Source organism: Rhea pennata, chromosome 1 (genome assembly GCF_028389875.1).
Source record: "Rhea pennata isolate bPtePen1 chromosome 1, bPtePen1.pri, whole genome shotgun sequence".
NCBI lineage: Eukaryota > Metazoa > Chordata > Aves > Rheiformes > Rheidae > Rhea > Rhea pennata.
The window spans coordinates 128246473-128318561 of NC_084663.1; the positions used below are offsets into that span (position 1 = coordinate 128246473).

At 37.5% G+C, this 72089-nt stretch overlaps 1 protein-coding gene across 1 annotated transcript; it reads left to right on the forward strand.

Moving 5' to 3' along the window:
* Positions 1 to 4186: 4186 nt before the first annotated feature.
* Positions 4187 to 51862, forward strand: TAB3 (TGF-beta activated kinase 1 (MAP3K7) binding protein 3). Its single transcript, XM_062600077.1, has 7 exons — positions 4187 to 4299; positions 32948 to 33136; positions 36451 to 37900; positions 41108 to 41268; positions 42623 to 42716; positions 43451 to 43534; positions 47231 to 51862. Exons 2-7 carry the CDS (start codon positions 33035 to 33037, stop codon positions 47377 to 47379), a joined length of 2040 nt encoding a protein of 679 aa, XP_062456061.1. The 5' UTR covers positions 4187 to 4299; positions 32948 to 33034; the 3' UTR covers positions 47380 to 51862.
* The last annotated feature ends 20227 nt before the right edge of the window (positions 51863 to 72089 follow it).

Genomic DNA, 72089 nt, shown 5'->3' on the forward strand with positions numbered 1-72089 from the left:
CATTTTCTACTGTCCTCTCAGAGTCACATAATTGATACAATTTGAAATGGAAAAGTAATCAGGGCACGCAGTATAATCTCCAAAAGGAAAAGTGAGGTGATACCTAAGTTCAGGTTAATAAAGATCAAACTAAATTTGGAACCTAGTAAAAGAATTTAGCTTTATGTATTGTTTTGGGGGAACAGAATTCAATGAGAAACCTTATCACCAGAAAAGGTCAAGGACATTTCCTTAAAATGTAATGAAAGGCAGTAAGTGAGGTGGTCTTACAAATCAATGACATGGTATTTTTTAAATAGCTAGCCGACCTGAGAATTTTAAACTGACTAATATAAGGACTATAACTTTCTATTTAATTGTGTAGGTGGAATTGAAATGTTATAGAAAGGATATCCTTTACTTTGAGCTCTGGGTCTATAGGCTGTTTAGACACTTAAGTCTCCAATTTCTTGTATGTACATAAACTATCACAATTGGTAGGATTTGACACTAACAAGATAACAAGATATTGCAACAGGCCTACAGACTACTTTGTTTAGGTTTCATGCAATGACAATTTACTTTCATATGAATATGAAAAATGAGACCTCCTTCCTCTAGGCACTCTCAGCTTTTTTCATAATAATATTAACTTCAATTACAAACCGACAGAAAAAGTTACTTCTTTCTGTGTAGTAGTGTAGCTAAAACTGCGACAAAAGGACTCATCTGCTTTATGCATCATCAAATAAAACCACTATGCCTATTTCAGTGACAAAATACACACTACTGAGCATGATGTAATGAAGAAAAAAATCAGCTTGACTTTTTAGATTCAAAATGCAGTTTACAGTGCTTACATTAAAAAAACTCTATAGATCTGTAAACAGAACTAACTGTATAGCAAATATTTGGACAGAATATATGGAATATTAGAGTATCTTTATCAAGATACTTTTCTGGCTGCAATTTGTAAGCACAAACATGTAGAAAATTGCCTTTTTTTTTTGAAATAGGAAAATGGGTTTCTTAGATTGCTGCTCATAAAGAGAAAAGGGGGCAGAACTAACCACATTTTTGTTCTGCTTAAAAAGGAACGTACTGCAGAATTTAAATCCCAACCTAAGGCCTTTCAAAGATGGGTAGTAATAATTGCTATAAGCATTAAATTAAAAAGATGACATTTTTATCTAGAAGTTTTTATAGAACTGAGTTTAACAATGAATCTCATTCTACTTTGAGTTATTGTTTTAATAGGTCTATTTCTCTGATTTTTAATCATCTATATTTCATCTTCAAAAATACAGGAAAAAAAATGTGCTATATTTCATGGCATTGTCTGATACCCTGGTTCTTAAACAGCTGTCTAAGAACTGTCCTGATTACACAGTGCCAGCTCTCCTTGTTTCCAGCTGCTTAATCTCATTAGAAGCAGCTAAAAATACATTAAATACTGACCTAATATTACTTTTCTGTTTCATCAATTTTTGTAGTTGTCATATGAATAAGAGGAGGCAGAAGAATTGGATCAGCAACAAAACAAACTCCTGGTAGAGATGTATTCAGCAAAATTAAAACATCTACAACAAAATATGCATGATTTCTACGGTAATCAGAGATCTAACATCCCTTTAGGATGTTTTCCTGGAATCTTGAACAAGGCACTGGCTCTGCTATGATTACTTGTTAAATTTCAGGACCAATTAATTTGCCAGTAGCACAATCCTGCCCTCAAAATCTATGACTGGCTAAAGGCAGATGACAAAGATCATACAAAGTCTCTTCGATTTCTATTGGATCACTCCTGCACTGACTGGGACAAGTACAGATATATCAGGCAATTGTCATACGACAGTCCTCCATTTCAGTTCATTGCAGAGGAAAGGCATAATTTCCAAACAAAAATAAAGGATTGGCTGCTGCTGAGCTTGGTTGCTGAAGGAAGCAAAGCAAGGCAGCCTGGAGCTGTAGTACAGGGTTTACAGAGGGTCAGTGAGAAACACTGGAGAAAAAGTTGGACTCAGATGTTAACTTGAAAGATCTGGAAGATGGCAGGATGAATTAAGACAGTGGCTGGACCACACAAAAAAATACAGAAGTCAATGACAGTATGCATAATCCAGGGAACAGAGTCTCTTTCCTTTGGATTACACATACTGGCACTGGCTGTGATCTAATAAGGATCAACAGCTATGGCAAAGGGCTTCTTCTTATATTTTAAGAAAGTGAGAGATTAGATAAAGCTACTGGAATTATTTATTGGGTCAGAAAGCACTCATCCGTACTTGCAAACTATGTATTTTCCTGAAGAATGTGCACTTTAGGATCTTGATACTAATTCTAAACATAGGATAAGAACTGGTCTTTGCTGGATAACAGCACTGTTGCACTAGTGATGTTTACTGGGTTTACATCTTCTCCAGAAACATTAGTCAGGCTTGGTTTGTTTCAGACATAGGGACTAGAATCCAATAATTCCTTAACTAACTTTGAGCAATCTCTGACACAGGAACCAATGTCTCAGCGTAAGGAAGATGACATGAAGAATCAGTACAGGCAACGTAAGGTAGACATCCCCTCTCACTCCTTCCCCTTGCACTTCCCAGATCTTTGCCAGAGAGTGACAGAAGGTGGTTACAGGAATTCTACATTTGCTCTGATTGAGTTCGATGCAAAACTGCAGCTTTAGTGTTTTTGTGGCTTTCATAGGTGAGATGAAAAATAATCCATGTAAGACAGGTGCTATTAAACATACAATAATATTTGAAGAAAAAAAAAGAACCACCAAACAGCACCTTTATTGCTCTGAAGGAGACACTTTAGAACAATATACACAGGCACACAAACAGAGGAACTTAAAACTAAATGAAGGCCCAGCATGTAGATGAAAAATCAGATGTATATCACTAAACTATTTGCAATGCTCTGCCTCAGCAGGAAGAGTTCGACTTTCACTGGTGTTAATGAAAAGTCCAGGCTGGTTCCTTCTATTTAAGTCACTATTGCCTGAAGTCTGTACAACATTATTCAGAATGGCATAAGATGATGAGAGTTTAAGATAGAACATAAAATGCAGGCATTTTCATGCAGGTATTTATCCTCTACTACATGAATAAGAGCTGTACTATAGACTTCAGGTTCATACACTTTATTATTACTTTCAATATTTGGAAAACAATGCCAAAATTTTGATAATCACAAGGAGCAATACCCCACGGTGAGCTTAACCATGCTCAGGAGAAGTCTGTTAAAATTAACAAGAACACCCATCGTGACAAGGATGTCCCCTTAAACAAGGAGCTGAGCTTCCACTACGTTGCCGCCTCTGTGTCCGAAACCCCTTGGAAGCGTATTTGGCAAGCTAATACCCTCTTCCCTAGCGAGGCTACAAACACTTCAGACTGCCACAGTGTGCCTGTCTGCCCAGACAAAGCTCGTGGAGGGAGTGAGCTTAGTTATTGGGCAATTCAAAAGCTGCCAAGAACATCTCTCCTTTCTTTTGCTGCACTTGTTTACATGTAATATAAAGGTCACAGCGTGGTCACTAAGCCCACTTGGAAGTCACGCCAGGCAGGCCTGAAAGAACAGAAAAACCTGGTTTAAACACTCCTTTTAAACGAAGATTTTTTAAAAAAAATAAATGAGTAAAGGCAAGGAAGGAGGATATAAGCAGGTGCCACAGCCAAACACCTCTCTCCCAGCGGCAGAGGGGCTGCAATAACGGCCGGCTGTAACGGCCAACAGCACCACGCGCAAGCCAAAACTGCAACTTACTCCCGCCTCCTCCCCCAACTCCCTGCGGCCCTTTATTTACGGCGCACGTTCAACCCCCATCCCCACTCCCCCCGCCGCCAAGTCTCGCGATAGCTGGGAGCAGCCAGCGCGGGCGGCGCCATGTTGGTGCCTGGACGGCGTAGGCCGGGCCCCTCCCCCGCCGCCGCACGGCTGGCGGCCTCAGCCGCCGACGCTGAGCGTGCGGCGCCGCCCGCATCCCGGAAGCGCTTTACGGCCGCGCGCCGCGCTCGAGGGCCCCCTCCCCCCTCCCTTCTCCCCTCCCCTCCCGGAGACCCGGCGTCGCTCGGAGACGCCCCCTCCCTTCCCCCCTCCCCCCGGTCCGCGCGCCCGCCCGCCCGCACCTGGGGGGGCCGCCGCTCCCCCCCCTCCCCCGCCGGCTCGCGCCCAGGAGGAGCGGGGGGCCCCGCCCGGGCGCCTCGCGTGCCGCCCCCCGCCCAACGGTCGCCCCCCGCCCCCCGGAGGCCCGGGGCTGAGCCGGGCGGGCGGGCGGGCATGCAGCCGCCGCCGAGCCCCCAGCGCAGCACGGTGAGGGGGCGGGGGGGGGGGGAGTGTGGGGCGAGGGGGAGGTGTGGGGGGGAGGGTTAGCGGCGCTGGGGGCCGGGGAGCTCTGCGTGGGGGCGCCGCGGCGGCGGCGGCGGGGGTGTGGTGATGGGGGGTGCCCGTGTGGGTCGCGGCTGGTGCTCTGCTGCCGCGCTGGCATACAGCGAGCGGGGGAAACTTCGGGCTTCGCTTTTGGGGGGCCTTGCTGAGAGGGTGGCTGGGTGACTGACTGCCTGGGGGGGCCCGCGCTGGTGCCCGCTTGGCAGGGGGCTGTGATGCGTGCTAGGCCCCACATGTACCGTTGTCGTTGTTTCGAGTGTGAAAATTGCAGGTGAAAGAGTTGACACTGCCTCTTTGACACGTTGACTGCAGTATGATGCTGATGCTGTTGTGGTTTGGCTCTCGGCATAGAAGGGCCCCAAAGGTAGCAAGGCCTTAGTTATGCTCCGTCCAGGGTCTTGTCTTGAGGTCAGATTTAAGATCCTACTGGTTGTTTATATTGACTATTCAAAGGACAAATACATATATCTTTGAATTATTTCTTTTGCTTTATTTTTAAATAAATATGTTGTTATGGTAGAGAAATGCTACTTTAACTGTTCATGGCTTGATGCTGCTTCAGTGTTAGTGTTTGACTCTGTGGTTGGTGCGTTATTTTCCTTCATTCAGACATGATTTGTAATCTAATATTGGCTGTTCTTTGCTTTAGCAAGGAGAAAACAAAGAGAGGAAAGGCAGTTGCTTAAGTGGCTTGAGAGTAACTATACTTTAGAGAATCCCTATCATCAAAAAAAGGTATGGCCCAGGTTTGCCATACAGGAATGTAGTGCAAAAAGTGAAGCAAGACAACTATGTTCAGATAGGTATGCATATGCATAAAACTGCCTTTGAAGGTTTCAGTGTTAACTGATTTCAAGGTGCTATTAATAAGCTATCAGTATATACTGTATTCATTTCCACTTTAAAAATAAGCTAAAAGGTAACTATTTGTAATGCTTTTATAAGATTTTAAGATTTGTCAGCTTGATGTTCTACGGTAGCTTTTTCTTTTCATTTCTTCTTCCATTTAAAAAATATATTGAGAGCAAAGAGGCTAACCTTTCCTGCTGATTTATTGATTAGGTCTATTATTTTTAGTGCTGATGTTCATGGCTACAAAATTGAGTAGGAAGTTTACAGGCTTGCATTCTGTAACAGGTCTACTTGATCTGTTTTCTTTTGAGAGGGCTTAGTGCAGAAGAACTACAGGAAAAGCCTATATGATCAGAGGTCAATATCTGTCCTGATAGCTTTAATTTTATTGTTCAGATCTGTGAGAATAGCACTACTTCCCTCCCCCCTTCCAGTATATTTTCAGTTAACATATTTCATGTAAAAAGAAGAAATGTTGAATTCATTTCCTCTTACTAGTGAGAGAGGAACAGGACTCTTACAAATGTTGTGAAATACTTTATTTTTAAAGGTTTAATTTTTGTTCTGTCCTGTGAATAGTGTCAGCTGACAGCAGCAATCTGAAGAATGGTACATCAGGCTGTATTAATGTATATATCGACTGTCTGAGTTTGTCCATAAAATTAACATAGTTTTTATATTCATTGGTAAAAAAACAGTAAAATCAGGATTTCTTTCTGCCTTTAAATCTTTGTTTTAGGTATAATGAGATGGATAAGAGTGATGGATGCATGTTATGAAGCTTAGCTTTGATTATTTTTATCTAGTTTGGGTCATAAACTTCGCTGCAAGTGCTTGCTGCTAACTAAAAGAGTGTACTGCGAGGTCTGCATCCATTCTTTCATGTTGTTTTCTGGATTCCATTGAGGGTCCTTTTTGCTTCCATGAATCATCATCTTCAGGAAGACAAGATAAGTTGAATAGGTGTGCTAAAACATATCCCTCTCCCCTTCATTCCCCCCTCGCCCTGCCCCCTACTTTGGTGGTATCTTTCCTCTATCCATTGAGTTGCAGAGGAGTAACAGTTTCTAGTTGTAAATGATTTATTTGAATTTGTGCAAGAGAATACAGTATGATTCTATGATTCTTAATGTTATCCAGTGATAGCTTGCCTATTCCTATGTCCTTTCAAAAAACATGTAGTGCTTGAATGAAATGAAGTTTTTGGTCGCATTGGCCTGTAGACACTTTCTGCTAGTTTTAATCCATTTAATTCATTTTGTAGGTACTTTGAAATTTAGTGAGTAGCCCTAAAGCGTGACCTGCAGAAGTATTCTTGGTCAATTACACCAAGAATGTTGTAATATATGTGGGTTTTAAATACCAGATTTGGGGGTCAAGTTTATAAATTTATGTACTGTAGTGCATAATAACCTTAAAACTTGTGAAGCTATTTTATTGAGTTAGTTTTCAGAGAAGAGCTATAGCATCAAGTGGAATAACAGTTTAAATCTTTATTTATACATGAAATATTTTAACAAAAGTGCTGAGTAACAATAAAAGCAGAAGTCTTTGATTCTATTCCTTGACATCAAAAATATTTTAGTGGTGATCCAGAATTGATCATATCTAGTAAATTTTGAATAAAGCGAAATCTATCCTGTATGCTTAGTCATCTAACTCAACAGTAGGACACATTTTTCTCAAGTATCACATGTATGTTCTTAATCATTCTAGTGAGTTGAAGTAAGTGTGATGTCTGCTGTTTATGTGTATGTGTGTGTGCATACAAATACAATAAAGGTATTTGTTATACAAGACTCTTTTTTTTTTTTTTTTTTTTGGTATGAGCCATTTAAAAAGCAGGCGACAAACGGAAAGTGAAACTAATGGAGAGCTTATATAAAGCCTCAGACTTTTGATAAGCACCTTTTGGACAGCTTTTGAATGCATAAACTCATAAAGTAGACAGATCCTCCATGCCTTGTGGTTTTCTAATGTTTTTTCTCCTCCTCATTACTGTCTTTACACAAACAAAAAATAAAGTTAAACTGAAAATTGGTAGTATTGGTTAGCACAGTAAACTGATATGAGGGAGTCACTGCCAAACTTTCCAGGCACTTTTCTTTTTTTTTCTTTGTTGTTCTGCAGCAGTCTATATAATGTACATTTTTTCTATAGGCTTATTTCTCTATGGATGTAATAGACCAAACTTTGTTTAAAGAGTGACATTAGCCATGTTATTCGTGTGAGAGACTAAGGATCGTGTTGTTACGATTGAGTGTACGGTGATGTTGTAGTCCCAGTTCCTGTATTTGAAGCATTCTTTCTAGATGGAAGGATGAGAATTTAGAAGTTCTTTTAAAGTTTAGACTAATTTATGCAAATGTTGAAGGTGTTGGTTCAAAACATTTCCAGAACAGGTTCTTGTACTCTGCCAAACCTTAATGTATCAAAGTTTTCCTTTGAAAGGCTTCCAAATTATGCTGGTAATGTTATGCAAATGTGTCTCTCCAGCTTAAGACAAAAGTCAGACCAGATACTGTTCTTAGATGAGGGGACTGAGTGCCTCCTCAGCAAGTTGGCTGATGATACCAAGCTGGGAGGAGTGGCTGACACACCTGAGGGCTGTGCTGCCATTCAGAGAGACCTGGACAGGCTGCAGAGCTGGGCAAGTGCAGGGTCCTACACCTAGGGAGAAATAACCCTAGGCACCAGAACAAGCTGAGGGCTGACCTGCTGGAGAGCAGCTCTGCAGAGAAGGACCTGGGAGTGCTGGTGGATGACAAATTGACCATGAGCCACCAATGTGCCCTTGTGGCCAAGAAGGCCAATGGTATCCTGGGGATGCATTAGGAAGAGTGTTGCCAGCAGGTCGAGGGAGGTGATCGTGCCCCTCTACTCAGCCCTGGGGAGGCCTCATCTCGAGTACTGTGTCCAGTTGTGGGCTCCCCTCTACAAGAGGGACATGGAGCTCCTGGAGAGAGTCCAGCGTAGGGCTACAAAGATGATCAGAGGGCTGGAGGGCCTGCCCTATGAGGGACAGCTGTGAGAGCTGGGCCTCTTCAGCCTGGGGAAGAGAAGACTGAGGGGGGATCTTATCAATGTGTACAAGTACCTGAAGGGAGGGTGTCAAGGGGATGAGGACAAACTCTTTTCAGTTGTCCCATGTGACAGGACAAGAGGCAATGGGCAGAAATTGAAGCACAGGAAATTCTGCCTGACTGTGAGGGGGAACTTCTTTCCTGTGAGAGTGACAGAGCACTGGACCAGGCTGCCCAGAGAGGTTGTGGAGTCTCCTTTTCTAGAGATATTCAGGGCCCGCCTGGATGCAACCCTGTCTAACATGCTCTAGGTGACCCTGCTCTGAGCGGGGAGTTTGAACTAGATGAATTCCAGAGGCCCCTTCCAACCTTACTGATTCTATGATCCATGGTAGTGATTGTCCCTTCTGATTTCTTATTCTGTATGAGATAGATAGTTTGTCAGCAGCTTCTATGCTATGTCAACCAGTACTTAAAAGATGGCACTGTAGTATTAGTAGACATGCATATCAGTCTCTTGAATACCAGAAAAGCATTGCTGAAGCCTTTGTATTAGTATGAGAAACTGTCTCACCATTATATTACATACTGAATTTTTCCAGATATATTTCAAAGTTAGAATGCTGCTAATAAATGTAGTTCAAGATGAGTTAATACTTGTTTTTTTTAATTGCTGTCTTTCTCTTTTTGAAAATACATTAGATAGATCATGGTGTATGTGTCTGTTTCATGTTGGATTGAACTAACTTTTCAATATTCATATATATGGTGGCTTATTACTTTGAATGTTTTCCCCTCCTTCAAGTCCTGTTACATAATAGACAACATATAATTTTTCACTTTTATACTGTATATATAGTATAATCTCCTTTAAGATTATATACAGCTTTGTGTGCTTAATCAGCATTGCTTCTTGGATTGGAGGTGGGCTTTACCTTTTTCAGGAACTGAATTTAAAATAGTGCTATTTTAAAATCATCTTCAACGTATTACCAAGTTTTGTCTTAATTTTGTTTTAACGTAACTCTGTAGTAGGAAAAACTACTTTTCCTTTTTTTTCAGAGGTTGTGTAAGGCAGGGTATGTTTGTAAGCAAATGGTGAAGCTACAAGCTAGAGTTAAAAGCTATTTTATTGCTTTTAATAAGCTAACTAACATAGCTTAAGAATATCTATTAAGTGCATGTGAGCTTACTGGTGGATAATTAAGAGCAGTTTTTTTAAAAACACTTTTAAGCAGGTTGCATTTAATCAGTCATGTTCCATGCTCGATATCCTTTAATGAAAAACTTGCTTACAGATTAAATTGTATATGTGTATTAATTTGAAAACTAGCACAGTTTCTGTGAAATTGTAGCCAATCTATGGTAACTTTTGGAGAAAAAAAAGAAGTACTACCAGCATTTATTTTGGATGTTGTAGCAGGAAAAAATATGGATACTTTTCTAAAATGTTTTCAGTGTTGACTGTTCAGATTTGATAACAAGATCCTAGCAGTGCTATTATTTTAATCTAATTGCAACTTTACCCTTTTATTTTCCCTTGTTTATGTTATAATGTATTTTTCCTGAATTTTCATCTGTTTGAAAAATTTGTAGTAGTTTACAACATCTTAACTTTCTGAAAGTACTTGCAGATAACTGGCAGAAGATTTGTTTTATTCTATGTATGTCATAGCATTTGTTGCATTGTGCGTAATTCCTCAAGTATAAATCTTACTGTTCTGTGGGAAGCTTGTATACTTTGACTTAACTCAAGTTTTGGATGTTTTCTTACAGTATTTGGAAAAAGTGAGGGATTTGTTTTCCTCCTTGGTTTTCAGCATTGGGCAGCGCATCAAAAACAGTTCAGAAGTGAAGGGGGTTGTTCTTTGCTTACCTGGATTCTGTGCAAGGTTTGAAAAGGATTTAAAATTTGTCTTTCATACTATTTCTGCAAGCTAATCTTCAAGAACATAATATGCCGGGCACTAGATCTTTTGTGGAACTTTGCTGTTGAAATGTACCTACCTTTCTTTGCTGGAACACTTAAGGTTGTATCTTGATGGTAGAGTAATTCTCACTTTAATGCTGTTAAGGCCAGACCAAACATGATATGTCCAAATAAGGCAAAGTGTTGATTTTGTACAGTTTCACTATATTGCTTCATATTTGTTCAAAAATGTTAATAGGTTAATTTTCTACTAGGAAGCTTTTCTGATGAAATATCACTTTTCTTCCAGCTGCTGACTTGAGAGCGTTAAAACTTTCTGTTGTTTTCTGGCTGATTCTACAGTGGTATGTCCTTTCCCCATATGGATGAATTTTTCAGTTTCTAGCTGAACCAGCAGTGTACTGATACGGTTTTAATAATTGTAGAATTACGAAGTAAATGTTGGTAGCTGAGCTCAGAGCATTTATATGAAATTTAGATTTTAAAACAAGACATTTTTGTCTGTGCTTTTGCAGATTAGCATGAGTCTTGCAACTCATTAAAAAGCTTCAAATGAACAGCCTGGGATAACACTAATTTTACACTGAATCTCTGCTTTGTCTCCTGCTTTTAGAACAACATTGATGCACGTGAACAGGAACAATAAACAAAGTATTACAAATGCACTTTTATAATGTTCTACACAGGTGCTTCAAAATGAATCTCACTATAGGTCTGCAAATGCTTCGTGTTTTGTTAGCTTGTGGGCTTTTGAGTAGCTGTTCAGGATGACATATGCACTTTGCACTTTCTCTTGCTTCCATATCAAAGACATTAGGGGCAGTTCTACTAGCAGCCAGGGACAGTGAGATGAAGTCCCTGTCATGTCTAGTTGTCTTTTGTGTTTATTAACATTTTTTTGTGACAAACCTATTTTTTTTAGTTTATTGGAACATCTTTAAAAGAAAGAGGAGAGACAAGATAACTGTCTCTACCATACCTGTTGCAGTAGAACGGAGTTTTCAAAATGACAGAATATAGATCCTCGTAAGTTAAATCTACTTCTTTATGAATGTTTTTGGAGCCTTTACTAGGTATAGTAAATAATTCTTTTGATTTAAAGAAGGTTCCAAGTCAAGTAAATGTTCTGCCTGCCAATCCTCTTCCAAGTTTGGGAATTGAGATAAATGAGGCTGAAGGTAGCCTTAGGCCTAAAGGAGACCTGAGTAAGATCAGCTTTCTTGATCTGCCTTTAGAACTGACCTTTTACTTCTGTCTGTCTGTCTCTCTCTAAAAGGGGTGTACACACACACACACACACACACACACACATATATATATACATGAAAAGGGGAGGGGAGCAAAGAAATCAACCAAGTACCAGTAAGTGTTGAAACCATTTTTTCATTTAGGAGGAAAGGGTCTGTGAGTGGGGATAAATTAGCAGCCTCTTTGAAGGGCAACTTTAAGTTAAGCAAAGGCAAGAAAGAAACTTACTTTCAGCAACTCTGGAGCAAGCCTTGGTGCTTTTATTACCGTTAACTGGATGACATCTCTCTGTACTAATGCTGACACTGAGAAATCTCCACTGATCTTTTCTGTTACTTGGTAAGGCACTAGTATCAACAACACAGATGTTGCTAGTACTGTGACAAACAGTACTGCTATTTCTGGAGGAACACTCAGTTGCTTGAAAGCTGCTTTTCCCTAACTGATACCACTTTCTGTACAAGTTGTAACAAAACTGAGTGACAGGCCTCCTGAGAGCATATGTTACCCAAGGTGTGATCAGGGCAAGGAGGCGAGAAGTTGCATTGTTTGGTTCCTATCTATACAATTAAATTCTGGGGCCTTTTCTTTTTGGAACTCCTGGTGCAGTTTTCACTCTTGTTTGTCTGTTAGCAGAAGGAAAAACCTACCATTATTGGCCAGGTAACTTCTGTTTGATGGAAGATTTTGTTTTTTCGAAAGAGCTCCTACTTTTCTCACTTTAAGTAATTCATATCTTCTCAAAGAGAATATTCAGCTTATTCTGTTATAATAATAAAAAAAAAAAAGCCAAACAAAACTCACGTTTTTTAAAATTGCCCTTGGTGAACTCACTGAAGAGGTCATTGTGGGGACTGCTGTTCATAATCTTGGAATCCATAGAGACTGAATGGAAGGGTTGTGAAAGAACTGACAGGAAAAAAATCAAAAGAAATTGCAGCTCTAATCGTGCATGAATACAATTCCAGAAAAAAAGTCAGCCCTTTTCTCTTTCCATGTTTTTCCACAGGTTGCAATTAAAAACATACACGAAGGATTTGTTTAGTCCATCCTATTCTTTCTGTAAACCACTCTAAAGAATGGCCTTAATGTCTTGTTTTTCTCCAAATTCTTCTTGAAAGGTTCTCAAGTTAAGGCCTTTTAAAGTCCTTAGAACTCTAGAAGAAAAAAAAAAAAGTATTTAGTCTTTGATTCAGGAGAGGAGAAAAAAAGTACTGAACATTTTACAAATCACAGAGGTTGAGATTGGAAGGCACCTTTGGAGATCTTCTAGTCCAAGCCTCTGCTTAAGCATGGTTGCCTAGAACAGGTTACCTAGGACCATGTGTTTTGAGTATCTCTAAGGATGGAGATTTCACAGCTTCTTTGGGCAGCTTGGTCCAGTGCTTAACACCCCCACGATGAAGAAGTGTTTTCTTGTGGGAAGTCATATTTCATGTTTCAGTTTGTTCCTGCTGTCCTGCCACTGGACTCTGCTAGAAGAGTTTGGCCCCATCCTTTTGTCACCCTTCCATCAGATATTTATAAATGTTAATAAAATCCCCTCCCCCCCACCAAGCCTTCTCTTCTCCTGGCTGCACTATTTCAGCGCTCTCAGCTTGTCTTCATAAAAGAGGTGCTCCAGTCCTTTAATTGTCTTTGTGGCCCTTTGCTGGACTTGCTGCAGTATATCCATGTCTTCCTTGTATTGAGGAGCCCAGAACTAAACTGGAACCCTGGATGTGGCCTCACCAGGGCTGAGGAGAGAGGAAAAATCACCTCGCTTGACCTGGTGACAATGCTCTATCTAATACAGCCCAGGATGCCATTGACCTTTGATGCAAGGGCACATTGCTGACTCACATTCAACTTGTCCACCAGGTCACCCTGGCCGTTCTCTGCAAAGTTTCTTTCCAGTGGGTTAGCCTACTGACGGTACTGGTGCATGGAGTTATTCCTACCTAAGTGCAGGACCCTGCTCTTGCCTTTGTTGAATGAACTTCATGAGGTTTCTCTCCATGCAAGTCTCCAGTGAAGATCCCTCTGAGTGGAAGCACAGCCTTTTGGTATATCAGCTACTCCTTCTAGTTTTGTATCATCAGCAAACTTGCTGAGGATGTACTTGATCCTATCATCCAGTTTCTTAATGAAATTATTAAACATTATTGACCCCAGACCAACTTCTAGTGACTGGCCTCCATTTGGATTTAGTGCTGCTGATTACAACCCTCTCAGCCTAGCAGTTCAACCAGTTTTCAGTTCACCTCACTGTTCGCTCATTAAGCCCGTACTTCACCAGCTTGTCTATGAGAATGTTATGCGAGACAGTGTCAAAAGCCTGACTGAAGTCAAGGTAGACAACCTCTACTGCCCTCCTCTCATCACAGAGATTATAAATAGTAAAGACAAGTTTTAAAGTAAATATTATGCTCGCATGACAGTGGCAGTTTTTTTTGGCTACTCTGAATAAGCGTGCTTAAGTGTAATCATTGATGTATTGTAGTTCTTTTATCTGTTTGCCCTTTTCCTGAATATTTTAGTTTAAGCTTTTTCAGTAGCGGTTTGTAGTAAACCCAGTATTTGCAGCTAGCTTCTAAATGCTGCCTTCTGAACTGAGCATGCTTACTTTTTTTTTTTTTTTTTTTTTTTTTTGCCACTGTTGATTGTATTGCCATCAGTGAAAATATTTTTGACGACTGCTACATGCTTACATAAGCTGCGCTCATTTTAAATGAAGCTATTTGTAGTACAGGCTATTTAGTTTTTCAGAAAATGAAAAATCTGTATGCTTACAGGGAGTGCCTTTAGATTTGTAAGACCCTTTTTGTTTGCTTTCCTGAGTCTTTTTTACTGAAGGGTTATTTTTTTCTGTTTTTTTTTTTTTTTTTTTTTTTTTTTTTTTTTTAGCAGGTGTACGGCCCATGTTTAAACTTGTGTGGCAAGTTCTTTCTGAGTATAGTAGAATTGGTCAATTATGTAGCTGTGTTACATATGTGTTTGAGCTGTGTGTCATAAAAGGTCTTGTCTTAATTTTTGTCAAATTATAGAAGTTGAAAACAAACAGAAGAACATGATGTTTTGGATTATTTGTTCATAAGTGAGTAATATTAAACTATCTAGTAGAAAGGTACTCTACAAAATATTTGTTGCTTTTGCAATATTCAGGAAATGTTTTGATCGTAATTTCAGCAATATGGTCTTAAAAACAAGTAGAGTAATTGTGGAAACAGATTTTAAAGGAACTAGGGTTCCTTTAACAGTTCATTGAGTTAGTAGCTATGAAAAAGCTAATGCTTGTTTGTATTTACTTCATTAAAACGCTGATGTTTTTTCAGTATAAGGTAGGTCTTTTACATAGTTTGCCTGTTATTTCAATTTTTCTGTCTGTTTCATGATTCTTGTTTGCTGTCCTCTAACATTCCTTCACAACCAATCTAGACTCACAATTTTTTTTTTTTTTGTGTGTGTGTATGGTTAAGGCTAAGAGCTGTTGCTTTTTCTGAATCTTCCAAATAAGAAAAAAGAAACTATAGACTCAGAAAGGAAGGCTTTCAGGGAAGTTGGAAACAGTGTACCTCTCCCTGCTGCTCAGGTTCCCAACTTGCTTGAGTGCAGGTCCTTTGGATGTCACAGGGATAATGATTACTATATCACTTAAATTTGAAAATAAGACTTTGAAAGCATTATTTTTTTTTTCAAATTCTAAAACACTAAGTAAAGTATAATCTATCAAATATATAGGTCTCTCCAAAGCCTACTTCAACTATGAGGTACCTGTGTATCCTAGACAGAAGGAAAGCTGCTAAATGGAGTCTTAAATGTATGACTAATAGTGGAATAGTCTTTTCTACCTACTTAAAAGGAGAGTCTGCTTGTGTCTGCTTGTGAGATCCTCCTAGTGAGGTGTTACCATGATCATTTTGATCTAGCATGACTCACTCTTCCATTACTGCCTGTGTCTGTCCTTTTGTTTTGTATCTGATCCAGGCACAAGGTTTCTTGTGGTTTTGAAGTTAAACAGGAAACTATTCAAAGTTAAGCTAGTATTTGGGGTTTGTAAATAAAAGATAAGCTTTAATAAGGTTCATGTCACCATTTGGTCCCTAAACAATTGTGGTAGTGCCTCGGGAGGAGCAAGCAGACAAGAAAAAGTAGAAAAATTGTCTTTCCAGTAGTATTGTGTATTTTTGCTGGTTTAAAGTGATTGTGATTCAGTCAGACCAGACCAGACCTCATATGTTGTAACTGTCTCTTGGAGAAACAACCAACACAGCTGATGGTGCTACAGCTAAGCATTTTATGCTGATGAGTATTTACCTGGACAAAGCTTTCTCTCCTCCTCTCTCTGCCCCTCCCTCCCCCCGCCCTTCCAGAAATTTATTTCCTGAAGTTAAAGGTTGTTTTGTGCCTCTTGCTCACTTCTTGTTTTAATTCTTAATGTTTTCTGAGTTCAACAACAGTAGCAAACGAGTCTTTCTTTTTCTGGATTTTTTTTATTTGCTTGGCATTTTCGGATATGACACTCTATACTGGAGAGAAAAGTATAAGCATTTGGATGTTTGATATTTTTTTTCCCTTATCACTTCCTATTTACCTCTCTTTGCAGAGGAGAGGGAAGTAGACTGCAGCCCTCATATAAGTAGGGGCAATCTTATGCTCACTGTTAAAGAACATTTGTTACAAGCTTGATATTTGGGTGTAATGTTTCTTTTTTATTATTCCTGCTGTTCATTATTCTGCACTTCTGATGTTAAAGAAATTACTTTTTTTCTCCTTCTTGTTCTGGAAATGTCCTTAGATAGCACTTGTTAATGTGAAGTTCTAATACTATAGAATTTGTTAGTAGGTTGCATTTTTCTATTGACTTCCAAATTGGCCCATGTTATATCTATTCTGTTATAAGTTTCTCTAAAGAGACTTGTTAACACTAGTAATTTAAAAACTAACTTAAAATGTAAAATAGCTAAATAAAATTGATTGTTCAAATGTAATTGCAGTTCAGCTCTTAATTGAAAGTAAAAGGTAATCATTTCAAACTAAAAAAAATCACTTATTGTAATAACCTATTAAAACTTCTCATACTTCATACAATTTAAATATGCTTGATTTTGATTCTTTCATGATGATGTTTAATTATTGATAAGTTTGGTGTACATAGTAATTATTTTGACCTAAATAGATACTACATTTCAGTGTTTGAACTTGCAGTGTAAATGTATGCTTGCTTTTCTTTACACACAGTTACTTTTTTTCCTGGAGTCAGTTCAGTTGATTTGAGCATGTAGGACCACATAAAGAATGTCCTTACTCTTAAGTGTATATGGAAATTTATTGGTTGTTAAGGCAGCGACTCATCTGAAGAATATTTTATCTGTGTTCAGTTAATTTACTTTTCTAGTATATAAATTCTTCTATTCTGATCAACCTGGTTAGGTATGTAAACCTGACATATTGTCAGATAAAGGAATAGAGATCTTGTACTGGAGAAAGTATTTATGGCAAGTTGAGTGTATGATCTCTTTTGCAACTATTCTTTTCAAATTTTTGTGAAATTACTTTCTAATTGACTTTAAATCAAATATCCTTTCCTTATATGCTTGTCTGATTTTCATGTTAACTTCCTAAGTAAAGCTGTTTACACAGTGAAGAATTAGTGGGCCATGGAGTGTCCAAGATCTTTTGTGTACCCTGAATGGAGTGTCTGCTGTCCTTGGCAGAGAAGTTAACTAAATACTATACTAAAATGCAACTCTGTTAACAGATTCTGCAGGCAAATTTTACTTTACAAATATTTCACTTAAAAAAAAATAAGAAAAAACAGTACTAACTTTTAATTACTGTAATAGGAAACTGATAAGATGGAATTACTTTCAACTACTTTTGGTTCTGAAGTCTATAGATCTCAGTTCATGGTGCTTGTGTCTGGGGCAGGCATTGTCAGTTATTGGTTGCACAGAGATACTCTGTCAGAGTCATTGAAGGGGGTGAGTGCAAATGTAGTTTAGACTTAAGATTTTTATGTTGTACACAGGTCTGTATTTGATATATGGAAAGATGCATGATCTTGGTGTTTTCCCCGCTCTGTGTTGTCAGCGAAAGATGCTCTTCTAAGACTCCAGGAGGTTAGACCAAAAAGACCTGTATTTCAGTTTCAAGTTCTTAGTATCTAAATAAAGAGCTCAACTTGCTCCGTGTTGCTCCTATCTCTACCCCTGTAGAGATGTATGCACACTGCCACTTCTAAACAGTAAATAAATTGAGAGATTAGTTAAAGAACTAGATTTAGCACCATATTTCCTCCTTTGCTGCAGTGCTTGAGCAAAAGTGTACCGTATCAGGTGAAAGATGACTTTTAAGTTTTTAAGCCTGCATTAGGAACTACTAAAAACTGTTGGTTATCAGTTGCACTCCTGCATTCCTGTGAAGGAATGCACTTGATTCATTTTATCTTGTGTTCAGGTCTAGTCCCAGTTTGTTTTCTATAGCCATATTGGTAAAAGTAAAATTTGCTCGTAACTTTCTCTACCAGCAGATAGTCATGAAGAACCAACTTGTAGAAGGACTGTTTGGCACTACAGAGCATCCTCCTGTACAACTTTTCTATTGTAACTATCATTTTATGGAGCCACGGAGTTGTTTAATGTGTTCTGTTAAAACTCATGATGACATATACTAGCTTATTTACTCTCCATCATCATAGAATTGGTCTTTTAATACTCACCTATGCATAAAATGTCATACATTCTCCAGCCAGAAATTGCCTTGGTCTCATTATTTGGGCCTGAAATTTCCCGATGGGGTACCAAACCAAGAAAAATAAACAGACAAGACTTGGGCCTGACAACTGAGTGTCTTTGTAGGCAATGTCAATGAGCAACCAGGGTGTCAGGATTGCAAATGCAGTTTTTGTTAAACTATCAAATTCATGACTTGAAGCCTCAGAGAGAGAGAGAGAGAGAGAGAGAGAGAGAGAGAGAGAGAGAGAAAGAAGCATGGTCCTTAGGATAAATGCATACTAGCTTATAGCTGAAAGTGACTGAGATTCATAAAGCTTCTAATTTAAAGACCGTTAAATTGTCAGAAAAATCAGTTTGTTGAGGACACAGAAGAATGGAAGTTATTTGGCAGTGTGATATGAAAATGAATATGGTTAGAAAAGTTCAGTGTTAGTTTCTGTCCTTTTACCTCTGCTAGCTGTAGTCACTCAGCTTGTCCTTGCTGGCATTAAAATACCTGATTTTGTGCCAGGTTCTCTGTGAGTAAGAGGATGCTTTAAAGCTTTTATCAAATTAAGCCATTGGATATTATTCAAGTCCTTTGAAGCTATACAAGAATTCTGGCAGGAATGTATCAGTGCATCTTAGGATGAACAATTTTATTCATATTCCAGTCTTCCCATATCTGTTTTTGGCTTGTCCTGTTTCTGGCTGAAGATTATGGAACAAGTAGCTCTGAAATATCTACACTTTCTCGTGGAGATTTGCCACTGAAACAATTCTACATACAGATGGCAGCTACTGCTTTATCTGAGTGTTGATTATTTAAACGTTACCCGATACTACCGAGGTTTCTCTCCACAGTAGTTGTAACACAGTACTGGCTTATGTAAAGAGGGAAGCTCATAGCTTTCCTTCCACCAGGCTGTTTTCGTATGGTATTAATATTGCGTATACAGAAGGCTGAAGCCGGTGCAGAATGAAAACATGAAGGATATCTCTATTTGTCTAGTATCTAAGTTATCTCTGCTGAAAGTCTTTGGACTAAGTGGAGGTAAAAATTTTCATCTTAAAATAATAGAAGATAAATGTGACCTTGAAAAGAAACAGAACTGCAGAAAAAAAATCAAATTTTAAGGTACTCGTCCTAAGTAAACACCAATCTAGAGATTATATGACACCTGGAGATATACATGTATGTGTATTTTGTATTTTGGTTAGCAGATAGTGTTTTAACATCTCTTTTTCTCTTTCACTGGGAAATTGAGTATAGCAGTTCTTCATGTGTGACTGATTCATAGAAGATACCAGCGTTGTGCTCTGTGTGTATTGATTTTATATATTATATATAAATATACACGTGTGTGTGTGTGTGTATATATATATATATATATATGCATAAATGCACAAGCATATATGTTCTTATATACCTACATACATATGCACAAACATGAAAAGACCTGTTGTTGTGAAAGCTGCCTTGTAAATATCTGTCAGAATATATCACAAAATAGGCCAGGTCCATGCTGTGGTTTCCTATCTTACCAAGTTCTCCTGGAATAATGCAAGAGATAGGCATGCTGTATAACTTTTCCACAGTATTTTACAGCATTTAGTCATGTCAGAGAAATGTAGACTGTCAGGCAACCAGAAATAAATTTTCAGAAACAGGAATTTTGTGTTTTCTGGTGATTAGAGAGTATTTGATTTGTATTTCTCTGCATTTCTCATGATCTTTTTGCATTACTTTGTACTAGTTCCTGTCTGTTCCTTGTTTTATGTCTGCTCCCTCACTATTTCTGTCTTATTTTTCATTCCTCTTCATATGCTCTTCTCCACTTCCCTCCTGTTTCCTCTGTGTAGAGTCATATCCTCCATTAGTCTTTTGCATCATGGATCCTGAAATGAGATTTTCTTGTCCCCTCACTCAACTTCATCTTTTTCTAATACAGGGTTTTTCTTCTAGTTTTAAGGTGACCGTGAGGAGAGGCTAGTAGTAGTCAGGCCAGAAACAGTGTTGCATTGGTGTTAATGCTTTCCAGTACCATTTTCTTCTCTTACTGCTTTGTATTCTGTCTTTCAGCTGGTCTTCTCAGATACAAGAGTTCTCTTCAAACTATTGAATACAGAAAAATCGTTAATGTAGATTTTACTTTTGGCACTGTTGCCAGTCGCCTCTAATAAACTTACACAGGTCATTTAAATTCAAACTAGTATCAGTAGCTCCTTTCATTTCTGCAGGTAAATGAGTACTTCTTTACAGGTATAAACATATTTTGTGATCACCTGCTTATTGGTGCAGCAAAATGTTGATGTTTAAGACAGTAGATGTGCTGCAGCTGTTGTCCGTGTCCTATCTCTGTACTCTTCCATATACGAAGTTTTTAACAAAATAGAAATCTTTGGTACAGTCACTGTATTTAATATAGAATATTTTCAAGGTTTGACATGAAAAATTAAGACACTTATCAGAGGAATTCTACCAGTTTGGTTATTTATAACTTTTGTTTGTTTCTGTTACAATACTACCCTTAGACATCATAAAAATCTTTCAGTGAGATTTCAGAAGCAGGAAATGATGTTTGGCGATACTTTTGCTAAAGTATTATTACTTTATTATCATAGAATCAGTAAGGTTGGAAGGGGCCTCTGGAATTCATCTAGTCCAACCTCCCCGCTCAGAGCAGGGTCACCTAGAGCATGTTAGACAGGGTTGCATCCAGGCGGGCCCTGAATATCTCTAGAAAAGGAGACTCCACAACCTCTCTGGGCAGCCTGGTCCAGTGCTCTGTCACTCTCACAGGAAAGAAATTCCCCCTCACGGTCAGGCAGAATTTCCTGTGCTTCAATTTCTGCCCATTGCCTCTTGTCCTGTCACATGGGACAACTGAAAAGAGTTTGTCCTCATCCCCTTGACACCCTCCCTTCAGGTACTTGTACACATTGATAAGATCCCCCCTCAGTCTTCTCTTCCCCAGGCTGAAGAGGCCCAGCTCTCACAGCTGTCCCTCATAGGGCAGGCCCTCCAGCCCTCTGATCATCTTTGTAGCCCTACGCTGGACTCTCTCCAGGAGCTCCATGTCCCTCTTGTAGAGGGGAGCCCACAACTGGACACAGTACTCGAGATGAGGCCTCCCCAGGGCTGAGTAGAGGGGCACGATCACCTCCCTCGACCTGCTGGCAACACTCTTCCTAATGCATCCCCAGGATACCATTGGCCTTCTTGGCCACAAGGGCACATTGGTGGCTCATGGTCAATTTGTCATCCACCAGCACTCCCAGGTCCTTCTCTGCAGAGCTGCTCTCCAGCAGGTCAGCCCTCAGCTTGTTCTGGTGCCTAGGGTTATTTTTCCCTAGGTGCAGGACTCTTCCCTTGCCCATGTTGAACCTCATGAGGTTCCTCTCTGCCCAGCTCTGCAGCCTGTCCAGGTCTCTCTGAATGGCAGCACAGCTCTTAGGTGTCAGCCACTCCTCCCAGCTCGGTATCATCAGCCAACTTGCTAAGGAGGCACTCTGTCCCCTCACCCAGATCATTGATGGAGAAGTTGAACAGAATGGGAACCTTTCTACATCTGTAAGAGTGTGTGTGGGGAAAATTAGTTTAAGGGGAAACTGTTTGCAGAGAAACTGTCTTTACAGTGCGTGTCTGAGTTTAATAGTGCTTGAATAGCAAAAAAAGAAATTTTGCATTAGAACTGATACTAATCTGTAAAATATTTTCTTTATAGAAAAGCAAAGAAATTCAATGTACTGTAATGAATTTAATGTTTCTTTAAGTGTTTTGTTGCTTCTTCAAGTTGCAGAGTATTTTTAAACAGTTGATACAGAACTTTTTTCTTCTCTTTCTGCTTTAAGAATGACTTAATTCAAATTAATTGGAGCTTTTTTGGTAGTGTAAGCAAACTTTATTTTGGAAAGATTCTGTTGCTGTTATTCACTGACCCTGTTACTAACTCAGAGCATGGTTAACCATAATGAGTCAGTTTCAGTCTTGTAGTCCTCCTGGCTTAAACTGACTCTAATAACAATTGTCAAACTTTTACTTCTTTGTGAAATAGCTTATTTCTGAGCTGCCCAGGTAAGCTGAGTAACTAGCTGAAAATTCAAATATTATACTCCTGAATGTGTGAAGTGCAGCTGTGTGCCTTCTAGGAAATATAAATAGTCTCAGAGGACTTACCCGATTACATTGCTTTTACTCAGCAAATGGACCATAATTCATTTTGCATTTATTGATAGCAACTCAGTTATCTATTTAGAGGAAACATTTTTATTAAGGAGAGGCCTAAATCAAAGGAAGACAGTAAACAGAAGTGAGGAATGTAGCTGGTTATGTGAATAGCAATTTGAATGTGTTGCTGTGGATTTTAAGTGTAGTTCACTCTAAAATTTTATCAATTTTATATAGGAAGCCAGAAGCCAAATGATGGTTTCATATTTTTTAAATCACAACTGTTGTCTTCAGACTTACTGAAACCTCTGGCTTCAGAGAATATTTAATACTGTGAACTCCAGCAAAGTAATGACAATGTCTCATATTGCAGAAGTCCCTTGCTGAAGGATTCGCTGTAATTTGCCCTGTGTAAATACATATTGAAACAAACCCTGTTCTGAACATCTTACAAGCAAATTCAAAGTGCAGCAATAAATTTGTGAAGTAGGTGCAAGAGCCAATGTTGAAAATCACTTGTCTTATGTAGGAGCTCTCAAACATCTTAGTTTGGAATAGTGTTTAATTCCTGTTAAGCTGATCAGGAGTGAAACTGGTGACCTACAAATAGCTCTCTGTAGCAACACACTTGGGACATCTACTCTTCAAGAAATGTTAATATTATACTTCTGAGAAGGAATCTTGCTTTATGGAACAACTTTTTGTATTGACAGTCCAGTATTTTTGCAGTTTGTTAGCGAAGTTTTCTACACAAGTCAAGCCATTTATATATAACAGTCTGTTCTTCTACAGAAACTTCTGTAGTCAGATCTAAGTAAGGCATATTAACAAGGCATATCAGTGTCCAAATACACTTCTGAACACTGACATTGCAAATTAAAATTCCAGCTTGCTTCACACTTCCTACTCTTGCTATGAGTGAGACGAATGTAAAAATAAGCCTCTGACACTTGTGCTGAGGAAAGGAGTATCCCAACATAAGCAGAGCCAACCTGTTGTTTGGTAAAACTGCAGATGACAGAAGCGCTGCATTACCATCTTGATAATGACAAAATCGAAAAACTCTGGCTTCCTGTGTACAGACTTTCACCACGGAATAAGTTTAATCGAAAATAGAAATACTTGAGCATATTTACTTGTGGAAATGTCAAATCATAGTCGCTAGTTCTTCTCCAGCCATCTCTCTAGTTTAAACCGTGGCTATTAGTAGTTGTTCAACTTGAAAATATGAATAGGAGACTGTATTTAAAAAGAAAATAGTAATGCTAAAGCTCATAATCGATGTATTTGGAGATTAATAGACCTTTTCCCATACTGTACAATATGTTAGTATGTAGTATGGTACATTCTTGGAAGGGGAAATGTATCCTTTCTGGCACATTTCTGCTTATTGCAAAAGAATACAAAAGCTAAAAATACCTTGCATCACTAAAATTGCCTTCAGCAGGGCCAATATTTGGTGTTTGTGAGTTAGGAAATTTGTCAATACCATGGCCTGTATTTGACAAACATTCAGTCAGTATTTGTAGGTCATACATACTGTCAAGAAAGCTAGTTCATTCGTCATAGTTTTGAATACTAACATTTTAGTCTGTGTACTCTAACATGATAACTTTGATAATCTCATGATCATCTCTGCTGTATACGAATTCACTTGTGCTTACGACTTTTAATTTCACCTAGTAAGCTCCAGAAGAACTCTGGAAATTGGTCCTTGCTGTATAGTAGCACCATACCAGAACTGTCTGGCTGCACTGAAAACTTGCTTCTGTAGTAACTTTGTTATACAGCTGCCTCTGGTTGCTTTATAGTTGCTTGGGGGAATGAAAGTTCCTGTTGAATAAATTCTTGTTGGAAGTATTTACTAGTCACAAAAGATAGAGGAATTACTGGCCAAAGACTTCTTAGTCACTTACCAAAAAGAGTATCAATTTTCCAGAGTACCGGTCTCATTATCGTTCAGTTTTTAACATTTCCTGGTATAATATACCATGAAGTTATTAAAAGTAAACTACAGCTTCTGGAGATTTCACTTGTATACGGGGTACAGATGGTTTTTGCTCCTTTTCTTTTGCTTCCAAGCAGTGGAATAAAAAAGATCTTTTGTTTAAAATAATTCTCTTACCTTAAAGGACAGAAATTTAAGCATGACCCAGTTGTAGGCTAATGTGTAACTTGTTCTGAAGACGGTATGCTCTTGTGGAGAAGTCCTTCTAACTCTTTTCTATCTAAGACTGGCAATCTGGTGTTTCTGTCCCTGATGTTTGTGTTTAATCTGTGTAAATGCTAAACTATTTATAGTTGTCCTGTGACTTTTTTTGATGGCTTCTATCTCTGATAGAAAAACAACAACAATAAACAGATAATGCTAGGCCATTGAGTTTAGATCTTGTTGGCTCACAAAGATGACAGACTGTAAATTAAAGGGAGATAAGCAAAGCAAATGCCAAAGCACGAAAAAATACATGCCTAGGAGGAAGTAGTGACTTTTGAATGTTATTAACAACAGATCTTATTAACATGCTTCCCCTCAGCCCACAAAAGAAACATTGTTATGCTTTAGTCCTATTTTCAGCCAATGTCACTGTTGTGCTGAAAATGGATTTCCTCCATCCAGGTTTCTCTTGCTTCAGAATTGCATATTGGTTTTGTGTGATGAAGACACCACATTGCATTATAGTATTCCTTGTTTGTAGAATCTGTCAAAACAGTTTTCAAACATGGATAAAATTGATTATTGCTTAACATATTAAGCCAGTAGATAAAAACAAGAGAAGGAATTTCTTCATTGCTTTATGTTCTCATTTCATCAATGGGAGTGAGATAATGGTACTTTCTCCATACTGGTTTTTCCAGCATGACTAACAACAGGAAATTTACAACTGAAAGAATAGACAGATGCCCATTTTTATTATCATTGTAGGTGACTAATCATATGATACATGCTGCTTTGAGCATGTTTCATGGGTTCGATCTTGTTTTGCTTAAGTAGGAGTTTCCTTTGATTCTTTAAACAGAAGATACTTATCTTCTGTCACAGTAATTGTGAAATTGGCACTTCTTAGTAGTGTTTTTTGGTAGTAACTGAGAGGATTAATTTTTTTTTTTTTTTTTTTTTTTTAGTTTTTTTATCATTATCTCAAATAAAGGATAGATGAAAATGAGTTGCATTCTGTTTCAATGCTCTGAACTGTTCTAGCCCATCAAATGAGGCATCTGTTCTGTGGTTAAGTGGACACAGAAATTTGAGCTGAAAATAGGCATGTGAGCTTTTAACTTCATTATAATGTAAGAGATCAATTGGTCAGCAGTGATAGCTTGTCAGCTTTTTTTTTACAGTTTTTGGCAGTTTTATTTTTACATTAGCGCTTTACTAATTTCCATTGTCTTCCTGTCATCCAGGAGCTTTATGAATCTGTTGATATTCTTATAAAAGTTAATGAATGTTCACTGCAAGATGGTTTGCCAAACCATACAGTTGAGTCATTCCCTTCGTAACAGTGACAGCAGCAAACTGAGCTCAACTTTGAACATGGACTGCTTTCCTTATGCTTCATTGCATTTAGTGTGTCTTATGAAATTAAAAAAAAATCTTTAAGTTCTGTTCTATTTCTTTCCTAGTCTACTTCCAGGCTGTGAGGCAAAGATTCCAAAAGCTGTAGGATGCAGCAGCCTGTAAATAAAAAGTTTCTATTACAAATGGTCACTGTGATTTGTGAGGTGGGAGAGAAGTTTTGACCTATCTGTAATTCAAAAAATTATGGTAGCTGTATTGTGCAGGGAAAAGTAATTCTTGTTGAAACATAATATATGACAAAACCAGTGTGACTGTGTAAGTAAAGACAGCTGTGATGAAAAAGTGCTGTCCTGGCACTGTTTAGCTTGTACTTCTGATTTAAGATCTTTGAGTTAGCAAATCTTTGTGAAAGTGTCACATTACCACGAAAGTATTTGCCTTTCTCTGTGGCAGGAGCAGTCCAGAGTTTAGCAGGATTGGTATGAGCGTTCTAGTGTTTATGATATGGATTGCTTTTTCGTTTTGTTTGAATGGCTAAATAAATGGAAACAATGTACAAAAACTAGTCTCTTTATTCCTAGTATTAATATGGCATGATGATTTTAAACCATTTACAGTCCAGTTTAAATAATCCTACTGCAGGCATCTTTGAATTTAAGCCAGCAGTGGTTCCAGAGGCTGCTCAAGGATTAGAGATGAGATTGCATCTGCAGCCAGATCATATGCCAGGAATGTTTATTAGGCTGTAATTGAGTGCAGATAAATAGTAGATATGAATGGGATGGGGTGTTAATGACCATCTTTTTGCTTACCGAATTCTTGATGTGAAAGAACTGTTTGAATCCTTTTCAAATTTCAGTCGTTACTTTCACAAGGTATGTTACTTGTGGAAGTACTGCTATTTAACAACTTTTGTTTCTAGTGTTTGCAGTCACTGTTGAACACAGTAATTATCCACCTCCCTTCAAGTACAGGAAGGGAACTGAGATATGATCATCTAGCAATATAGACTTCATTGGTCAAAATCATATTTTTTTAGGTAAGAAATAAAAATTAATATTTTTTCAATTCAGTGCTTTCCAAGTCGTATCATCTGTGCTAATTCCTTTCTGTGTTTTACAAATGGCATGTGGTGTATGGAGGATATTCTAGTCTTCAGAAGCATGGAAACAATGTGACAAGGGGGGGGTGAAGAAAGTATGACCATATTCATACCAGTTGTATAGAACTGGCAGCCTTCTCTACTTATAATCAATTGTTTCTCCGTAGTTTTCAGAAAGAATGTCTGTAGAGAATATTATTATATATATTATATATAATATATATATATATATATAAAATAATATATATATATATTATATATTATATATATATATAATATAATATATATATATTATATTATATATATATATATATAATAATAATATATATATATATTATATTATATATAATATAATAATAATAATTATATTATATAATATAATATAATATATTATATTATAGGGGAAGTGACCTGGAGTTTGATGTAGTTTCCTTAGCTCTGACCTCCTGCTTGTTGTGTACCTCCTGAAGTCAACAGCTAGTCAGCTCCCTTGCAGTGCTGCAACCATGTTCTCTCTAATTTCAGTACTGACAGCATTTGGCAAAATTACCTTTCTGATTTAGTGCTGTTCATACAACAACTTGGGTTCTTTTGGATCTACTTTAGAAAATGGTGTGTGGTGGTGGTGTGTAGTTGGGTTTTTCACTTACCTGTGCTGAAAAGGAGGAGGTGTTGCTCTTGGTCCTATATTCTTTTTCCCTCCTTCACCCTTTTGCCTCCCTTGCCCCAAAAGTGCATTTATTTCATTAATTTAGCAAGCTGAACTAGCTCAGTTGAATAGATTTGAGTGGGAAGAAGGTAGAGTGCGCACTGTTCTGCTGTGGGTAAACTGTAACTTACTACACAGTGATCGAACTACACTTCTTCATGCTGCTTTGTGGTTAGTAAGTCTTGGCGTCCTTGAAGGACTGTAGCCAAAGTTCTAGAGTACTCTGGAGGCAGTGAAAGTTTGCCAACATCTGTTGTAGAAGTTAATTGACAGCTGCCTCCTTAATATTCTTTGCATACAGGTTAAGTTCTTTCAGAAGACCACAGTGAATACATAGATCACTGAATAGTTTTCAAGTCACGTATGTATGAATGTAAATAAAAACTTCCAAATTATTCCCCATAGGGCTGTTTCTAGGGACTTACGTCAGAGGTTTTTAGATTTTCAAATAGTAAGTGCTTCAGAATCATTGCAGAATTTGAATGCTGAAGCTGGAAAGATGATACTTTACCATTGTGAGTGGTAGAAAGCTTTTACCAGAAGAAAAATAACCTTTCTTTACCTTTCTTATGTAAAAGCATACTTTCAGTACGTAGTCTTAACACATCTTGAGTATTTTGTTTATCCTAAAGTAGTACAATAAAATCAATTTCAATATAGAGAAAAGACTAGATTGCTGGGAAAACGTTTTGGATGCGGTGTCTGGTAAAGAGGAACACCATAGTTTGGTAGCTATATGACTTTGGATTATTTCCAGACACCTGGAATTTAGGAATCTTGGAAGGAAACAGTCATGAAAGGTGAATGTACTAGTGGATGTTATTAATAAGCAAATAATTTTTTCAATTATGAAAGAAATGTTTTAATCTATATAAGAACATTTTTTACTACTCAAGCACTGTATGTTCTGTAAGTTTGCTGTATGCTTTAGAAGTACTGCTTTTGTGTAGAGCAAGTTTGATAATGTTAGCTTTCTTGTTCTTGGAGCAGAAATGCTCTGTGGTCTATAAAGAACACAGTTGACAGTATTGAAAACATAATTTCAAGACTGTCATGACCATGGTCATGATTTGTTATCATGACCAAACTGAGAGAAACATATCATGGATAGAAATTGTCTTGAGAAGATTGAATATAGGCACTTACAGCCTTTTTCCATTTAATAAATAAGTTTACAAAAAAAACTTTAAATGTCATTGGCATTCTTAAAATTCAAAGAAAATACTCATGCTGTGTAACCAGCTTAACGTTAGTTTAGCATGACTTTGAAAACAAAATATCTTTTTTTGGTTAAGTGATTATAAATGAGTGTTAAATGTTGATAATTCTTATTTCTTAATAAATACTATATTTTTATTTTGGACAAGATCTCATTTTTATTCATACTGTAGTTTTGGGTGAAATAAGTTTTTGTATTTGTCTGGATTAATGAAACTGAGTTTCTGAATTTCGTATCTTTTGAATGTTATCTTCATTTCTGCTCTCCAAGTTCCGTCTTCACTCATTATTTAGCATCACAGTTTTCCCTCTGTTCACTGCCTGAAAAATAAGGAAAAAATTTTGTTCAGTGAGTATTCCAGCTGTGCTCTTCTGTACAGCTCAGAACAAGAATAAGGATAATCTGAATGGCGTTTATGCCTTATTCTTAAGTTTTATACCTAAATGCTAGTAGTAAATGATAAACAGATATGAATTGTAAATTGCCAGATGATATTTAAACAGGTAGTAGTTAGTGGCTACTGTAATGAGTTTGGATTGTATAACTGTTTATTGGATTTGCTACTGCAATGAGTTTAGGTATCACTAAAATCAAAGTCACTTTTGTTTAGTGAAAATTGTTGTAATTGCGTAAATGCACACCAGTACATAATTCAAAAAATTTCACATAATACATATTTATCTAATATATTTTTCAGTTGAATATCATAGTTATTCATATATCTTTATTTTAGGTTATTTTTTTTTTAAAGAATCCATTTTGCTTCTGTTATTTTTCCTTATGAATATATTTAAACACATTCTGTGAAGAGTGTCAGGACTATAGTATATTGATTGTATTCATTCTTTCAGAAAAAAGTTATTAGTTGATTGAGGAGACTTCTGGCTCTGATTTGCTTTATTAACTTACAAGATATACAGATGATTTAAGGGGAGAAATAAATATAAGATGCTCTTGCCCTGTACATACAACCTGGGCATAAAAAGATATGAAAAACTAATTAATGTAGTTGTTCAGGACTTTGAGTGATGCTTTGTATAATCCCTAAGAATTCCTGTGACTCCCCAGGTCATCTCTGTGGGTTAGCACAGTGGGACCAGTTCTCCAACAACATCCTTTAATGTTTCTGCCATTAGATCTGTGCACATGGCAATGTTAACTTATTATGTACTTGTGAAATAGCTTTCACACTAGGAGATGAGTATCTTCAACTCACTGTTGAAAATTACAGTTGAAGTGACTTGCGTTCACTGTGACTTGGAGTTGCTTTCAGCTGTGTTGTGCTCTGTGAATTTTGCATGATTTTAAGACCGTAGTTCACCTCACCCTGACCCTTTGCCTGTGCACACTGTGAAAGAAACAGAGGATTGCTCTCCTAGCTCTTGCAGCGGAGCAGGAACTCTGCCAATCTAAGCATCTTAATTGTGTGTCTGCACCATGAAGTGAACTCTTCTTGGCTCTCTGAACTCCTTGCTTGTCCACCTTGCAGAGCAATAAGGGAAATAGATGTTGTATTCCAGCCAGTTGAGGTCTGTTTCCATGAAAAGTGTGGAGTCAGTTTTAGGCAAGTCAGGCAGAGCAAGTATATTAAATGCTCAACAGCAGGTAAAAGCAAAATGCTGGGCATGGAGGGGGCAGAGGGGTGTTTATGGCAGCCATGGAATCTGTGGAGTTGGGAATGATTTTGTATTTCTACTTCTCCACATGATTGTTTTGTGCTTCTCTCAGACTTTTGATGCTTATTTGGGTAATTGTAAAGGCAAGAAGCTTTAAATCTTTGGAATGAAGAATGAATTTTTTTTGTCGGTTACCCATAATTCCAGTCTAGAGGAGAATTCTGTGATAAAACTGATAGCTGATTATTTTGATTCCTGCCAATAAGTTCAGCATTGAGTATTACATCTATACTTACTTCCCACAAATATTCAGGATGTGTTGAAAAACATTGAAGAAATGTTTAATTTAAATTATTGTAAAAGCTTTACAGAAACTTGTATGTACAGATTATGGCTCTACAGTCTGCTCACTCATATTGCCTTTGAATTTACATTTAAACAGAGAAGTGATGTAAAAGCTTTTGGTTATGCAAATGAAATTATTAAAATTACTGTCTTTTATTTCAGATACTGTCTTTGTTATTCCACAGGGATTTTAAATTCAATTCCTTCAGGTAGGGGCCTATTGCATTATTGCACTTCATCTCCTGCCTGCTGGGGAAAAAGAGTCCTCTAGAAACAGGTAGAGATTGGTTGTGGCCAGTTTTGCTTTCAGAATTCTTGTGGTGTTCTGCCTTTGATGAGGATGTTTGACATTTATGAAAAATCAGCCCTGAAAAAGGTGTCCTACTGGCTAGTGTAGATACAAGGTTTCACCTAAGTATGGGCGGTTAGTAGAAATTCTTCTATCCATTTAAAATGAAAGGAAGTCTGTGACATTATTGCAGTAGGCAGAACTGCACAATGATTATGCAGTGCAAATTCAATACAATACAATAATTGTTAAATCACAGCAGGATAATTCAGATATTTCACTATTTCTTTAAACTTGTCTCATTTATCTTCAGAAAGAATGCAATGTGACAGTTTAATACTAGAGTGTATCAAATATGCCAGAGAGCAAACCTTTTCTTGTGAGCCTGTGTGTTATTTAATGAATGCCAGTTTCAGTTAAGACATTAAGACATGCCCACATATAAAGTAGTTAGGTCATAGAGTGGGATTTCTGTTTTATTTTTTTTTTTCCTCCTCTTTTCAAATGAAGGAAATGATATTTAGAGAGGTGACAAAAGGAGGGCCTGGATATTAAATGTTCAAAATACTTAAAAAAAAAAAAAAAAAAAAAAAAAAAAAAAAAAAAAAAAAAGGAGCTGTTCTTATGCTAAAGCTGACATTTTGTAATTCTTAGAAGATGTACATTTTGCTTTTTTGACCTATGAAAACTAAGAAAGTTTTTTTTAAGAGGGATACAGGGAACTGTTAGAGTTGTTATTGCAGTAGATATACATTATATTTGTGATGAGGTGTAGTATTGCTGTAGACTATTCTATAGCTGTTAGAAATTGAGCTAACAAGTTAAACGACTGTTTCCACTGAGTCTGAGGGAACATGGCATAAGTGGTATGAACGTGAGACTTCAGGTGGCTAGTATATTACTTGAGCACCAACGCTACTGTTTTGTTTTTCACTTCCATTTCTGAAAGTAGTATTACATCTTCCTCAGTTATGAATTCAAGTGAGTATTAATGTTGGAAAGGCCTCAAAACTTAACCATGATAGAAGTGTTACAGGGACTGTGTTTTAATGGCCACCTTCATGCAAAGTCTTTGCAAATCTCTACTTATCTATTTATTACTGCTGTGATTGTGAGTCACAGCAGGCATAGCGTTTGTTTACTCAGAAGCATTTGTCTTCTAGTGTTCTTTGGCACTGAATTTTAGATAATATCTTCATGCTGTTGAGTACAAGAATCCTGGAATGGAAAGAGTTTTTCTTTTCATTAATCATTTTAGTATGAATGTAGTAGGTGTCTTACAGAAATCGTAAATAGATGCTTATCATAATCTTAATAATGACTTTTTGAACTCCATTTAATGCCATTTCCTGTTGTGTTTTGTAGAAATTACTTCCAGCTTCTGGTGTGTAATGATACAAAGAGCAAAGGGTTTAAGTACTAGAAGAATGTTATTGTATAATTGTGCTGTGCTACTTAGCTTTCTAGCCTATTGTTTGTGACATGCTGTAAATAACAAAGATCTATATGCTTCTTTAACTCCAATTTTCTAGACAGTTCAGAATTTCCCTGGGAGTAAATTGTTAACAGTTTCTCTTATGCAGGTCAGATTAAGTCATGCCTATATGGTGCTGCAGTAGAACTGTGTAAAGATGTTTTCTAGCATATTCTAGAGAAATGTCGTGTAGATATACCTGTGGCAGGTTAAGTCTTCAGAGAGTATAATTTGAGACTTGATGATTTCCACTCTTGCATTTAAGCCTTTGTTTGTCTTGACAACTGGATCTAGAAATGTAATGCCATTTACACATGCAGTATGCAAGTGAAGAAAAAATTTTGTTTACTTAAAAATAACGGATTGTGTTTTCTCACTTACAGAAAATGCCAGAAGCATCGGAAGATCATAACCATTGGAAGGCCTATTGACTTCCATTTTTTGATAATCTGGAACATCATCAATCTGGCATGGCGCAGGGCAGTCAACAACTCGATGTGCAGGTACTCCAAGATCTCCGACAACGTTTCCCTGAGATTCCTGAAGGGGTGGTGTCTCAGTGCATGCTTCAGGTATGTTGAAGAATTTTTAAAAAAGTTTTAAGAGTCTGTGTAGTTGTATCTTTGTATTATGAAAACTCTTTAGTAGTCTACTTGGAGGACAGGTTGTTTTCATTCTTCTGTTTTTATTTTTGATTATTCTTTATATTGTATTTCTAAAACAGGAAACACTCTACCACTTACATTTTTATCCTGTCTATTATCTACAACGACTTTATCATTCCTCACTTCTGTAGGGGTTGGGGTTTTTTTTGTTTTTCTTCTTCTGGTTGTTTATCCTTGGCTATATAACCTGAAACTGTACACATGCAGGCAATAAGGAGATGGCAAATGGGGTGTTTTTTGCTGATGGCTAGGTAAAGAACATACGTGTACTGGAGGAAGCTTTAGCAATCAGTGATTACTTCTTCCAAGATGAGGAACTAGCTTTACCTAGAAATTTAAAAGTTGTTTGTTTGTTTGTTTGTTTTGGGTTTTCTTAAGGCCTTCATGGCATCTTCAGTGCCACAGCTGCCCAAAAGATTATTTTGCTTCTGTGTTTTCAAGTCAGGTGTTAATTCTTCTTTTTTCCATTTCCCACTTCCACTTGCATATAAAATCACAAATTGGAGGAGATAAAAGTATGATTGCACGTAATTGTTTTTCAAGGTCTTGATCATTTGGTAATACCTTCTGTAAACAGAAAAATACAGAAGTGGAGTAGAAGCATGTAAGATCTGGATTGGTCTTGTGTGACAATGGGTCTGATGGAAATTAATGTGATAAACTCTACTGTATGTGAAAGCAGCTAAGTTGTATTTGATCCTACCTGTTCCTAGCAAAAGAGTGGAGATACTTGCAACTTGCAGTGCTGCCCATGTGAAGCTGAGAGCTGATTTTAAGTGCTTCACTACATAATTATGGCTGTAGTTATGTATGCAGTATCTTCTGGATCATACAAAAGAACTGTAAATTACTTTCAAATAAGAATGTGAAGGTGGACAACCCTGTAATGCAAGGCTTCACTTATCCTGATGTAGTCATCTCTTCTGCATTATGAGGCAGGTGATTCTTTCAGTTAAGTATGTTGAGGTCATAGATACTTTTAAATTGATAAAATTAAAGAACCCATAATGCTGCAGAGGCTTATGGTATTCAGATGGTATGTAGTATTCTGGATAGCTAATTAACATTACATTGCAAAATTTTGTCCTTTCTGAAGTATAAAAGAAGTTTCCAAGACCATCTGATAGATATTTTAAGATATCTGAGACAGTGTCCATTGTTTAACCTACTGTTGCAACCTACATGCTGTAGATTATACCAATGTGAATTTTGGATCCATCAAAACTTGAGGGTTCTTTGAAACAGCAAACATATTCTGTATCCTCTAATAAAATTAGATCGAGGCTTCTCCTAAATACATTCTGACTTCCTCCCCATGATGAAGTGGCCTGAAGACACTGAAGACTCTTTATGAAATTCTGTTTCGACAGCTAACAATTAGTTAGGTTTTTCATGATTGCTGTTTTTGACACTGTGCTGCTGGTTATTATTACAAGGCCTGATTACCAAATATTCTGTTTTTAGGTCTTCACATTGTACTTCTGGACATTTCCGTAGACCAATGGGATTTAGAAGGAGAGTTTGACTGAGGGGGAGGTAGGCAGGGTGAAGTATTCACAGAGTGAGAGCTATATCAGTTAAGTGCTGGACTCTTTTCTCCTCTGTCATATTTACTAGTAAGTCTTCATCTGAGAAGATACTGAATATGTTTTGTTAGTCTGATGCTGAAACCATGAGAAGTTTTGACAGTCATCTTCACTGTAGTATTAAGACTGACTATATGTAAATCCTTGAGAAAAAAATTAACTGTGACTTTTCAGCCAACAAAGTATGAAGTTGAAAATTGTACTATAAGGCTACATGAATATGAAAGCATGTACAATCTAAGTGGTTTCACTTATTTTAAAAGCTATCATTACCAATATATATTTTAGAATGGATATCTTAGCACCTTAAAAGGGGGAGAGAGTTGTACGTGCACACACACATGCTTGTTCTGGTAGGATGTATGTATGTATGTCTACTGTATTCACAGAAAATAATAATCTTAGATTAGATATAACAAACTTCAGGAGCTGAGGGCCAGAAGTATGTGAATATGACTTAAAGTGACTTTGAAATTTTTACTTTAATTACTGTTTGAATTCAAGGCTGAACCACAGCTGATTTTTTGGGGGGCTGTTATATGAAAAATTGTAAAACAAACAAACAAACAAACAAAAAAAAAGGGGGGGGGGAATTCACAATCTGGAATGCTTTCCAGTGATTTTAATTTTAGGGTGAGGTAGGGTGAAGCTATCATTAAAGTAGTTCTTTTAAGAAGACTAGGTACAGCTAATATAGGTGGAGAGGGAAAGGACTGGTAATATAATGTCTGTATAATTTTAGCAACTGGCACCACCAAACAAATCAAATCCTTATGGGAGTTATTTGGTTTCCTTATGGATGTAAGAGTAAAATTTTTTTTTTCTTCTTCTTTTTTCTTGAGTCTGAAATTCTTTAGGAAAGTTGAAATGATGCCATAATTGTAAGGGACTTTAGGAATTTCCAGTATGTTTTCAACCAACAACTTACTGTGACATCATTTCCTTGATTTTTAAAGGCACTAAATTCTGTTTTAACAAGAAAAGCTGATTTTAAATGTTTGAGTTTTTAAAGTTTTAGGTAAAGAGTAAATGCTCTGGTAAACAGGAAAACAAAGGTAAAAGCAGTAAACAGTCAAGTAAATAGTAAAACGCATTGCTTCTAGATTCTGTAAATGATACTAAAGAAGAAAGGAAGAGGTCATGCAAAATTAGATTAAAAAGAATTAGAGTTACTTCTTTCAAACTAGAATCAAAGCAGTAGTTGTTGAATTCATTCCTGCAAGTTGTTAAATCAGTCTGTAGTTTTGTTTGGACTCTCTGGAGTCTACGTTTATCTAGTTTGATTTGATTTGTGTTGTTAGAAATAGCTAACTGTACATACCGACTCTTTGCAGAAGATGCCAAGAGTTCTGAGCTGCTTTTTCCTAACCTAGACTTGATAGATTTGTGTCATACTGTAGCTAGTGTTACCATAGCATTTTACTAGAGGCAACATGTGCTATGTACTGCTTGCATACTATGATATTGTCCTTAATTTATTTCAGAATTCATGATTGTAACCTACAGTCAAAAGTTATCCCTAGCTGTGCTGAAGATAGGCTTGAGTGCAGTTTCAGTTGAATGCTTGTTGAATACTGTGACCAGTGGGTGTTTCTTCTGCAATTTGCTGATAATAGATGTCCATTTTACTCCTAGAACAACAACAATCTAGATGCCTGTTGTCGAGCCCTTGCGCAGGAGAGCAACAAATACTTATATATGGAGTACCATAGCCCCGATGACACCAGAATGAATAGAAATAGCCTTTTGCACATTAATCTCGGTATCCATCCTCATACCAGCTATCATGCAGGGGATGGAGCTCAACTTAATGGTGGTCGTACACTGGTACATAGTTCAAGTGATGGACATATTGATCCGCAGCGCACAGCAGGTAAACAGCTGATATGCTTAGTTCAGGAACCACATTCTGCTCCCGCTGTTGTGGCAGCTTCTCCTAATTACAATCCATTTTTCATGAATGACCAGAATAGAAATGCAGCTACTCCTCCTCCACAGCCACCTCCACAGCCATCTTCCATACAACCAGGAATGAACACGTCTGCTATGCAAGGCCCTCCTCCTACGTATATGCACATACCTCGGTACAGTACAAATCCCATTACTGTTACAGTATCACAAAACCTCCCCTCTGGACAAAGTGTACCCAGAGCTCTACAAATTCTTCCACAGATTCCAAGCAATCTTTATGGGACTCCTGGCTCTATTTATATAAGACAAACATCTCAAAGTTCTTCAGGACGACAGACTCCTCAGAATACACAGTGGCATTCATCGCCGCAGGGCCCAGTTCCACATTATACTCCACGTCCTCTACCTGTGTATCCACATCAACAGAATTATCAGCCTTCTCAGTACTCTCCTAAACAACCCCAGATCCCTCAGTCAGCTTTTCGTTCACCACCGACATCTCAGTGTCCCTCTCCTTTTGGCTCTCCTCAACACCAAGTTCAGCCTCCTCAGCTGGGTCATCAGAGTTCACATGTTTTCATGCCACCTAGTCCTTCAACTGTCCAACCCCATCCATATCAGCAAGCATCCCAGACTTATCAAAAACAAGGTGGTCACTCTGTATCGTATCTTCCTTATGGTGGACCTAGTTTATCCAAAGGTTCCATGAATAAAATAGAAATTACAGTTGAGCCACCACAAAGACCTGGGACTGCAATGAACAGAAGTCCTTCACCAATAAGTAATCAACCATCTCAGCGAAACCAGCACCCACTGTATGCAGTCACCACTCCTCCTTCAAGCTCTCCATCAAGAGGTATGTCTGGTCAGCCCAAACCTCCATTTAGTGTTAATCCAGTATATATTACCTATACTCAACCAACTGGACCTGCAGGTGCACCAACACAGTCTCCTCGGGTAATGGTATCTCAGCCAAATCCAACCGTTTTTAAAATCACAGTAGGTCGAGCACCGACTGAGAATCTTTTAAATTTAGTGGACCAAGAAGAGCATTCTGCAGCACCAGAGCCTATTCAGCCTATTTCTGTAATCCCAGGATGTGGAGGAGAAAAAGGAAGCCATAAATACCAGAGAAGTTCCAGTTCTGGATCAGATGACTATGCTTACACTCAAGGTAAATATTTTACCCTGCAAATTGTATTACTAGAAAATCCATTTTCAGCGTGATTTTTGTTGCTTACGAAGTGGGAAATATTGAACCTGTACACAGACGAATACAAATCATTTGCTAACTAACAAACTAATGACAGTTTGTTCTATTTTTTTTATAACTGTACTGAATTTCTGTCTAACGCATACAGTATTTTTGAGATTCTTAAAGTTGCCATGCTTTTGACATACGGTGAATTTCTTAAAAGAGAATTCTACAATTAATAGAAGTATTTTGTTTATATATCACATGTTGGAGTTGTCAACTCTGCATTTAATAATTATGACATAAATGTAAATATGAATTTTATTACCTTTAGTTTGAATAACCTTGACTGCAGTACATTTATTTGTGTGGTACTTTGGCATTACATAAAACCTGAACCAGTGTAACTTCTGAAAAGAATTGGAATTTAATTTATTTAGTTTAGGTTTAAGACTGTTAAGTGAAAAGGGAGAGAGAGGTAGGCTGCAATTAAAATTATGTTGTATGTCAGTACAAATAATAGGTTTCTGAAAGAAATTAAAATAGTTTTTTCAAAAAAATAAAAAATTCTCTTCTTCCACTTAGTTTTCAAAAAGGACAAAGAGCTTGCAAGACATCCTAGGAATTGTGTTTTGTATGTACAGAAAATAGTTAATCTTAATTACACATATAAATTAAAAATTAAGTAATGTCGTCAAAAAAAAAAAAAAAAAAAAAACAAGGACTGGTGACACCTAACCTTTTGTTGAAAATTACTTTTCTCAAATTACTTTGAGAAAAGTAATCTGCTTTCTAAATTTGAAACATTTAAAATGGCAAATGAGTCAGTCTGCAAACATTCAAACAGTTGGGGGTTATGACAGGATGCTAATCAGCAACAGTTATTTAAAGAATGAATGTGCTTTGCTTCTAGATTTGTGTTGGGAAAGGAGAGTGTATTCTTCCTCCACTACTCCTTCTATTCTTCCTTTCATCTTTAGAGTTGAAATCACATTTATGCGGTCATGTGGTTTTTGTTTTCTAATTTCTCCTTGTGTCTTTGGAGTTACTTTAACTCTTCAACAAAAGAGCTGCTCTATACCTGGTAGACCAAATTAGAAATCCTGTTTAGAGAGAACACTAATAGGTCTTTCCTTGGCCATATGCTTTCCTTGGTAGTGTTCCTATTACAACTTCATTAAAGATTTTATGCAAGCAAACTATAAGTAGTTTCACATAATTGAGAAAAATATATTCGGAGTGTATAAATCTGATTTTGCTTTTGTGTCTTGATTAGATTTCTATGTTTGTGAAAATAAATAAATAAAACAGGTGAATATATGCTTTTTGGAACATCAACTGTTGTGGTAATACTTTCCATAACTGAGCTCTTCTGGCCTTTGCTATTGCTGCACTGTGAACTCCTAACAGAAATGAACTGTAGAATAATAAATGTTACATTCTCTGCTACCACAAATGAGACTGAGACCTTAAAGGGTATTTTAAGAGTTTAATATTGGAAAAAAGCTCATTTAACTTTCTTATAAGTATGAACCACTGTGAAAGTGTTACCAGTAATCAATTTTAGTTTCTATACTTCCAGTGTTTTGTTGTAGCATGCTTCATATTCGAGTGGTATATAATGGCAAGCTATGTAATAATGTCATATCAGATATTAAATTGGAAGACCCATTCTAAGTCAGAGTTTGATAGTAATGATGAAAAATCAAACAGCCTAATATCTGGATTTTTTTTTTTTTTTAATTCTGTGATCTCTCAAACTCCACTGGAATGATATAGACGATTTCAAAAGATAGAAAATAGTTTTGAAGCTTGTATTATAACACAGTACAGTGCTATGTTTTATGCAGAATAAAAACACTGTCATTTTTGTGCTCCTGATTTTGTTTTTTAATCTCCCCTAGTAAGCTGTGTCATATAGTTGCTTATTTATCTAACTTTTGCTTTTTTCACGGCGTATACAAGTATTCTTGCAATATTTTATAGTTTTATTTTGCCTGTGTTAGATGGAAGTAAAGAAAAGTAGAGGTGCTTGCAGGTGCTTTGTATGAAATAGCATTTTGCAAGTTCTACTGTGTCTTCAGTTATTTAGTATTCTCCCTGGTCAGCATGAACTGGAGAACAGTTTGCTAGCAAGATCTGGGCAATCTGCTTATCTGAATACTGGTGTAAATCCATGTTTGTTTTGTTTTTTTCTGTCTCACTAGACTTTCATCAGGAAAAACAGGTAAATAAGCTAGTGCTAAGCAGTAACTAAATAACTTAGTCAATTTTGACATTGTGATGAAAAGCTGAGAAATACTCTTCCTACAAAGACTGAATATTATATGTTAGCTAGTCAAAATTCTTTCTTTGACTGGGTGGCTGCCTTGGAAGCCCAACATGAGCTTTTAACTGAGAGTCATGAATTTCTGTACCCTGACAATAATATGAGATAATTACTGATTAACAGCAGAGAGAGTTTAGGGGGCAGTGAGTCAGCATTACTGTAGAATTAAAGATCCTGAAAGATGTGAGCTCCTCACACTCTCCCTCACCCCTCTTTTCTTTTTTTTTTTTTTTTTTTTTTTGAGTGGGATTCTTGTCACTGTTTTTTTTGAAGTTCTGTAGTCTTGCCTTTGAGTGCTGTTGAATTAATAGTATCAGATAATAAAGTGTTTTCTGAAAAGCTAAGAATACTTAAAGAGGTTATTGCATAATCTTTATTAGCAGTGAAAAAGCCATTCAGGACTGGCTTTTTGGTTAGTATTTTGTGGCTAGTTTGTCAGATAGTGTTGAATGCCAACTCTGAAGTGTGTATTATTTTTTGATCTTACCTCTGGTATTTCACAGTACAGTATTAGTATAATTAGATTGCTGCTTCATCCTGAGAAGCTTTCTTCTCATACAGGTGCCTTTGTATTTTTGAGATGAGATAGACCAAATACAAAAAAAGAAGCATTGACCGAAATGGTAGTATCAACTTCAAGTTACTGTGTAAAATGTGTTTTTTATTATAGAACAGCTTTCTCCTGAAATTGTAGTTCATTTGGCATGAAAGCATTTTTACACTGATATTTGAATGCATGTGTATGATCACTTTTTTCTTCACAGAAAGGTCACTCATGAATCTTGCACATAAGCTAAGAGTACAGTTTTCCAGGTTTTGTGCTTTAGTAACTATTTCTTTCATGTAAAACATGTTAGCCTTGCTGTTGCATCAACGAGCGAGAATGGAGAGATTGGCAAAAGAGCTGAAGCTTGAGAAAGAAGAGCTTGAACGTCTGAAAGCTGAAGTCAATGGTATGGAGCATGATCTAATGCAGAGGCGACTTCGAAGAGTTAGCTGTACAACTGCAATTCCAACAGTAAGCAATTTGTTAGTATTTCAAGATACAAATTTATTTCTTATGCTTTCATTAATTAGAGGCAAAATATTTTGGGCTTTAAAATCTTCAGTATTTGTAGATGATTTTTCTGCAAGTTGTTGGCTTGTAATATACCAGTATTTATAATTTAAGAAAAATAGGTGTTCACCTTTCTTATTGTTCGCAACAGAATTTCTGAGACTTGTATGCATTCACTTTCCGGGCCACAGAACTGAACAGTAGTTGCTTTTCTAATGACATATAAAAGTATATGGCCAAGTCTAATAAAAGAGCCTGAGCCATATATAGAGCTGGGGATTCATGCAGGAGATATTCACATTTTTCGGAAAGGTATTGCATTTTACCAAGGTATATTGCTGTTTAAATAGCTCTGCATTTCTCAGACATTCCTCTTCCCTTTTGGTATGTGTGTATTGTGAAAAGTAACTTTTCAGTGCCTGTGTGGGCCCAAGTAGTTGGCACCTCTCTCTCATCTTTTCCCTGTTACTTCATCCTACCTCTGTGACATCCACCCACAAGGAATTCTAACACAGGTGTGTGTATGGCTTTGCAGCAATCCTGAAAAGACAGCACATTTAACCAAAAATTAACTTCTTCCTTGTGCAATTTTTAGCTGAATTGGTTTAGTCTTGTTCACTGTGACCTAAACAGGGGGGACAGATGTAGAATAGAAAGATAAGATCATTTTGCATCCCAGTAGCATAGGATTTCTTAATGATAAGTAAATACCTGGGCTTAAGTAGCTGATCCTTCTTTTAAGAATATTGAATTACAAGAATATATTATTGTCGTGCAGCATTAAATAATTTACAAATACTGGGCTAGAAGTTACAGCATGCAGGGGCTCCTTGAAGTGATGAGAAGAAATAAACTTCTAACCTTACTCAGTTATATTTGAAGAATATAGTTAATGTGAACTGTAGTTCATATTTTGTCTCCTGATAATCTTGATGTAAACTGCTGGAGCAACATTCATCAATTTATACAGATTCTTGTATTTCTGTACATTGACCTGTAGTGGTAGTGCCAAGTCTGTAATAAACTTGGGCACAACTTTGTCTTTACTAATAAATTTTACTATTAACTGCTTTGTGCACTGTTGTCGTTAGGGTTTTTTCACCTCATTTATTAAATGCTTTTTTTTTTTTTTTTTTTTTAAGGGAAGAAATTGGAAATTTTGGAAATTGTGGCCGGGGGGGACATAATGTAACCTGTGATATTTTATTTGGTACTTCGACCTAATAAGGCTGTTAACAGACATAACATTGATATATCTATATTGCATATGATGCTGACTTTCCTTCCATTGCTATTTTGGGTCCTTTCTTCTTAGCCTGAGGAAATGACCAGATTGAGAAGCCTGAACAGACAGCTCCAGATAAACGTTGACTGTACACTGAAAGAAGTTGACCTCCTTCAATCCAGAGGTATAGACTTCATTGTTTTTGCAAAACATAGTTTAGACATATTATGTGTTTAAATGTGGATACTGTTCCTGAACTCTTTTTTTAATAAAAATTGGATTTTATTGATATCAAGTTATTACTAAAAGTTGTCTTTTTCAGTTACAACAAAATAAAATTGACTTGCTAACATGGCAAAGTTAAAATATTTGTAAATGCTTACTTAAAAATAATTTTGTTAAGACTGTTTGATCTAAAATATAGTCCTTAGTAAAGGTTCTGTACTAGAATTTTTAATCTATCCACTGACAAAGGCTCTGACAAAGCAATACAGCCCAGAAGTACAGATTACAACCAAGTAGTTGGTAGATAAATATTTACTCGGATACTTAAGTCTTCTGTTCTTGTGGCACAGAAAATGACACACATATAATCAAGATAGACTGCAAATGTATAATCTTCCTTTTTTACCAACAATGTATTCTACAAAATGATTTGCATTTTCACATATTTCTAAAGCTCTCCAGAACATTGCAGTGAATTTCATTGAATTAAATATGGGTTTGGCTTGCTGAAAATTACTAGAATCAACACAAAACTGAAAGTATGTGGCAAGAAGATGCTCAAGAAAAAGCAAAATAGAATGTAATGATAAATATTATCTAAAATCTGAAAACTCCAGCTATTTGAGGCACTGTCATAAACATGTAAATTACCTTTGAATTATGCTTTCTTTTCTTCTGTTACTTTTCTGACAGGGAACTTTGATCCAAAAGCTACATGCAACTTCTATGACAACATAGAGCCTGGTCCTGTTGTGCCACCAAAGCCATGTAAAAAAGGTAGGTCAGCAAACGAGCATCAGATTACCTAATTTGCATTCAGAAAATTTATTTTTCTATTATTAATAAGAATTGAAAAACTCTATGATAACAAGAAACATTTTATTATTATATTTATATTTAAACCAAACCAGATCATTTTCATCTAACAATAGGAATTCTGGCTACAACTTTTTTTTCTATCAGGATGTTTGAAATGAATGTTCTATTAGTATGTTCTCTGTAAATGATGTTGTTCACTGTTAGAAAAAGAGTTAAAAGTACACAAACTCTTACATCTTGAGCTTTCTAATTACATTTTTTGAAAGAATTTTTCAGCCTCCTTCTAATGTATACTATTGAGATTCTATGATTTAAAGTTTGGGATCCCAAATATTTGGAATATTGCAAGCTGAATGGGTAACAGAAGCTTTAATTATATCTTAACTTGCCCAGTCATGCTTTAACTATTTTGTATGTGGAGTGTGAATTTGACTAAAGTTTTTTAGTGCAGCAAGAACCTCAGACATCTTAAGGACTAAGACAGAGTATATATTTCCTCACTTGTAATGATGTGTAGGTCTTTCAGAAACTATGGAAGATGCGTCTAAAGTGATATCAGTATCCCACCTTTACTATTTATTTTTCTTTTATTATTTTCTGTGCTATTTATAAAGTCGCTAGAATTCATATTCATCTTAAGACCCTTAAGCTATATGTGTGCTCTCTTCAGTGGATATTTAGTCAGTACAGCCTACAGTGATTCAATTCACTAACATAGACACCTAGTGGCTGCCAGCTCAGTAGCTTTCCAGACTCTACTACATTTGGGGTCATTTTGGAGCAGTCCTATTTTTTGCCTTGGGTATTTTTTTTTCTTCTAGTTTCTGAAGTCTGTTGAAATAATTGCTTTCAAATGCTAGTTTAGACAGGTTGTGTCTTTCTGCTGAAACAGCCACTGTGGGATGCTGTGCTCTGATGCAGAGAAGACAGTGGTCTTTTCTTTGTAAAATCTCGTGTGATAAGATTTATAATGTAGTGTGTCCTCTTACTGTAACTAGCATGTACTAAAGTTGTCCGTGGAAAAAATGTTCTGATACAGTAGTCATATACTCTGCTTGAGAATCCAAATATTGTAAATAAATTCTGGTTATTAGTAAATACTTTGTAACACATAAGGAAGTATTTTTTTTCTCTCTCTTCTGAAGCCAATATCTTTCTATCTGATTTTCTGAAAATTCTGGAAATTCATAGGGAAGAAAAAGAAGTCTAAGAACAGCCGTTCTTTCTACATAGCAATTAAAAAAAGTTGGATGTGTTTTCTGCACAAGTGGTAGTGTCTAGGGAAGGCAGTAGCATCCAGTGAACAGATGCAGTGGTATGAAGGCAAATGCATCTTCAATTCATGTTTAATCACAGTGCTCATGTAGTAGGTTTAAGGCGCTGCTGTTTAATGATGTTTCAAGAGAGTCTCCTAGTTAGACTAGTCTATTTGATTTATTATTTCAGAGCAATATATATTTGCAAGATAAAGATGATTTTATTGGCAATTAGAAAGACAGTAGCCTTGTGAGCATTTATATGACTCTTAAGAGTAGCTTCCAGGTTTTTTGATACACCAGAAAGCTATGCTGCTGTTCAGAGACCTCGACAGGCTGGAGAGTTGGGTGGAGAGGAACTTCATGAAGTTCGATGATGGCAAGTGCAGGGTTCTGCACCTCCAGAGAGATAACCCCATGCACCAGTAGAGGTTGGGGCTGGCCTGCTGGAAAGCAGCTCTGCAGAAAAGGACCTGGGAGTCCTTATGTACAACAAGTTGACCATGAGCCACCAATGTGCCCTTGTGGCCAAGAAGGCCAATGGTCTCCTGGGGTGCATTAGGAAGAGAGTTGCCAGCAGGTCAAGGGAGGTGATCCTGCCCCTTTACTCAGCCCTGGGGAGGCCACATGTGGAGTACTGTGTCCAGTTCTGGTCTCCCCTCTACAAGAGGGACATGGAGCTCCTGGAGAGAGTCCAGCATAGGGCTACAAAGATTATCAGAGGGCTGGAGCATCTGTCGTATGAGGACTGAGAGGAGATCTTATCCATGTATCCAGTATCTGAAGGGAGGGTGTCGAGGATGGGACCAGACTCTTCAGTGGTGCAGAGTGACAGAGTAAGAGGCTACAGGCAAAAACTGAAGCACAGGAAGTTCTGTCTGAACATGAAGAACTACTTTACTGTGAGAGTGACAGAGCACTGGACCAGGTCGCGCAGAGAGGTTGTGAAGTCTCCTTTTTTGGATATATTCAAAACCTTCTTAGACATGATCCTGTGTAACGTGCTTTAGGTGACCTTGCTTGAGGAGAGGGGTTGGACTAAATGATCAGCAGAGATCCCTTCTAGCCTCAACCCTTCTGTGATTCTGTTTTGTGTATAAGCCTTTTGGCAGTCAGCTTTAGGGGTGATATACTGTATCTTGATCTTGCCTTTTAACATGGAGTCTTCAGATTGAATTTTCCAAGAAAAAAAATAAGTTTCTTTAATATTAAACTATTGAAGGCAGGTATGAGCAAACAAGGGTATGTTCTGTGGCGCGAGCTGGTGAGTGAACGTGAATCCAAACATGTGCCTCCACTATTTGCTCACTTAGGATTCTGTTTAGTCTAGGCAAAGAACTACACTATGTGACTATGCAGCTTCTGGACTAGAGATGGCTTATATCTAAGGAAGGAAGTTATATTTTTGTTGCATACATCTTTGAAGACAAACCTCACTATTAGTTGCGATCTGTTAGATTTCTGAGGAGATAATAAATTCAAAGTACACACATTTTATTACAAATTACAGTCTTTTTACAGTGCAAGTTCTCTTTAAGTAAGCTGTATTTTACAGATATTTGTTTAGCAGGTAGATATCTTTACACATACCTAAAAGGTTAGGTACTAATATTGTTTGGAATCTTAAAACTTTGTAGGATGTCTTAAGTTCTTTCACATCTTAGAAATATTTCCAGTTTTAGTAAGTAGACTGAAGTCTTGAAGTGATGATAGCAGACATCAGAAAACCAAGTCTTTCCATGGGTTTATAGTTAGTACATGATTACGTACATACTGATTTTATGAATGAAAACAAACTTAGAATACTGATCCATCCCTCCTTCACTCTCCTAAAACTTTGAGGAAGTAAAAACAATCATCTTGTTTTTAAACAAGCCTACCATTTTATTGTATTCTCTTCTACCTGGATAAATACTAGAAAAAGATGTGGAGAACTGACATATGTCAAACTGTAGGAACTAATTTAGAAAAAGCCTTTCACTTCAGATAGTGAGATTTTTGAAATTTAAGATTTGGTAAAAGACTGATGTTCTTAAACCTAGAAATAGTCATTCCTTAGCAGAGTGGTACTGAAGTACTCGTGACAAATTTTTCATTATATTTTAAACTTATTAAGCCTTTAGCAGTATTAATGACCTAATAGTATTGACTGCGCTTAATTATGATGTTTTTAATCTAGCATGGTGAAGTGACTCCTACAGAACTGAAATACTTCAAAGTTTTCTCCTAAAGAATTTCTAAATATTTAGATTTTATAAACTATATTAATGTTACCTATGTAGAAAGGTTTCCAGATTAATTTTATTGTTGAATATTTAATGAGGTGACAGTCCAGTCAATCTTGCATATAATCTTTTTCTGTAAAATAAGAAAAATGTTTTTCTTTGACTTCTTTTAGAGCATCAGAACAACTCCAAACAGACTCCACGGACACAGCCAAGAGATGAAGACTTTGAAGGGGCTCCATGGAATTGTGAAAGCTGCACCTTTCTAAATCACCCAGCACTAAATCGCTGTGAGCAATGTGAAATGCCACGGTACACCTGAAAACAACAAAGGGGCTGCATTGGATTGAAAACAGGCTTTCAAGTCAACAGGTGTAAGAGAAGGAAATACGGGGAACCTTTCAGTCTCTCTGCCCAGCCTTTGCCAGTCAACAATCTTCATATTGCAAGGGGTGGGGGAAATGTGTTAAGATGTTTCTGCTTGTGCCACACTAAAAACAAATAAATTAAGGGTGAAATATTTTCTTATCCCATTGCAGTGAGCAAAGCAGAAAAGGATGCCTGCAAATGTAGAAGGATTAATTTCTGGAAGAATGTATACAAGATTGCAGATAACTACTGGTATCTAGTACTGTGGTTATAGATACTGCTTAGTGGCTCTAAAAAATTGTGGTTTGGGATTTTTTTTTTTTTTTTTTTTTTTATAATTATAGAACTCTTAGTAATGGTGTGAAATATTACCATTATCCAGAAAAAAATAAAATAAATAAAAAAAAAAAAAGAAGAAGAAGAAGAGCCAGAGTTGACTTTACCTGGCCACAGCTAGCTGGAAAACAAAGGCTCCCTGTGCTTCTAGATTGTAAGCTACTGAAAAAAGAAGACAGGTAAATGCAACCATAAATTTTTGCAATGTTTAGAAGACAAGGAGAAGGGTATTCATAATTGCTGCTTTTTTTCAGGGTAACTTTTATGTCTACAAAAAAATTTGCTGTTTGAAATAGTGACCTAAAGTGACTAAATGAGATACTGTATGAGTGTTAGAGTGTAACCAGAGGCGATTTTTACAATCCCTTTTGCTTGTACAGTGCTCACCTGGCTGTATCAACACTGGTAATAAACTAAGAATGAATTCTACTGTATTACAGATGAAAATACTGCTGCATGCTTTCATTAGGCCATTGTGTTTTAAAGCTAAAAGTATGCTTTTATATACAAAAATCTTCTAAGACTGTGCTCTGTAGCAGTACAGTGAACATATGCCAAATGCAGACTACTACTCCAAATTCAGTTTGAAAGACTTGAGCTCAGCCATGGTTATGTATGAGAAATGTTTGTACTCTGTTCTTTAGGCCTTTTCAGCTTCCAATTTGTGAAGAGTTCTTGATGTTTACAGCACAGAAGGTACTTTGTGCCCCAGTCTGAAGTTAGCTGAAAAATAATTAATCAATTAGCTCTTCAGTAAAGGTTTATTTGCACACTGTGAATAAACTGGCCTGTATAAAATAGCAGATAGCAGATCTTGAAAAATTATACGTTGCATTCAGGAAATATTTGCTGTAGATTGAAGAACACAAAAGTCTTGCAACTGAAAATCATACTGGTATTTTTACGCATATGATATACTGTATTATAAAGGTGATACTCAGTTTGAATGCTTCAGGTTGCTGTAATAAAGCACTCATTATTTGTGAAATCAAACTTGGGTTTGGGCAGCTGAATGATTATATTATAAAACTGTGTGACTGAGTAGGATGTTTTTGCGTACTGGTCAGCAGCTGATACAGTGCATTTGAATTTTTATGCTATAACTTTGTCCAGGTCCAGACACACAGCCAAGCACATCCACTGGATTATGGCAATTGACTTTGCAATTGTGAGGCAAAATATGCTAGCTAAACCTCACCAGACAAGACTTAAACATTTTAAATTGCTCTCAGCTCATGGCAGCCACATCCATATGGTCAATTACCACAATTCACTTGATGTGTGATAACAAATGAAGCTGTGTTAGAACAATCATGTGTCTGCATCCTTATTTAAAATCAAGCAGCATTTGTAAGGGGTGGATGAGGGAAAATATATCTTGACTGCATTGCCAGTTTGGTATCTTCTGTTCCTGCGGTTTATAAAAGTAACATAAAAAAAAAAGAAAAAAAAAAAAAGAGAGAGAGAGATCTTAAATAAGGTACTGATATTATATCTGGCATTTTTCAAAATGTTCTTGCACTAAGTAAGTTTTCACCATAACTTGAAGTAAGCTAATTGATTTCCAGGAGTGACTGAGCACCACTGAGGAGCAAAACAAAGTCAAAGGCATCAGAACTAGTTTTTCTTCCTTCCTAGTGATTTATAGTATTATATGAGGAGCTCATCATGTGTGCAAGGGAGAAAAAAAACACTGTCCAAATGAAGTTGGAAAAGGTAAACTTTGCTCATGTAAGAGGACAGTCTGACACAAATGAAATAACTAGGAAACAGATGAGCAGAAGCATATCTAGGATAAGCAATACCTTTGCTGTTATTAGCTGTATCATAAATACCTGATACAATACCAGTAACCTTATGGCTTTTCTATGGTGATGCCTTTGCTTTTGTATTAGTTCAGTTTTCTGTTCATTTGTATTTCTGTTGAATTTTTACCAGCTTTAGTTTTTGCTGAAATTACAAAATAATAGCAACTAAAATGACATGATATGAGAGTAGGTGAGTCGTGTCCATACAGTTGCATCATTTTCAGACAGGACAGATGCTGCTTTGGAAAAAATTGCATGCAGTCCAACAATTCTGTGAACTGTAACAATCATAAATGCATGGTTTCAGGTCTTATGGAGACCTGTTAGTCTTAGTTATAGCTTTCAGCAGTCAGAGGAAGACCAAAAAAGGACTGCCTGAGAGCAAGATACTTTTTGGAAGACTAAGTGAGTGCTATTAGGTTGCAAATGATTTCCCTCATACCAATAATTTTACTTAAGTTTTTTGATTACTCTTATTTGTTGCTTGTACAAAAAACCCCCACCCTTCTGTTGTATTCCTTTACTCGTAAATGCCCATGTTCAGACATTAATAGTAAAAACTTTACGTGGTGCTTGAATATCTTTAAGTTTGTTAGAATGCAAATTGTATTTTGAATATTGGATGATCCATTTTCCTTTTGAAAGCAGGTGACCCTTTCACACCCCGATTGAATTTTAGATTATACTAAAAAGGTTGGTTTGTGTAATATTTATTGAATGCATATAAAACCCTAATGTCAGCTGGCATATAAAATGCACTGTATTGTATAAAACATACGTGTGTGTGTGTGGATGAATGGTGGGATGATGATGCCATTGTGTTGAGTTAATGCACTACTTGTATTTTCTTTTTTTCTTTAATGACTGAGTTTTTCCTCAACCATGTTACTAAGTTGGTAGAGTTCATAATTGACTTGGACATTCAGATATTCAAAATGATTTCACTGTTAATTGAAATTAATTTTATAAAGCTTATTTTATATTTACTATGCTGTTAAGGTGAATTCCCTTTAATTATAGAATACTACTGTAGTTCTTTAGAAGTTTATTTAGAGTGGGCTGTGGAAAATGATTCAAAGTATAGTAAACCAAAAGAAATCCTGAACTTTGGATCTGCTTTTAATTTGATGTAATTATTAGTCTTGTTTGGGTGAGAAGGAAAGGGGTGGGAGGTCAAGCAAAAGGAAGTACTTTGTAAAATGTAGTCTTAGATCAGATTGAATTGTGTATCTGTGTGTCTGTGGTGTGTGTGTGTTTTCCCTTGAAAAATGGGAGGTGTGGTGAAAAAGTGTAATAATTCTTAAAAGAGCTGGTCTCAGTAATTTCTGATTATGATATGCTACTAAATCACGTTTAAAAAAAAAAGAAGTTATTTATCTGTCCCAGTGATGCATCTCTCATTTCAATTCCTACAACACTTTTACATTTGATATTGATTGTAAACCCCTCTTGAAACTGAAATAAGATACTTCAAGAGTTTAAATGGGGACAAACCAAAATGAAAACAATAAAGAGAATGTTTTTTAAAAAGAATGTGAGAATATTAAATATATTAAAAAAAAAGCTTGTCATCAGGATGATATTTTGTTTTAAAATTCAGTGGTATACCCTAGAATGTGAAAATGATTTTCTTGACAAGAAGTGGACAGTTGGACATAAACTAATTCATCAGCTTCTTTAGTACCACAGAACTTATGTGCTCTATACTACAGTGACTCTCCATCCCATTAAGAAAGAAGACATGCACAAATAACGTATCTCCTAGTCAGTACTGTCTTTATGTGCTGCTGCATCTGTTTTGTTTCAAAAGGTCAACATTATTTGAAGTTGGCCATGACTGAATTTTATCACATTTCTTCAGTTGGGCTTTTTTTTGCTGTTTATGTCCATAAATATTAATGCCAATATTTTTTCTTGTTTTTGAATAATGAGAAGTCAATGGAGTTAATGCAATATTATAATCTTGGATTTTCAGTACCTTTGAAACAGATTTTTAAAAACTATGTTCTTGAAATTTATTTATTTATGGTGGCACCAGTGTATCTAATCCATATTTCCTGCTGTGTGAAACCCTGTTAAATTTTTTCATTAAAACAAGAAGACACGATCTTGTTTAATCCTGTATATATGGTGTCTACATTCTAGATTTGTGTATGCTGTGAATGAACTTATTACTAAGAGATGAAATTGTACAAAGGCATTCAGAGGCTATGCATGCATGGTACTCCAGAAAGTGCATACTCCGAGTTGCAGATTCCTGCAAAAATAAATTAATAAAATAAGCAAACATCACATCCTGCATTTGTTCGTGTATGTAGTAAAGATTTTTTAATAGCCTTTGTTCTTTGATAATTGGATTGTTCCTAGGCTTCCACTTGAAGCTGTAATTAGAGCAAACTTGTTTCGGGTGTTTTTGGGGGGAGGTTTCCTTTGTACTAGTCAACATGATTCTCATTAGCCAATTAAAGACTATTGGACTGAGGTCTAAATGTTTTTCTCAGTGTGGACAGCATGGACGAGTAGAAGTTCCACTTAGATCACAAATACTCTGTGAGGCATCTGTTGAAGAAATGGAACATATAGTGTATGAAGCAGAGTTCATCATTTTTTTTTTTTTCCTATATTTGAATAGAAAGCTGTTACTAAATGAATAGCTTTATATGCTACAGTAGACGATTGCCTTTTTATTCTCGCTTGCAGACTTCCCCACTCATCCTAGGTAGTACGGAGTATTTGGATTTCAAAAGTACACCCTCTACTATAAACCCTAACAAAAAGGCACTGTTTGGGGAAAGGATAGAGAATTCAAAATGAATAAATTGGTATGCAGACAATTTTTTCCCATTAACCTTTTTTTTTTTTTTTTTTTTTTTTTTTTTTTTTTTTTTTTTCTTCCCTCTATGAAGATCTGAGGACGAGGATCTGGAATAACTGCAGAAAAATACATGACTTTTCATAAGAATTGCTTAGTTTTGACAAGACTTGGGGGGATTTGCCTTGATACGGTAAGTATTCCAGGAATTAAGTGTCAGTTCTTCTAGACTTTCAAGATGTATAGAGTTGGGTAAGTATTGTAGTTTCTTTAATTGCACTCTGGTTATAAATACACATTTAGGAAGAAGTATATTTAGATAACTAACTTCCTCTGATAGCTTAACTTGAAAATCCTTACCTATTAAATAGGTTAGCTGAAGTTTTGTAGAGACCATATAAAGTTCTTAGGGAAGGGGCAATGTTGAGGGTTTGTGATCGTGCCCTTTTCTAGTTTTGACAGCAAAAAACTGGGTCAGATCAGCAAAAGCCTCCCATAGGAGTAACACAGTACTTTATTTTACAAAATATTCTGTCTTTCTAGAAAACAGTCTAATTCTGAGGATGTGCTTCCTCTAATTTTCTTTCCAGTTAGTCAATTTGCTGATTTCACAAGTTCAGTTCTGCAGATTTTGCTAGGTTGATTTTATCATCTTTATTCCCAAGCCATGATGACCTTGCTGTAGTTAACAAATACTTCCTGGTTAGGCTTTCTTTCTTTTTTTTTTTTTTTTTTTTTTTTTAAAAAAAGTCGCTGCTTTAAACAAAAATCTCTGTGAAGAAAACATGCAAGAGGTTTTACCAGACTGATGGGAAGCTTCATTTTTTGGAAGTGTTTTAAGAAAAAGTTTTTTTTTTTGGAGGAGATGGAGTATTTTAGAAGAAAATATTTTGCTAGCTAAGCGAGGTTATGGAAAGTCTGAAAGACATACGTATTCCAAACTTAAATTGCTTATCAATATTTTGCATAACCGTTGGTTACCAATTGTTGACATTAGTTACAAAGACCAGAAGTAGCAGTGTGCCTGAAACTGCTGGTGGCTGACTTCTCAGTTGAACCAAGGTTTATGGCACCTTTGGAAGCATTTAAAATTATATCTCGTTATGTCATGTGCTAGGACACGCACCTGAATGTGACAATGAAGCATCGAAGCGTCATGGGTTGCAGCCCCTCACATCATGGGATAAGGCAGCAACATCTGGTTACCTGACATGACTTAGATATACGCTCACCAAATGACTATCACTTAATGGAGTGCTGTCACTTTAGCCACCTGGCATGTATTTACTGCCATGACAGGAAAGATCACTGGCCTTTCGGGAAAGAATGATAAGTGCTGGGACTGAGCACTTGCCCTGCCTCTGACCTTGAGAAAGCAGTTGGGAGCAGGCAATGAGTCTAAAGACGTTGTTTTTGTCGGCCACAGCTAGGGCTTCTCTTTGCTAAACCAAAATCATGACCAGATGAGTATTTTTAAAAGGTATGTTGGCCTCACTTATTCCATGGTTAATCAAATAAAGTGAGGAGATGTGCGTGTAAAACATCATGATCTTGTAATCCACATACTTTCATTGTTGTATTAAAACAGAACCATCAATCATTTTTTTTTAGGGGAGTAATAGAAGGATCTTATTTTCAACTGCAACAATATTAAACTTAATAAGAGTAATAGCATGTTTCCAGAAATGTGCCATCACGTTTTCGTAGTTCATTGGCTTCCATTTCTACTCCAAGATGTACTACTTTCCCCAAGTATTTGATGGTTCATTGACTGATCTTTCCTACTGGACAGGAAAATCTTACCAAATTTCCAGCTTCCAAGCCTGTACGCTTCTTGATGCAAACAGTCACCTTGTAAACATCATTTTCTTTCCAGCAACTCTTCTGTAAAAGAAGCGGACTCTTTGAAGTGAAACGATCTGAAGACATTAACTATAAACTTCTGGAGAATTTTAATCTACTAACTCTGTGTATATATGAGTGCCAAACAACTGTGTGCCCATAGAATTATCGTGAAAAGTGGTCTTCATTGCTGAAATGTTATTTTGAGAAGTTACTCCCTCAGGAATAATGGCTGATGGAATTTCTGTCCCAGTGCACATAGATTTGCTGTGCTGTGTTGTGTCTCATGTCCCCCCTGCTCTCCACACCTCCTGCCCCCTCAAGGCTTTCGGAAAAGGGAGAATGGGTTAGCTGTACCAATGTTTTTCTTGCTGGTTTGGAACAAATTTGGAGCAAAAGACAGAAGTCCTCTGCCCCCTTCTTTCCCCAGTGGGACTGAGATGCAAAAGCCTATCGTTTGAGATTCTTTATGGTAGTTTTTGGTTTTGTTGGTAGAGTGTTTTGTTTTTTATATAAGGAAGGAAGGAATACTTCTAATGAGAGATCCATTAACTATTCAATCTAAGTATTTTTAATATTTAGAATTGTGAAACAATAGTTAGTGTTCCTTCTCTTTGACTTTTTGATCTGTCTGGAGCAGTAACAATGCTGAGAATTCCTGTTGTCCCACCGATCACTACCCTCAGCAGACGGTCGTGTTGTGTCCTGGTACATTCTCGAAATGCACTCTTCCCTCCTGGGAATCCGATGGAATTGACCTCCGGTGCTGGTACTGTCTCCACCATTACGGGGGATATGATCCAGCTGAGATGAGGGTTAGAGAAAAGAGAACACTGGCTTTTAGGTGTAGTTTTGTTACGTTTTTTGTTTTGTTGTTTCTCTGATGCAACTTCCCAATAGGATGATTGTGCTATCAAACAGGTGACTACATTGGCAGTAGAGATTTTGAAAGATCATAGAATCATAAAATCAGTAAGGTTGGAAGGGACCTCTGGAGATCATCTAGTCCAACCTCCCTGCTCAGCAGGGTCACCTAGAGCATGTTAGACAGGGTTGGATCCAGGCGGGCCTTGAAGATCTCCAGAGAAGGAGACTCCACCACCTCTCTGGGCAACCTGGTCCAGTGCTCTGTTGCTCTCACGGTGAAGAAATTCCCCCTCGCGTTCAGGCGGAACTTCCTGTGCTTCAATTTCTGCCCATTGCCTCTTGTCCTGTCACATGGGACAATGCTGTATGCAAGAGGGTTGCATGGTCAGATGGTCAGATTCTGGATGCCTACACTGGGAAATTCTAGATCTGTCCTAGAATACGCCTGTATTTTGTCCTTCCTTCAGCATATTTCTTTTAACCCTGAGCCCAATGCATCAGCACTTTCTCTTTAGAAACCTGCTACTGTAGGATTTTGCTTATGTGCTTAGCAGAAGAAGCATTTAGGGTTGTATGGCATGACTGACTGTACAGGGAAACAGCTGCAGAAGTGAGGGCACCAAGGGTATTAAGTAGAAGGATCAAGTCAGGAGAAAGCTGCTGGTGAAATTCCTCAAGAAATGATCAGCAGCATATTCTTGGCTTAAAGCATTTCTGTGCTTGACCTTGCCTCAAAAGGGGTCTGTTGATGATGGCTTTCTGTCAATGCAGTGGAGCAGGATATCCATGTAGGTAACCATGAAGATGTACGTTTTTGTATTACCTAGTGTTTTTCTATTTCTAAGTTCTGTACTGAAAAGCTGAAATACTCATTATTCATTAAACGGGAGATGGTTAAGGAGAAGGATTTAGGATGGTTATTGATCTAGCTGGCTGGAAGCCCATTCATCTTAAAATATGATACTGCCATGAAAAGAGGATGATCTAGGGTATGTTTCAGTCATAGGAGGAGTTTCCAGGAGATGCAGAGCCTGTCATTGTGATAAAGTGATGATGAGTTATCATTTAGGATGCTTGTGTAGTTCTAGTAATCTGTTAACCAGAAAAGAGAAAAAAATAAACTGGAAGCAGTGCAGAGAATGGTGACACAATGAATGTACTAAAAGTAAGACAGCAAGGAGGGAGAATGAAGGAGTAAAAACTGGCCTTTCTATACCTTTCATATAGTTCTGTTTTCTGCGGAGAAGGTGTACTCAGTAGTGATACAGTGTGGATGCGTGTCTAAGCAGGCTTGCTTTCAACCTGGAGCTTTTTACATTGATTTCTGAATTACTTTGCAGATTTAATTTATAAGGTGCCAGTATTGCTCTACAGGTGCATTTTCTAGCTTTACACACTGCCACTCTCCTCAACTAGTAATTAAAAGGAATTTCTGGATAAGAGCCACCTGGCTTGCATCGTGCAGTCCTGACAGCAGGACATGGTGAACTCTTCACAAAACCTATTGGTTTAACAAAACCAGAATACCTGAGCCATAGAAAAATCCTGGGAAATGTGTTCATACAGTCCAGTATTTGAGGATATGCAGACGACTTATTTCTGGTGTTTCATGAATCCTTACACTGGGAAGCTAGGCACATATGGCTTAAGCAGAATGCTTTTGGCATGTGCAGCTGAAGACTCATAACTGGCAGAAGGTAGTAGATCTCTGCCTTGTGATTAATTCTAAGTTAATTGCCAGAGAATTGTTTTCTGCAGCTGTCCATTACAAAGAGGCTACCTGCTGTCACATCTTCGGCATGATATACAGCATATTGAACGACAGAATTCATCCTCACTCTGCTCTAACATCCTTTTGTATGCCCCACCTTGTAAAACACAACATAGTGGCATGAAATCATAGCTACTAAGTGTGTGAAATCAGCATTTAATCTCCTCCCAAATACACATACATACACACATATATACACACATACAATGACTTTACCTGGATATAGCAACTGATGCAGCAGAAGGCAAGCACAGTAGCACAGTTCAGTCTGTGCTCTAGGGTCACCATTAGCTCTCAGCTCACCTGGGTAGAACCAACTCATGGCCTGTTAGTTTTAATGAATTTGCCTGACTTATTCACAAAAACGCAAGAGAAAGTTGCAATCTCTAGTGACAATATTATGGGCAGTGATTAAGTCCACAAACTAAACCACTGTGATCTGAAACTAAAGGCTCCTCAGTTGCTTAAGGCAGCATGAGGCATTTGTTTGGCTGCTCTCCATTAATTTGAAAAGTGACTCCAGCAGCTTTTGTCTACTGGATGTATAGCTACACATCTCAAGCAATAACAAGAAAAAAGGTGGCAAAACTCAATTTTAATAAGTAAAACAGAGGAGGCATAGCAGCTGCTCTTACTGGATTTGCATCTTTTAACTGCCACACTTACCTGGAGCGGCATAGAGGATTCCCCCATTCCATGATGGCCCTTTTTGGGGCAGTGCATGGGGGTGGGGGTAACCTCAAAAAAAAAAAAAAAAAAAAAAAAAGTCAAAAAATAAAGATATAATCTATTCTTACAAGAAGTCTGGAAGCCAGAGTTGGCGCTGGATTGCAAAACTCTTACATAGTTCACCCTTGGCTCCCACAGAAATACTAAGGATTTCTTCAGCCTTGTGTATGCCTCTGACCTGTTTTTTTCTAGGAATAGGTTTCCTTGTAGGTTCCTGTAGAAAGTTTTCAACTTTTCAGAAATAAAATTATAATGCAAATTGGGAGATGCCATCATCCAGATGCTGTCAAAAATGTAAAAGTCTTGAGTATTTGCACACCCTATTTTTTAAGACAAGCATTATAAAAACCAGACTTTCTTTAGAAGAGTAAGCATGTCTCGGTAAGAGGCAGAAAAGAAACATTCTCTCCAATGCGGTATAATTAAAAACTATGCAAAGTTGTCCATTAAAAGCTGTACCTTTGATGTCAGTCTCCTGACCCTTTAGTAGGTCTGCATCCTGGTACCCAGCTGTGAGAGTCGTGCTCTGCAGACGTGCTTGCCCCAGGCCCGGGAGAGGAACTGCCTTAGAGTGATCTTAGTGCTGCTCTGGGGGCAGGAAGAAAAGCATTTGCTGGTGCATGGGTTTGTGCCGCTGGATACTGAAGCAAACGTGCAATAGCAAGCAGCAAAATGTTTACTAAAATGCTCTTTATTTAGGTGAAACACGGATGTCCACTTATTTATGATAAATCAAATTTCCATTCCTAAAAGAAAAACAGAATACTGTATAAAATGTGAACATCGGTTGATCACTAAATTAACACTGAGGAAATATTCAAATCCTAGGTAGTTTCAGAACATTAACTACTGAGAAAAAAAACTAAAAAAAAATCGACAAATATTGCTAATGCTGCTGCTAGAACAAGATGCTTTTAATAAAGATGATAACTTGTAATAGCTGCAACTGCAACTTTGTTTTTACTTGAATTTATCCATATTCTGAAGCTGCAAGGAAACCTGTACTTTTGGCCTTCACAGGCTTCAGTATAGAGTTTAAGTATATTAACATAATAAGATTCTCTGAGGAATTATTTTACAAGATACGTACCAATTCCAGTATTGCTTCTGTGTTATGCTTGACAGAGGTTGTCTATGTTTCAGTAAAATTCAGCTAAAGAGAACTGGTTCTAATCTACAGGATTTTTTCTTTTTTTCTTTATTTTTTTATTTTTTATTTTTTTAATTCTTACAAGGCAATTTCTGAACTCTCCCTCACTTACCATTGTGAAAACGAGGGCTGAAAACTTTACTGAGGACAGTCACTGTTTTAATGCTTATGGTTTTGGTTATTGCTTCTAATTTCTTTATGCCTTCTCTCCTGCTGCAAACAAAATTGAGAAATACCAGAAACTATTCATAGAGCTTTACTCAGGAAAAAAAGACTGATTTGAAACTACTTAACACTAATGGTATAAACAAAGATTTCCAAATCTGGAAGCAGAGGTAGATACTGAGAGGTAGGTAATCATACCCATCTTCTATGAATTGCTCGATGTTAGCAGATTTGCACATCATATCCAAATGAGTCTGACACGCTGATTATTTTTAGCAGAGAGTGGAAATTATTGGAAAGATAACTGAATAAAATGCATCTGTTTTGAAGCCTTTTCCATAATGCTTGAAACTTCAAAAAGGATAAAAATATGCAGCTTGTGCTTAAAAAAAATGAGGAGGGAGGAAAGAATACAAAAATACCAGAAGGAAATTTTCCATCCTGTTTAGCCCAAGTACAGCAATGTTTGTGGTGATGACTTTTTTTATTCTTCATTCATTCTTTGCTATTACGGTCATTTGTTTACGACCGTGTTCTCTGCTAATAAGTTGCAGTAAGTTGAGAAAATCGCGTATGCTTTTTTCCCATGACTTACGCCTGCTTTTCTGGTGACAGGGTCATAGTGTCACTCTGGTAAAGCTTGGTCCATGGAAATAGTCATCTGCACTTTAAAATTGAAAAAAAAAAAAATTTTCTAGGGTCATCTATTATAAAATAATTACTCTTCTCAGCTTTCTCTGGGCAGCTTTTTCAAATCAGGAAAAAATGTGGGTAATTTTTAAGCTACAGAATATCTGAAAACTGTCCTATCAGTTTCACTTATAAGAAAAATGGCTGATTGAAATCCAGATTTCAGGAAGGACAGATTGTTAAGAATTTTAAGATAATTAAAGCAAATCTATCCATTATTCTTGTGTAAACGTCTCTACTTTTATGCAGTCTCATTTGTGCCACTCCAGCAGCAATGAGTGATCCCTCACCAAAGCCTGGGCAATAGGTTGGAACACATCCACCCATCACAGCCTGCACTGGTCTCTTCTCAGGCTTTTGTGAGTCCTAAGAGTTTGATCGTTACACATTTTTTTAGTCTGATTGTTTTAACAATTTAATTGCTTTTATCTAATGTCAGCCTCGCCCTCCTTACTTCTTTCTAATCTTTCTTTTCGCTCTTCCTTTCCTCACTTTCTGCAGATCCATGGGATCTGCGCATGCACTGAAAGGCTCTGCTGAACTGTAATGAAGTTAAACACTTCCAAGCATAAATACCTGTGTGTGTGTGTGTGTGTGTGTGTGTGTGTGTGTATATATATGTATGTATGTACATATGTATGTATTTTCCATTCACAGACCTTTATCCCGATCAACTGGAGAGGGGAACGGGATGAGGCTGTTGGTGCTGTTAGTGCAAGTGCTGTGTTCTCTGTCTGGATCTGTGTGGCCAGCTGTATGTATACCTGTGTGTTGCACACATGTGTTTGCGTGTGTGCCTATGGGCACATATGCTCAGCCTCGGCACTGGCTGGGCATGGGGCTGCAGCTCGCCTCTGTCGAGCTACCAGATTTGGCAACTCCTAGCAGCTGGCATTTCAGGGCAAGAGAAATGTGTTTTGGAAGTTACTGTAGCTGAGGAGAGAATAGCATATAAAAACAGAAAACAGACATAATAATAACAACGGTGTAATAGCAGGACATTATGCTAAATATGGCTAAACTACTCAAGTGTATGCTGGTTGTGACATGAATCATCTATTCGGCAAGGAGGGAAATAAAAATATTTTCATGAGCTATAAAAATCATCAAGTGTGTGAAATTCCCACATGCTGTTGCCTGGTTTTAAAAATGAAAGCAATTTTATTATAACAATAAATGGGGAGTTTGTAGATGTTTTCCAATAGCTTTCAAAGCTGTTTCTTAAAACTCGAAGGGAGAGAGAACAACATTGCTGTTTTTCCACCTTATTCACAAATTCTACTGCCCTCAAGTTTGCTCTAATAAAGAAGCCACTTGGAAAGAAAATCTTTTATAACGACAAGTTAGGGACCTGTTCCTTATCTCAAGGAATAATGCCCTCATATGCCTCAGATTAGAGGAGATGTTTTCAATTAGATAGTCTGCATGAAAGGCTTGGAAGTTCAGCTTAATTTCTCTGTATGCAATTTCTGTTTCTCATGATGGAAAGTACTGTGTCCAGTAACACAGGAGGAGATTAGGTCAGCCAGATTAACTGATAAGTAACATATATACTCAATGTTTTTGGTCTACAAAACAGCCTTTCGTGTTTTAGACAATGCCAGTTGCTCTATAGTGAGATTAGGTGGGCGTTCCCTAAGTGACTTTAAGATCTAGGTGATCTTAATCTTCGATACCCTTTAGCATTTTCTTTCTTTCTTTTACCTTGTCCCACTGCCAGACTTGTCTGCAAAATACTTTTTGGGGGAATGGAGAATGAGAACTTGGAAGGACCTCTTAAGGTCCTTTCCAACATGAATCAGTCTGATTCTGTGAATATCTATATTCTCTGTCCTGAAAGATTATTACTGTCTCCTGGAGAAAATTATTTTCTTCCTGGAGAAAATTATTTTCTTCTTTGGATTTTTCTAGCTTCTGCAGATATTCTGATCTTAATCAAGTCTTGCCATTCTTCAACTGCGACATTTTTTCAGCTGCCTTTACCAATTCCAGAGCAGCAATCTCACTGGACTCCTGAAGGCCATGGGTCTGACACTGAGGACTTTCTATGTAACAGACATATGCACGTGTGCAATCTGGATAGGTTTGATACACGTATCAGATTAATTTTGGCAATAATTTCTTATGAGAAGAGGTTACTGTTCTGGCTGTTCAATTGGGAATCAAATTATAATACTATGTCTGACACCAAATCTTCTCATGACCTTGGTCAGTCTCAAACAAAGTGCAGAATATTACCATTAAAAACATCTGAATATCTGATAGTCCCTGTGTAATGACATGTAACCGACTTCTGCCTTTTTCCTCCGCCTGGCTAGAAGAGAATGTGTTAGAGCTCAGTTCTACAACCAGTTGCAAGTGTGTGGGTAGTGCTGCTGAAGACAAGAGAACCCTTTACATGCATTAGGCTTATAAGTGTGTTTTGGCAGATTAAAGTTTTAGTAACGATGGAGCATGTAGGAAGCCATAGCCAGCTGCTATTTTTATTTACAATGTTCAGCAATTCAGATCTGAGAGGCATCAGATGATGGTGAGCAACATCAGGAACAAAACTGTCTTGTAGAGTTAATTACATGAAATACTGAATTGAGCTGGTTGTGTTGCTGGAGGGCAGCATTTAAGAAAAAGGGATGAACAGTATTGTGTGCTAAATGTTTTTACGTATCTCTCTATTCAGTGCTAATGGGAAGGAAGTTTTCTCTACCTTAATTCACCTGTAATGTACTGTGTGACAACACAAAGTCTTCCCAACAGCAGCCTAGGCTGAAGCTCAGGAGAACTAGATTTGATTCTTCCCAAGACCTCAGAGTCTTTACGAGAGCCTTAGTAAATCAGCTTCTTGCATTACATCTCGCTTCTCTTGTAATTTGAGGATAGCATTTTACTTCATAGACAAAGCGTAAGGGTGAATGTTTCATGAACTGTTTGGAGGCAATATGGAGATTTATGGAAATATGGAGTAGATTCTACTTAGGATTTGGACAATACAGAAACATAACTTGCACATAGCAAACATTCTATTAGCAGGTTTAGATCACACAAAGATCTACTAGCAAGGCTGAAAAGTAAATAGCAAAAAAATTTTTAAATATCGTCTTATGTAAAATTAAAAAGAAACATGGTATATAATCTGACTTAATTTTTTTCCCTATAGCCCGTAAGTAGGAGTCAATCTACTGTAACAAGGTGCTACTCCACTAGAACGGTTCTATAATGCAGTTCAACAAGACAACCTGTTGGACTTTTAAAAGCTGACAAAGTTGAGAAAGGTTTAATATCAGGTGAAGAAGAAAGAAAAATAAGCCAACATGTCATCTTTTAAAAATAAAATATTTTCAGCATACGTACATCTAGAAGCATACAAAAATCAAAATCTTAACTGTTTACACTTAAAAAAGTGATTAGTACTAATATTATAGTACTAAAATTATAGTACTAATATATTGGGCTGATTAACACGTGAATTGTAAAAGTATATGAGAATTTAATATCACAGGTATGAAGCAAAAAAAAAAAAAAAAAAAAAAAAAAACAACACCCACTGTGGTAAGACAAGTGACAACTTCAAGCTGAGTTTCAAATTACTCTTGAAAGCCATCCAGACCATCCAGAGCAGCAACACATCCCAGGAAAACAAGGAACACCCTAAACATTTCATACAGATTCATTAAAATTCATTTCCTTTCACCTTTTTCCCAAGGCCTGGGAATAGAAAGGTGGAAGTCCAACCTGTGTAGTGAGCTCCGCAGACCAGGGGATGAAGCAGCAAAGGTGCTTCTAAAGTTGGGGGAAGTCTAGGCTTTTAGTAGAGCAATTTCTGGGCTGTCTAGTCTGCAGCCCGTCCCAGAAACCCAGTTTTTACTTTGACAGTGAAGAAATGATCTTTCCAGCCCTGTACAAGCAGAGGAAAAAGGCCAATATAAGGCTGCTCAGGCCTTTACGAGTGCCAGATAACGTGCACAGACCTCCCAGGGCACTAGTATAAATTAATTAGCCTCAATATTCATCACACTTTAAATATTTTTAGTTTTGCAGGGCTACTGAGTTCCCTTTAAAAGTACAGCTGTTGTGTTTAACTTTTTTACTTGATAGAGGTTATCCTTCTCCCCTGTTAAACACACACACATTTCAAAGAAGAGTGAGGACACTTGAGATAAAAGTGTCTTCCTCTCAGCCTCCCAACATTAGAGATACACAATATTGATAACGCACAACTGTTACCTAGCACAATAGCTAAAAATAGGTTTTCTTACCCACTAATTTGGGAGGCCTATCAAGATTTGCCAGCCTGAATTTCATTCAATTTTCAGTTTCTCTAGTTATACTCACTTGATTTCTTCTTGTATTAACAAACTTCACTTCCAAATCTAGTGAACATTGGCATATCTTTCTTGAAGTGGTTATACTGAAACATCTGCATCTCAGGAAGTACACAGAAATCCAGCTAAAGCCGGGATATTCCTTATTGCCATGGCAAGTTTTGTGATTTGTCCCTTATTGTCACAGTGGCAACGACACAAAACCATCTTCCCAAAGTCAGTGAAACGTGTTAGATGATAAGATCTACCTAAGGCGGTCCTCTAATCCTAACAGCTGAGAAAGACCTATCCTAAAAAAGATGTGTGCATTGCTTCTGGGAGAGGAAGGAAGGAGGGAAAGACAAGTGAGTTATTTGCCATAGCTCTGGGCTGCTGTGACTATGTCAAAGGTAGGCAAAAGCAAGCATATTTTGGCCTCTTCATCCTCTGCAATCCTAGATGCGGCTGTACAAGGGATTCATGCAACCCCAAAACACATGAATGGCTGCAAAGCTGCATTTTCGTCCCTCTGGTTTTCTCCCACAAAAGCCCACAGCAGGAGTGGAGGAAAAGAAAAAAACATGAAAGGTGGATAGAAACAGCAACTAGGTTTTGAGCTAACGTGCTCTTCAGCACATTATTTAGTTCTTCTCTCTGTTTTTGCTAGGTTCTCTCAATTAAATATGTCTGAATAAAAAGAACAAAGTTGTGAATCTATGCCACTGTGGGGGGAAAAAGAGCAAATGCCTGTAAACAGCATTGTTTCCTACCAGTTTGCTGCTGGAATATTAAATACTCCTGCACATGATATTTTTTTCCCGTGTTCAGTTCAGTGATTGATCTATTGAGAGATAGAAAAGGGGGGAAAATAAGGCTAGAAACAACTGTTTTTGGTTTTGGTATCTCTTCAAGAAAAAAGTATGCAGACTACATCCTTCCTCTCATTTTTAAGTGCATTTAAAAGTTTAAGTTCAATTAAAAGAAACATTGCTACAAGACCATTTTTCACTACTTCTCTGTTTACTCCAGATACATTGTACAATTGAGGCAGAAGAACAGAGGCTGTCAAAATGCAGTCTATTTTACCTTCTTTTTAAGCCACTTGGTTTCTGCAGAAAATGGGCACAGCTCATCCAGGTGCTACTGGTTTTCACGCTGTGTCTGTGTTGAGAGCTGTTCAGCACCTCCAAGTTCCCGATCGCCGATGTTAGCAACAGTGTGGATGGATCCTCACGTGATTTTTGTCTTGTGATATTTGAAAGAAATAGAACAAGAAATACCTGATTTCATTAAAATTCTTTAAGGATCACATAATATAAACTCATTATTCTACTAATAAACTCAGGACTTGTAAACATAAAAAATAGAGTTAGACAGTAGTTGAAGAACATCAGCAGATAATAAGCTGAAACTTTCCAGCTACCCAGCACAGAGTAAACTACCACCCAACAGAAGAAATATTTAGTGAGCTGTCACCTGCAGGCAGGAAATAAGCTTTTTAAGTCACATACATACATTTTATGGCTAAGACTAGAAATGGCAAACAAGCTCAGTTCACAGTAGGAACAGAGTGACCTTGTTTTCTTTGTTAATATATTGCAGCCTAGGGTCTCTGATTTTCCACTCTGAAAGTTCAGAAATACAAAGTCTATATCAGATTAAGACACCATGTACATATGCACTGTAAGAAGAGGTATAACCTAGATGAAGAGAGCATGAAGCACTACGCTGTCTTACTTGCCAGTTTAAGAACTTTTTGTAATTGCTGTGTTGGTGTTAAACTGGACTTAAGTGATTGTGCTTAGCAAAGAAGTACCTATGAAATGGAGTATGTGAGATATGGACACCAAGATGGATAATCCTACTTGTTTAATTTTCACTTTTCTCTAGTATCAGTTGTTTTGCTTGGTGTTTACCTGCCCTGTAGCATGGCAGATGGGTGTGTGTGTGTGTGTGTGTGTGTGTGTGTGTGTGTATAAATAGATAATCCTGTTTACTGATACCTTGCAGCTGGTACCAACTGATGTGTGTGCTTCTACGCACTGAATTCGTGTGTTAAAATAATAAGAAATACATCTTGCTGTTGAAAATATAAAGTCTAGTCAAATACGGTGTTATAGACAGATATTTCTTAGTCTAGTTTATTATATCTGACTAAATTTAGTATCCTCCATAGTTTTCTCTACTTTTGAATGAAACAAGTAATAAGAATGTTTAAGGACTATTTCTTTAAATTTCCTTTTAAAGTTGCTGAGCAGGTAAATTTTAAAGCTACATAAATTTTTGTATTGTGATTAATATCTTAAAAAATCTTACAAACTAAATATAAACATGAGACAACAGATGGATGAAAGATGTTTGCTGTAAAATATCCAGGCATTAGCACATAATTGTACAAGCAGAGTAACGCATTAGACTAACACGCATTAGACTTAGTTAGTTAGTTGGACTAATTTACCTATTTAATGCACAGAATGCTTATTTTAGACAAGCTGACATTAAGGCTGCCTTCTTTTGTTGTTTGTACACAATATATTGTGTTTCAGTTTAAAAGAAAAGAATTCCCCGTATCAACATATGTTTCTTTCGTTTTACCTTCATTTTCTAGTTACTCAGTCTGTGCCCAAGCATCCCAGTCCAGCATCCCCAGTGATCCCAGTGCAATAGCACTACCCCCCGTTTCCAGGCACATTGCCTTTTGTGTGAGGCTTTAAGCAGCATAAAGAGCAGGAGACAAGGCCCCAGATGGCACCTGCAGCTGTGGCCTGTTATTCAAAATGTCGTTCAAATAACAGGAAGATCGGAGGGTCTGAGCGACCGCTTGCTGGAAAAAATTTGTTCAGCTCATCATTTCGGTGCTGGAGGAGAAAGCATAAGGCACGCTTTGTTTTGGTGGTGAGAGCCACTGCAAACACCACCCCACGTAACCAACAACAGTCCCATATCCAGCTATTACAACAGGAGCATTTTGGAGGCGATGCTCCGATGCCAAAGGAGAACTCTCATACAAGTGACTTGTGGAAAAAGAAAACACGTTCCACTGTGACAAGTCCTGAACACGCCATCACATGCCACTGCACCCCTTTATACTTTGCTAGGTTTGAGTAATCCACAGTGAAGTTTGAAATGGCTGGAAAAATATGTAAAATCAGCATTAGGACTCCGTTCCTCTGCTGGAGGAGTGGAAGGGATGCTAACATGGCCCATGTTTCCTCTGCAGCGACGGCTTTTGCTATTCAGCGAGGAATTTCTTTTTTCCAGCCTGATGGAGCTGAAGGCAGCTTCCTCTGTTCTCTTCCTCGCTAGTGTCCCGGGACTAACAAGGAAGCCAGCGGGCAGTGCAGGCTGGACAACAGTATTTCTACAACAGCAGGAATAGAGGTGAGATCACTCTACCATAGCGGGCAGCAGGGCCCCTTCCAAGAGGTTTCTTTCTTTTCAGCCCTCCTGCTGCTTACTTTAAAATGGGAACAACTGGAAGCACATCAGGTTTTTTTTCTCCATTTGTGTTTAATGAATTCCTTTCCTTTCCATAAGAGAAGAGGCATTTGGGTTTATTCATTTACTGCAGGGCAAGGGGGACAGGGCGTGAGGGGTGTGACGCCCGTAATACCCTGGGTTACTAGGCAGAACCTGCAGCTTGACTGTTGTGTGTATTTTAATAGTTGTGTAAACATGAGTTTTGGAGCCTTATGAATAACCAAGAGGTCCTCAGTGAAACAAACAGCACAGAATAAAGTTTTTGAGCAAAGGTATGCCTGTTTGGTTTGGTTTACCACATCCTAAGTGCCGAAGTTCACTTCTTGGCTTCTTAGTTGTGACTATCAACTAATACCAGTTTTGTTCACTGATTTTCCATTGTCCACAATAAGCTCAAGAACTCAAGGCAAAAAGTTAAATGTCTTGGAAGGGGTTTACAAAAGGCCCGGAGAGTTGCTTGGTAGAATTTTCAAAGTCTTTTAAAGGAGTTAAAGATGTCCTGCGGGAATCGCAGCCCTCTCCTGCATCACCTGGATGACACCTTCATCTGGATGACCATCATTCTGAAGGTGTCTAAAGCCAACCAGCACATCTACAAGCGCCCACATATATGGTCCTACATCCTAAAAATACACACTGGTCTGGAAAGATAGGCAGAAGATGATATAAGTGTCTACAGCTGATATTGCATTGCTTACATAACAACTTAAAGACGAGGTAAAAGAGAATACAGTAAGTTCACTTCACACTTTCTAAAATGTTTTAACAGCAGACAGAGCCCCAACCAGCAGAGTCTAGGCAGTTCTGGCAGAGCTCTTGTCTTCTTCGCTTCAGCAAAACCCCAGATGGAAGAAGTCTAATGAGCCTCTAAAAGCAGAAGGCAACCTATGCCACAGCACTACCTAATGCTTTTCATTTATAAATCACTAGATAAAATGCATGCATCATCACAGTAAAAGAAATGAATGGAATGGAGAAGGATATCTTCACCTCCTCTCAATGGACTCATTCCTCATGTTTTTCTAACTATTTTTTTTTGTTGGGTTTCTTTTCTTTCCGAAGTATTCCCACCTAAGTCTACTCTATAGCCAAAATCAGGTGATTATTTATGCATATATACCACTCCAAATGCTTCAGTGAGAATGAATGCCCTGTCACCACTGCATGACTTTGAAAATTCTTCCTGCTGCAGACAGGCTGAGCTTTATGTTACGACATTCATTAGGAAATACGTCTCTAACCATACTTACACACAGGTGTGCTGCTTACCTAATGACTGCAAGAAAACCTGTCTGCAGATGCTGATGGATTTACTCTTTGACAATGCAACAGTCGTCTGAGGCCCCTGGCTCAAGCCAGAGCTTTCTTGATCCTCTTCTGAAGAGGCAGAGTGGTTCTGTCTCAGTCTCTGTCTCACATGAATAAAACAGATCTTGCTGATTAACTGAGCTGATCCACTGTCCAAGAGGTGTTTCAACTTCCAGCACTTTCCTCCTTTGGCAAGAGGAACCATTTGGGCCTCGTTTGCTGTAGGCTGCTGGATCAGCTGCAACAGGCAGCTCCAGAACCAAGGCTGTGACTAGCACCTGAAATGTCTTGATTAACATGTTGTACATGTTTTGAAAGCAACTTCATTAACTGCTATGTTGTTCGTTATGCCTTGCATGTTATTCTTTAATGACTCATTTCTTCTACACAAGTGTGTGGAGCTATGCTACCAGAGTTATCAGTGTGCTATGTGATCGGTTAGAGTACAAAGTTTTCTTTCCAGTGGGCAGAAATTCTCAGTATAAACAGTAGATAATATACTGTCAGCATAGCCTCCCACTCTGCTCTTGTGCACTTCTCTTCTTCCCAAAGGAAGATCTGTAAATCCCAAGTAGTTATCTGACTTTCTGTCTCCCTCATTCTTGGTTCCTTAACTTCATCAGCCGTATCTGCACATTTTTTTTTTCTTTTGGAGTATTACCTTCTTGTGCAGGTCTGCCTAATTGTGGAGAAACAAACATTTTGCCTTCTGGAAATTAAGCTCTCAGGCTTATGAAGTCTATAATGTTTTCATTCTCTGCATTTGAGAGTGTACTGGATATTACAGTATCTGTTGTGCTTCACTAATTCTGAGGAAGTTGCAAATATTAACTTGTAATATTGTAACTGACACTCAGTGGAATGTTTCCATTCCAAATCCTAACAAAAATAAATATAAAGGTGTTAAATTTCTGCAATATGGCATAATACATCTCAGTTGTGCCATTACATAAAATAAATTCAGAGACAGGTAATGGATCTAGTAGGCACAGAAGACGAGGAATCTAATGCTGATAACCTTGACTTTCTACTGATGCTCTGGTTAGTTTCACATAATCTTCATCAAGTTACATGTGCTGCAGCTTATATGCTAGGCAGACATACTGATAGCAACAGTCCTTTGCTGCTGTATAAAGGATATAGCTAGATTACCAAATATAAATGTATTTGGTTGCCCTCTCTAGAGGTCAACACTGAAACCTACTGAACTTGCTTAGAGGCATGACAAACTTTGATGTCTATCAAGAACTCGATTTTCCAAACTGAAGTTTGCTCAGGAACCAACAGAAATGGTAGTAGCAGAAATCCCTGGAAATTGCAGGGCGTATGTGCACACTATGTACTCTTATAAGGAAACACTTGGCTGGTCAAAAAGAGTTTGTGTGTCAGGCTGAAGCAGGTTACACACTTCTAATGGTGTGGGAAATACAGGGAGGGAGACCCCACTGTGCAAGAATGCAACCGGAATTTCATGTTTACCTGCAATATTCTATTTTGAATTAAGAAATGTACTGCCTGGGAGGTAGCAAGTACAGGAGGTGAAGCGTTTTGGTGAGTGTCAATTCATCAAAATAAAAACATTCCTGAGACACGATGTGATTTCAACAAAAGTCTGACAAAAAGCAAGCTTGTTTCTTTTAGAAAGGCCCGACTTCCTATCAGTTGTCCACTTTGTAACCTACTTGTCAAGTTTTAGGGAGAGAAACTTGAAGTCTGAACATCCCATTTCCAAGTTCAGGTGCATAGTCTGAAAGTCCTGGGAGTGGGATCGCAACAACTCCCTACCCTTAGTGGATTTCCAGGCATGGCTTTAGGGCACTCAGCCAGATCTTGAGGACTTTTTTCTTTTTAAATAAATACTCAATTTATTTTTACTTCCACTCCAAACAACAAAGCCAAATTTTGAAATGTTGAAGCTCTCTAAGGAGCTGGAATTTACTTTCTTCTGGCCAGCAGTACTTCTGAGTTTCTCAGTAATGCTCATATAACCAGCTGTCAAAAAAGTACAAGCAAAGGCTTTTTCCCCTTTCTCTCAGCTGGGCCTACCAGACTAATCACACAACTTCCTTAATTGTGAGTTGGAATAAGAAAATAGTTGCTTTTCTAACAAAAAAGAGAAGAAAAATCTGTTAAGGGGTTATACAGCTAGCCTCCAACAGATCAGAATAGCAGCTAATACATTCTCACAATATTTTCGACCAGCAGCAAAGTATTACTGTCCTCTCAGCTTCAAGGGGAGAACCACAGAGACAAGCACCAAATGTCCACAGTCAGGAAGCACACACGGCAGATCTGCAAACTGAACCCGTACTTCTTAACCTCAACCCCCGCTGGACAGCTGGCTGTGTCCCTGGCTTGGAGACCAGGGACACCACACAAGACAACGTCATTATTGTCTTAACCAGTCACATAAAGCAAAATTAAACTGATGATACTACATAATTTTTGTGGCTAGTGCAAGTTATTAGACACATGCTAATAGGAGAAATAATAGTAAACAAGTTATACTAGTGGTAAAATAAAGTCTATATCAGGCTTCTAGGTATTATTAGGAAAAGCTAGTTTATATTAGGAAAGCCAGTATTATAGGAATTAACTAATTTACAATTTACATATGCCAACTTATTGAAAAAAAAAGGATTCAAGGAAGGTAATTAAGGCCTTGGAAAATAAAGAAATCATCCTTTGTCACATCAAAGTTAGAAGCAGGCAAAAGATAGCCATTTTAATATTGTACCACGGCAAAAGAAAATAAAACTCACCATAGAGAGATATAATGCTTTAGCTAGTCCTTACCAGTTTTAACAAAACAAATAAATGGAAAATCTTAAAAAATACAGAAGAGGAATGTGAAAGGATGTTTGCATCAGTCTAGTCAAACCAAGTTATCCCTCCTATTGGATATACATGAATTCTACCAAAAGTACTTGTACAATTGCTTGGACTGAGCCTGTGTAAAGCAAGCTCAGCTAACATGTTATTTTATTACAGGTTACTGCACGATTTCATGCTCACAAGGTCACCCAGCTTTAGTAAAAAACAAGTAACTGTGTATGTTAATCCTCAACCCACTCTAGCTGGGTGTAGCTACTGCTAACAAGCAGTCTCCCTTGCCCCTGAATAGAGGGAGTTGGGGCTTTTGACACAGGTTGCCCTTGTCCAGGGTGGATCAAGTACCCTGTGAGTCTGTAGTAGGGAGAGGTCTATTTAAGAGCCAGGCCTGGAGTGCAGCTCCTAGAGGCAGCAGTTTGTGCAGGAGGAGTGCAGTTAGAGTGCAAGAGGACATCTTTCTTCTTCCAACGCCAGTAGCACCCACTCTTGCCAACATGGCTGTAACTCGCTGTAAAGTGTATTTGCCAGTAGCTGGGGAATTGCTGCATCAGCTGTGTCGGAAGCATCAACCCAGA

What these genes read in the sequence shown, in the direction of transcription:
- TAB3 (XM_062600077.1), top strand. Translation starts at nt 33,035, where the DNA reads ATGGCGCAGGGCAGTCAACAACTCGATGTGCAGGTACTCCAAGATCTC. An exon ending in GTACAACTGCAATTCCAACA is followed by an intron (nt 41,269 to 42,622) that starts GTAAGCAATTTG and finishes CTTTCTTCTTAG; the next exon opens with CCTGAGGAAATGACCAGATT. An exon ending in TGACCTCCTTCAATCCAGAG is followed by an intron (nt 42,717 to 43,450) that starts GTATAGACTTCA and finishes CTTTTCTGACAG; the next exon opens with GGAACTTTGATCCAAAAGCT.